Source organism: Canis lupus, chromosome 8, assembly GCF_003254725.2.
Source record: "Canis lupus dingo isolate Sandy chromosome 8, ASM325472v2, whole genome shotgun sequence".
NCBI lineage: Eukaryota > Metazoa > Chordata > Mammalia > Carnivora > Canidae > Canis > Canis lupus.
Genome location: NC_064250.1, coordinates 71,953,514 through 72,021,967, shown reverse-complemented (window position 1 = coordinate 72,021,967; position 68,454 = coordinate 71,953,514). Strand labels below are relative to the sequence as shown.

The 68,454-nt window shown below is 67.2% G+C and overlaps 1 protein-coding gene across 1 annotated transcript; it reads right to left on the bottom strand.

Annotated features, from left to right (window-relative positions):
* Positions 1–23,735: 23,735 nt before the first annotated feature.
* KIF26A (kinesin family member 26A) lies at positions 23,736–61,974 on the bottom strand. Its single transcript, XM_049112999.1, has 16 exons — positions 61,933–61,974; positions 61,369–61,614; positions 49,767–50,198; positions 42,550–42,740; positions 36,152–36,341; positions 32,103–32,315; positions 31,526–31,619; positions 31,015–31,277; positions 30,722–30,881; positions 30,466–30,628; positions 29,962–30,124; positions 26,486–29,342; positions 25,878–26,083; positions 25,724–25,744; positions 25,208–25,358; positions 23,736–24,953 (listed from the first exon to the last, which is right to left on the bottom strand). Exons 1-16 carry the CDS (start codon positions 61,972–61,974, stop codon positions 24,772–24,774), a joined length of 5,574 nt encoding a protein of 1,857 aa, XP_048968956.1. The 3' UTR covers positions 23,736–24,771.
* Between the last annotated feature and the right edge of the window lie 6,480 nt (positions 61,975–68,454).

Here is a 68,454-nt window from a genome sequence, read left to right as displayed (position 1 = left end):
CAGGGGTTTCAGCAACTGTCCTAGGTACTGGGCATCCACCACCTCACCACCTGTCGGGGGACCGAGGCCCCTTCCTCACCCATGTATGTCTGTCCCCAACACCTGCCTGGGCTGCGGCACAAGATGGCTCTCATGCCATCTCCTCTTTAGGGGAATGGGGGTGGAGGGCCAAAAGAGAGGCCCCAGCCCACCTCCAAAGAGCTTGCACCCCCAACTTGCCCTGCTCCAAGCCCCCAAAGGCCCAGCCCTGGTTTCCCAGCCAGGAGCCTGGGATTGCTGGGCCCTCCCACACCTGTGTCTTTAAGGGTCCCCAACCTGCCACCCCCACATCCTCTCTGTCCAGCACCTGGCCACCCCTCCCTGCTGCCTCCATTCTCACGCTGTGTCCCCCAAGCCCTTTTTTCGGGCAGCCAGGCCTCAGTTCACTTTCTCGAAGACGATCAGAGCCGGCCCCAAACCTCCACTCCCACCATGGCTGGGGTGAGCTCTCCCCTTGGCTTCACCACCGCCCCATTTGAGGGAGTGCTGGGAGCACACACGCCTCCTCCACCTCCTCACTCCTCGTGCACGTGCATTGAGGAACCACACTGCCAGCCCCAGAAGGGACCTAACCCAGGTCCACAGAGAACAGAGCGCTTCTCAGGCACACGCACGCACATGTACACAGGCAGTGTACACTAGTGCACACACCCATGTGCATGTATACAAGCAGGTACATGCACACACATGTGCACACATACATGTATACCCTGCACACATTGTATGTGCATGCACAAATAAACACATAGACATGTGTGCACACGAGTGCACACATGCCCATGTGGTTGTATGCAAGCAGGTACATGCACAAGTGTGCACACATATATGTGTACCCGTGCACATGTAGATGCACACATTGTACATGCATGCACACATACACACATGGACATGTGCGCACACGAGTGCACACACCCATATACATGTATGCAAGCAGGTACACACACATACATACCGTGCACACATATATCCACACATGCACACAAATTATACACACATGGACATGTGTATACACCCATGTACATGTATGCAAGTAGGTACATGCACTCGTGTGCACGGATACATGTGTACCCGTGCACACATACATGTACACATTGTACACATGGACGTGTGCACACACGAGTGCACACACCCCCATGTGGATGTATGCCAGCAGGTGCGTGCACACATGTGCACACATATACATGTATTCACGCACACATGCTGGCACTCCCAGTGGGACACCCAGCCTGCCAGGGTGCACAGGGAACAGAGCCCTGGATGGGTGCTCTGGGCCAGCACCCCAGCTCTGCGTGGCCTGCACAAGTCCCCCCCTCGAGGGGTGCACAGATGGCTGAACGCCCCCGGGCACCCACGGCCTTGCCCGGTGCTTCTGGGGCCGCGTCCCTGGCGCTGCTCCAGGAGAGGCGCCCTCAGAGGTAACTGATGAGGCTGGTGCAGAAGGAGCGAGGGCAGGCCCGGGCGTGAGATGGTAAACTATTCGTTGTGCCCGTTGCAAGCCCCGGACAGCCCCGCACGACAGACAAAGGCTGCACGTCCCCTTCACAGGCGTAATTTATTCTCCATTAATGCCTGTGACAACCTGACAAATTAAATCTGTTTTAAATGTAATCTATCTCTAATAGTTAGCAGAAGGGGGAAAGCCCTACCTGGCTTTGAATACTTAAGCCTCCATATACAAATCGTGAACCCCCGGAGCACGAGTGCAGCGAGGATCCGAATATTATCTTTAGGTGAGACGCTGCTCGGCACCATTCACTTCCCCCGATGCAAATGTCCCGTTTTTATCTGCAGCTTACAGGCACGTCACAAATAGGATTAGAAAACCATTTCGTGAAATGGAAAAGAACAGGATTTAATGGAAAAACTAAAAGATGGTCCAAGACCCATTTTTCTTTAATGATATTTCCAGCCAGGAGATCGCCCAGGTCTTACTCCGCCCCCCACCCCGCCACCGAGACACCTGCCCCCCCCCAAGTGGAACAAAAGCCAGACCGAGCTAGGGGACCCCGGAGAAAGAAGGGGCCGCCACCGGCCAGCCCGGAAGCCATTAGGTAATTGATCCACCAGCAAAATTCACTTAGCAGCTCCCCTGGAGCTTGGTTGCCATGAACGACTTAATCCTTTGTCCTGAAGTCCATCCTGGGGTCGTCGGGGGACCGCCCTCGAGCCGCGAGCCAGGAGCCACCCAGCCGGGCCCCCAGAAGGGGAGTCTGTGCGGTGGGGGCCGGCCCCGTCTGCCCGGCCCTCTGCCCATCGCCCTGGCACTGGCCGGGGGCGGGGGCGGCCCTCCCACACCTCACAGGCCAGGCCAGCCTGCGGGTGGCAAAGGCGGGGAGCCACAGAGCTCCCGAGTCTGTTACTGTGGCTTCACGGGAAGCCTCAGCCCTGTCCTACCCACCCTCGGGGCCCTGACTCCTGCATCCTCACCCCGCGGGCCCGCTGCCTCCGGGCCTCCCGTCTCCCACGGCCACGCGCACCCTGAGCCCTGCCCACGCCCTCAGCCAGCTGTACCTCTCCCGATCTCCCAATCCCCGGTCGCCGTGCCTCCAGGCCTGCCCAGAACCCGGAGGGGTGCTTAGCTCCCTCCTCCCCTCCCCGTCACCCTGCAAAGGCTCCCCACCCAGCCACCTCTCTCACCCCAAGGCCCCCAGGTCCACAGCAGGCTCACCCACGGGCACGTTTGCCGGCCCATGCTCCCCAGGCCAGGCCCTCTGCAGCCCAGCCACCTCCCCGCCTCGGCCTGGACCTGCCACGCTGGGGCCCACTCACGTGCCCCTCCAGCCTGGCATCCTTACTCCCTGGCCCCCACGGCATTGACTCAGCGCCCCCGGCACACCAGGCTCCCCCACCCCCTGCCTTCCCACCTGCTGCTCCTCCACCCAGAGGCCTGCCTTCTCTGGTCTTCGGCAAGACTCAGCTCAGTTGCCGCCTCCTCTAAGCAGCCTCCCGGGCCTGACCCCCAAGTAAATCCTACCGCCCCATCCTCCAGGATCGCAGCACCCACTGGGCTGTGGTCTCTTCACGACTACAGGTGTGTCTTCCCTCATCTCACGTCAGCGCGTGGTGAGCCCCGAGCAACACGATGTGGGAGACAGTGGGACAGACTTTAAACCAGGTGACTCAGGGACGCCTGGGGGCTCAGCGGTTGAGCGGCTGCCTTTGGCCCAGGTCATGACCCCGAGGTCCGGGGATCGAGTCCCATGTCGGGCTCCCTGCAGGGAGCCTGCTTCTCCCTCTGCCTGTGTCTCTGCCTCTCTGTCTGTCTCTCATGAATAAATAAATAAAACCTTAAAAAATAAATAAATAAAAATAAACCAGGTGACTCGGATCTGGCTCGGCCCCACTTGTGAGTGAGCAAACCTGGTCTCTCTCCTCTGGCCTGTCTCCCCCTGAGCAGCGAGGAGGTCAATGAGGATGATCTCGGAGCCTCCTTACCCCTGGCGGTGCTCCATCCCAGCTCTCACCTGCTCTGACAGCCCCTTCACCTGCCAGCCCACCAGGGTCGTCAGCCTCCCCCCGCCCCCACCTGGTGCGTGCCCCACTCTCCCCTAGCGGGACGTGAGCCCTGGAAGGCAGAGGCACCAGAGGGCTGCAGAGAAGTCCCTCCAACAGAGACATGCCAGGCAGGACACCCAGGCGAGGGGCAGCGGGCACCCAGAGGGACTCCCAGCCCTTCATGAAATCAGGGTATCTCACACAGATGGGCATCCCCCACCTACCCCCAGAGCCCCGTTAGGAAGACCTCCCTGTGTCCAAGCAGAAGGGAGCAGAGGCGAGAGGCAGCCGGCCGAGGCTGCAGGTGTCCACTGCGCTGTTCAGCTTCTGCCGGGCGCCCCCGTCCCCTCAGCCCCAGGCTTCGGAGAGGCACTTGGCGTCTCACCCTCCCCTTGACCAGTCAGCAAGGCCAGGTGCTCCTGGGCATGTGACCACCTGCTGGTCCTGGTCACTGGGCAGAGGGGAGGGCCCCAGGCTGGAGGGATGGGAGGCAGGGCCCAGACATTTCAGGATTTCCAGATTTCAGGAGGAAAGCGTTTGGTGCCCAAGAAAAGGACAGACAAAGCCTGTGAAAGGATCCTAGGAAGGCTGCCTGGAAGAGGCATTCCAGCATTCCACGAAGATGGAGCGGGGGAGGAAGGGGCCGGAGCCTAAGAGGGGCTACATCCTGCACTTTCAGGGGCTGCTCAGCCAATCTGGCCAGATTCGAGCCTTGTGAGCTGAACTGAGGTCCCCGACACCTGCACGCTGAAGTCCGAACCCCCAGCGCCTCAGAACGTGACCGCATTCAGAGATGGGGTCTTTGTAGAGGGGATCAAGTTAATACAAGGTCGCCGGGGTGCTTCCTAATCCCACAGGACTGTGTCCTCATAAGAAGAGGGCTTCAGGACACAGACAGGCACAGAGGACCGGTCAGGTGAGGACACGGGGACAGGACGGGGTGGGAGGCCCCAGGAGGAGCCGCCCTGCCCTCGCCTGGACCTCCGGCCTCCTGCCTCCACACGCTGAGACAACGAAAGGCTCTTGTCCAGACGTCCCAGGCCCAACACGGCAAGGTTTGGAAGAAAGGGGGACGGGCAGTCGGCCGGGAAGCAGTAGGGCTACGGGGGCGAGCAGGGAGGGCAGCTCGCGCAGTGCCGGCCGGGGAGGGCCGCCGCCCCACCGACTCCCGGGGTGGACTCCGGGCCCACGGCCACCCCCCGCGGCAAGCGGGTGCTCCTGCCCCTGCCCCGCAGCCCGAAGAGGCGGGGCCGGGGGACCCCGTCTGGGCTGCCCTGGGAGTCCAGGGGGCCTTTCTGCACCTAAGTTAAACACTTCCTCCGAGTATTTGTCCCCCCAGTAAACACTCGGGGGCAGGCGTGGAGGTGGGTGGTTCGAGCAGCAGCCCCCACCCCGGAGGGCCTCGCCGGCTGCCCCAGAGACAAGAGGCATCTGCCCCCCGAAAGGCCCGAGGACCGGCCTGGGATGCCCCGAAGCCCCACCGAGGGGAGGGGAAGCTGAGTGCCTGGAGCCCACTCGCCTCCCCGCTCTGGCGCCCACGCACCGAGATGCTCTCCAAATGCAAGCTTTCCGGGTCAGCACTTGGTTGGGACAAGGGCCCTCGCTCGGCGCAGACACGGAGCCTCCGTCTTTCATGTGATGTGCCCGCATCCACGCGGGGGGCTCGGGGCGCTCGGGGCCTCGGGGCCAGGGCCCCGCTCCCTCCCGAGGCCTCGGCCTCGGCCCTCCGGCCCTACCGTCTGCCCACCTGCCGCTTTGGCTCAGAAACCACAGGCTGCCCCCGGCTGGGACTGAGGCCTCGCCTGGGGAGCCGGGCCGCAGGCTGCCTCTGCCCGGGCCCTGGATAAATGGGGTGTTACTGGGCGTCAGAGGTGAAATCTTATTTTTAAAATAGTTAGGGGGCCCTGGGGAGCTAAGTTTGCTGGGCGGCTGCCTTCGGCCCGGGTCCTGATCTCAGGGTCCTGGGATCCAGCCGGCTCAGCGGGGAGTCGGCCTCTCCCTCTCCCTCCGCCCCTCCTCCTGCTTGGGCTCTCTCCCTGTCGGATAAATAAATAAAATCTTTATAAATAAATAAATAAAATAAAAATCAAATACTAAACGCGATCCTTTACACTTAAGCTTTGTAATCCCCTTCATCTGTTTCAGAACAATTCAAGGTCGTTCTGGAAAATCCCAACGACACAGAAGAGAAGGCAGGCCGCCGCAGTGCCGGGGCGAAGCTGCGGGTTCGATGCCCAGCGTCCCTCCTGAAGGCCCCGTGGCCCTTGACCCCTCAGGATTCAGGGCCTGGGGCAGCCAAGTGCTTTCCTCCCGCCTCCTGCCCCCAAGACGACACCAGGACGTCACTGCTCTGCGCCTGAGCAGCCCCCACACCCCACTTGCAGGGGCGTCCTAAACAAAGATGTGAAATGGTTTCCCTGCAACTGGCCATCTGGGCAGGGGCTGAGAGTGGGCCTGCCCAGCCAGCTCCACGGACAGCTTCACCCCTGCCCTCCCCGAGCTACAGGGACGCCAGGGCCTCCCAGCCGTGAGCCTGGCAACACAAAGGACAGTGGGGGACCCCCTGTGATCCCCCCACAGCAGCCCTCAGGCTGGGCCACAGGGTGGCTGAGGGTGAGGAAGGCCACACACATGCCCGGCCACCAGCCACACTGCACGCCAGCCCCCCCGTTAGCATCCCTGGTGACCCGTGGGTCCCTCTGCTCAGCTCCGGATGAGTCAGGAGGGCACACGGGCCGTGAGGCCAGACAGCCGGCCGCCCCGAGGCCGAGCAGGGAGGGGAGGGCCTGGCCACGATGCGCACCTGGGGGCTCCCACGGGCTCCCGCCCCGGGGCCGCCACCTGCCCTGTGTGGGTGCCCACCCGGAGAGGGCAGCTCCGCTCCCCGTCACAGGGCTCGCTGTCCTGGAGAAGCGCGGCTCCAGCAGGCCTGATGCTTACGCAAGTAACGGTTCACAAACATTCCGCAGCTGAGCGGCTCATGGTGTGTGGTGTGCACACGCGTACACACGAGAAGCACGCCCGGGCTTAGTCCTCAGCAGGGTGCAGAGACTGGAAGCACACGGGCCCCCCTCTGCCCAGGACTCTGCGGGATCCTCCCCAGGTCCCGGCCAGCGTCGTTCACCCCCTCAGCAGCAGGGGGGCCCCTCGGAGGAGGCTCCTCACGGCTGGGCCCTGGGGCCCTGGGACGCTGGCCAAGCACAGGCTCCCTCTGGCTGTGACGAGTGCCCACGGCTCTCCTGGGTGGCTCCCCTGGGCGGCTTTTCTCGGTACCATCAGCAGGGCTCCGTCCAGGTGCAGCAGCCCTCTCTCTCCTGACCCCTGCCCCCCAGCCCCCGGCCACCGAAGAGACCCATCAGGGCCACGGGAGGCTCCTCCAGGCTGCGGCAGGTCTCGGGCCTCTGGCCTCAGATCACCTGTCCTGTGGGGTTGGGGGCTGGACCCTGGGTGGGGGGTCTCCTAGCTCAGCCCTGCCCCAGATGTGGGTGGGGAGCTTCCACCTGCCCACCCAGGCCCCTCGGGGGCCGTGGGGGTGACAGGGTCAGGGAGGGAGGTAGCAGGGCACCCCCAGGTCCCTGTCCCTAACCACAGGTAAATGACGCCCTCCCACCTGCTGGACCTGGGGCACAGGCACGGGGGCGGGGCGGGCTGGGGGCAGGGATGAGTGCTCTTTGGGCTGTGTTGGAACAGAGGCCCCTGGGGTGGGTGTCCTGAGGGCACACGCGGAAGGCATTTGGATGCCTGGTCTGGAGTTTAAGCTGCGGGACCAGCTGAAGGAGGAGGCAGGGGTGTCCAGGGCCGCGTGGGGGTAGGCAGCAGAGACACTCCCCCACCCCGGAGAAGCGTGGGGGGTGGGAGTGCAGGGCTGCGGAGGCTGCTACCCAGGGAGCACAGGGCCTCCCACCAGTGCTCTGCTAGGCTCTGAGCTTTCACCCAGAGGAGCATCGGGGTATAGGCCGCACCTGCACCCCGTGTCCTCCCCAGCTGAGCCCTGGGGCGCAGGAGATGCTGGGGGTAGGGGTAAGGCTGGGGAGCAGGGGGAGGCTGGGGGCAGCCAAGCCCTGGGGACCAGAGGAGGGGCCTTGCCACAGTCTCCCTGGCCGAGGCGGCTGAGGAGGTGGAGGCTGGGCCCCATCACGGGGCTGCACTGGCCATGAGGGGGCTGAGATGTGCTCAGCTGTGTCCCCCAGACTCACCCGTGAAGCCTTAACCCCCAGGACTGAGGACTTGACTGTCTTTGGAGACAGGGCCTTTAAAGAGGCGACTACTTTTTTTTTTATGCTTTTACTTATTTATTCATGAAAGACACACACAGAGAGAGAGGCAGAGACGCAGGCAGAGGGAGAAGCGGGCTCCATGCGGGGAGCCCGATGGGGGACTCGATCCCGGACCCTAGGATTGTGCCCTGAGCCAAAGGCAGGCGCCCAACCGCTGAGTCACCCAGGCGTCCCAAGAGGTGACTACTTAAAAGGAGGCGTCCAGAGTGGGTCCCAGGCCCTCCGACTGGCGTCCCACCTGGAGAGATCTGTAGGCACAGACACCCCAGCCTCGCAGGGCAGAGGACACTTCAGGTACAAGCCAAGGAGCGAGGCCTCGGGGGAGGCCGACCCCACCCTCGGGCGCGCCGTGTCCAGGCCGGAGAGTGAGCGTCTGCTGCTTAGCCCTGGTCTGGTGCTCTGTTCTGTGGCCCTGAGCAAGCAGCCTCAGGTCTGGGGGCGGGAAGCAGGGCTGAGGTCACGGCCAGGTGGGCAGACAGGCAGGGGACAGCTCTCAAGGCCTCACCCCGGCCCCCCCCGCGGGCCTGGTGCTCCTCCAGCACCACAAAGCCCAGGGCCCGGCCCCCTCTGCTCGGCTCCACGCCTGCCATCACCCCCACAGCCCGAGCCCCGGAGTGGGGAACAGGGGCAACCCCTAGAGCCCCCTGTCCAGACCAGCCTCCACGAGCCCAGCCCCACCAGCCCCCGAAATGCGGGGGACCGAATCCCCTCCCTTCCCTGCCCACCCCAAACCAGCCTTTTGCCAAACGCAGTCAATAAATTATTCAGTTTGCAAAATGCCATTATGTGTGAGTTTACTTAATTGAATAGAATAATTTATGGTAAAACCTGGGGAAAGAAAGATCGATGAGGAATGGCACAGAAGAATGATCGAGTTTCAGTGCAGGCAATTTGATTTTTATCCCTCATTATAATAATGTTAAGGGGAAAACACCAACTTAGGTCAGAATCAATATTTGCAGAGTGGCTGGACCATGAATTTTAACTGGAGGTGGGCAGGCGCGTCAATAATTAATGCCGGGTCTGCCGCCACGAATAACAGCTGGGTTTGGGTACAAATGCCCGCTACCCGCAGATTCGCCGCTGATCATAAAAGATAATTTAGGAACAAGTCTGTTCGCGATACGTGTGTAACAACCCAGACATGATTCAGGACGCGGCCACGCGTCGGCCTCCCAACAAATCACCTGGGAGGCAGATGGTGCAAACTCCCTGCTCCTGCTCCTCTGCGCGCCGCCCCGGGGTGTCCCGGAGCCCGCAGCCGGGCCAGGCCAGGGTCCCCACGGAGGCAGCTCGCGGGGCCGCGTGTCCCGGCCGTGGGAAGCACGGGCCGGAGGCTCGGCACCTGCCAGCCGTGGGACCCCGGGCCCGGCACCTCTGCCAGGAACCTAGTGTCCTCCCCAGGCAAGCAGAACTGACGCCCCCGCCGCTGTGTCTGTGAGGAAAGGGATCCCCGGTTCTGCATAAATGCTGTTTGCCTCTACCTGAAGGCTTTCCTGACTTGACGTATTCGCCGCAGACACCTGTCCTATCCGTGTCCACGGCCCACACCATCTGTAGGGGAAATCCCTGGCTTCAATCCTGGACGTCTGGGGGGAGCAGAGTGGTCACTGAGCCACAGTCCCCAGGCTTCATGCGTCTGGACCCTGGAGCCTCCCCAAGCCACCTTGTGTGGGCCCCTGGTACACACACCCGTGTTCGGCTCCCGGATCCTGGGGCTATGTGCAAGTGGATTTGGGATAGCCGCCCCATTTTATAGGTAAGAAACAGGCTCGGGAATGTCAAGGGACTTGCCTGAGGTCACATGTCCAGGTGGCAGAGCGAGGTCTGGGTCTGCCCATCTGCCCGATGCCAAACCGCCCTCCCTTCAGATGACCCTGCATCCCATGCAGGGCTCTAAGTGGGGGCGGGATGAGGCGGACACGATGCCACAGCCCTGGGGACCTGGCAGGAAGCTCAGGACTCAGCCACTACTTTGGATCCCTTTGGGAGCCCGGGACATCTGCTCTGAATGGAAAGTGGCAGCCAGCTATTGGCCTTATGCCCAGAGGGTGGTAGCAGCAGCCTGAGCCTACTGGTGACCTTGGGCATGACCTCCCTAAGGTCTTCTCCGAACCCTTAGAAACAGAGAGGGCAACAGAGAGTGGGCTATGGGCCAGGACCCATCCTCTCAAATGTAGCCCCAAATGACAACACAGGAATCCACAGACTCGGTGCCCTGTGGGGGAGCAGTGCCCATCCAAGCATCTCCCCTGTAGTACAGGTTGGCCAGAGACTGGCCCCAGCCCCACCAAGATCCACAAGTGGTTTGAACAACTTAAGGTCTGCACAGACCCTGCAAACACATTCCCCACAGATGCTTCTCCTGCAAGCCAAAGGATTTCCAAAAGCAGGCACCATGTCTACGTCATATCTGTGCCCATCCCAGCCCTGAGTCCAGCATCAAGTAGCCCTAATTACTGTTGATTGAGTGGGTGAGTGAATAGATGGATGGATGAGTGGGTAGGTGGGTGAATGGGTGTTGGATGGATGGATGGATGGATGGATGGATGGATGGATGGATGGGGGATAGATGAGTGGATGGATGGATGGATGAGTGGATGGATGAGTGGACAGGCAGGTAGATGGAAGGATGGATGAGTGGTTGGTTGGATGGGTGGGTGAGTGGATGGATGGATGGATGGATGAGTGGATGGCTACGTAGATAGATGGAGGTATGACAAAGAGGCAGTAGGTAGCTGGACACATAGTCAGATGTTAAGGAACTAAGAGACAATAGAGAGACAGGTTGGGGTGAACAGTGGTGAACAGAATGAGAGAAAGGAAGGACTTCTGGGTAGATGGGAAGGGGGACATATGGGGAGTAGGTGGCCCCAGGAGAGTAAAGATCATACCTGGGCCAGTTCCCAGTATTCAATACATATTTATCAAATGAATAAATGGGTGAACACATGACATCAAGTCATTGGAACAGCAATTTCACCCCCTCTCTCCAACTGAAAGGACACAAGGAGGCCGAGGCTCTGATGTTCTCCCAGCATTGCAGAGAGCAAAGCTGGGACAGACCGCAGGGCCAGCACCCCAGGCCCCACTTCATCCGGTGGAACAACAGGGCCCAGACACGCACCATGCACCTGCTTCACGCCGTGGTCCCGGCCCAGCTCTGCCTCTCTATTCGCCAGCCCTCCTGAGGCCCAGGTCTCCGTGGGTGCCACAGAGCAGTGCCCCCTCGCCCACTCTCCTCGTCCCCTGGGTCCCCTGCTCCCTGGAGCCGTCAGTGGGCTACCCCACGGAGAGCATCGCCCACTCCCCCCACCCTGATTGGCAAGGCTGGATGCTCACATGAGGATCCGCTCATCCCTGGGTGCTCCACGGAAGCACCTGTCAGGCGGGCTGAGGGAGGGCAGGCAGCCAGTCTGGGCGCGGGCACTAATAAAGGGGGCACGGACCACTGCCACCTGTCACAAATCAGATGGAAGGAACCTGCTTTGGGACTGAGCCACCCTCAGCTCCACAGAGGAAACGCGAGCCGCTAGCTGCGAGCCCCCCACTGCACCCCTGCTAGCCATCCTGAAAGCCACCTCTGCCCCTCCGTGGCCTGGCCCGTCTCCTCGGCCGGCTGTGTCCCTGACAGCCCCCGGCCCGGCCCGTCCTCACCTTCTCCTGCCCTACCTGGAGGCTCCCAAATAGGTTCTCTGGCTCCAGGAGCCCGGTCCTCCCGCCCGCCCCTCGGACGTGGGGGCCAGCGGCCAAGCACAGGCTCGGGGAGAGCACCACGTGTGTGCAGGACACCCCCGTCTCGGGAGCCAACCTCCCCCGGCTGGCTGCACAGGCATGGAGGTGACAAAGGAGGCCACCACCCAGGCCGCCACTGACTGTCCCCCGCCCTCGTGCAAACAGTATCCATCGCCCGGGAACCTGTCAGCTCCGGGCTGGATGGCACTCGGGACCTTGTCAGCTCCTCACGCGCCGCGAGGACCGAGGCATGACGTCATTCGACGTTACTTAGTGACAGAGATGCCCCAGCACAGGCGCGCAAAAGCCCTGGCCGCTCAGCAGCTGCCTCTGCCCCCAGCGCGGCCTCGGCCTCCGGCCCGCTGCCCCGCACGACCGAAGGTGGAACGAACCAGAGCCAGCGGAGAGACAAATTCGGGGTGCTGGCAGTCCCAGCCTCACGCCTCGCCGGTCTCCTAAACTGGAATGGCCGGGGGGAGGCCGGACCCGGGGTGCACCCCGCTGCACGCTGGCTCTGCGCTGGGTCCCGGGTCCTCGCTGGGCCCCTGTCCACTGGCTGTTGGAGAGACCTGGAGCCAGCGGTCAGACCGCCCCCAAGAGGAAATGAGGTCCTGGTGCTTGGTAGGGGCAGGCTCTCCATCCCCACCCACGAAGGATGAGGGAGACGGGCAGCAGCGGCCCCCATCGCAGCCGGGTGTGCTGAGCACTCCCACCCCGGGCACCCCAGCTGGGCCTCCGCACCCCCCGACAGCCCAGGCAGCAGAGCCACTAGCCTGCCCACCTCATCCAGCAAAGCGCCTGCGATGACATCTCCGTCCTTCATGTCAGGGCTGAACCTTCTGCCAAGAGGGACGCCTGCCTGTCGGCTCCTGCCTGCCTTCCAGGGTCCCCGGGACTGCCTTCTCTTCCAGGAAGCCTTCCCTCGCCACCCCTCCCCTTTCTCTGAGCACCCCACGCACTTTCTGCGCCCTCTCTCCCGGCCTGCATCACCCACCAGGCAGTAGGTCATCTGCCGGATTGGGGGTCCTGCTCCAGGACCTGCACAGACCCGTCCCCAAGCTAATGGGGTTTGTGGGGCAGAGGCTGGGTCTCTGGGACCTCTCCCCCCGCCCCCGCCACCTACACCTTCACGGGTCCTTGATCGCTCCAGGCCCCAGCTGAGCAACGAGAGTCCTACGCCATCCTAGGCTCCTTTAAAAGAGCGGAAGACGCTCAGGTACTTCCACGAGGAAGGCGTCAGACAGGCCATGCGAGGCACCCCAGGGTGGTGCAGCTGGGCCGGGCCGGGAAGCAGCTCGGCAGACAGCGCTGGGCACAACAGGCCCGACGGAGCAGGCCAGGTGTCACGGGAAATAAACCGTCTTCGTCTTGCTGTGTTGTTTTGCTCTAAGATTTTAATTTTTTAAATTTTATTTATTTATTCATGAGAGACACAGAGAAAGGGGGGGGGAGGGAGGGAGGGAGGGAAGCAGAGACACAGGCCGAGGGAGAAGCAGGCTCCATGCAGGGAGCCCGACGTGGGACTCGAACCCGGGACCCCAGGGTCACACCCTGGGCTGAAGATGGCGCTAAACCGCTGAGCCACCCGGGGCCGCCCAGGAGTTTGCTTTTATAAGTCATCTCTACACCCAACGTGGGGCTCAAACTCACCACCTTGAGATCAAGCGTCGCACGCTCCACCGACCGGACCCACCAGGTGTCCCTGTCCGTTGTCCTGTTGAGTGAAATGCTGAGTCTTGAGCAAGGAGGACCTCCTGGCCTGAGTGCTGGTGAGACACCCCGTCCATTCCTCCCTGGGAGCCGGGGTGGGGGGCGGGTGGGCCCCAGTGTGGCGGTGGGGACGGGCTTGGAGGCATCAGAGCCCAGGTCACACCCAGGTCACACCCAGGTGGGGGAAGGGGGCGGAGCTTTGGGGGGCACACAGTGACACGTGGGTTTGAGGGAGCACAGACTCGAATCCTGCAGGGCTGGGGGCGTCGGAGGGGCACGGGGCAGATGCAGGGGTGGTGGTGGAGGCAACAGAATCACAGATCTGGGGTCTGGGGCCCCAGTGTCTAGCGGAGATGTGAAGCCACACCTCACAGGGCCCGGGGGTCCCGGTGGGGAGCACAGCCCGGCAGAGGAGGCCGGCCAGGGACAGAGCAAGGACACCCATGAGGAACTGAGGAGCACCCAGGGAGGAGGGAGGCGAGGGGCGGGGCGCCCCAGATGCCAGGCGGAGCAGGCTCAGAGTCAGCCTGTTCGTGACCTTGGGGGTGGGGGGAGGCTGGCGGGCCTGTGCAAGCCCCCCCCCCCCCGCCAGCCCTGGGTTCCCAGCTTGCCCCTTGATTGCCCCGTGAGTGGGGCTGGGGTGTCACCCTGGGCCCCCCCTCTGGGGCTGTGGGTCCATTTGCAAGTCTAATCGCCCTGCTCCAGCTCTGGCGTTCACACCCCATATATTGGCACCCACAGCTGTGATGCCGCCTGCGTGAGCTGCTGTCTGGAAGCTCACAAGTCTGGGGGGCTCCTCTGCGCCCGACTGAGGGGCCGGGCCCTGTCCCTGCCCTTGCCCCTGCCCCTGGCTCTGGATGAGACCCTTGGGGGGCAGGACCAGGACGGGGGGCAGGACCAGGACGGAGGGCAGCCCCAAGGCTTGGGCCGGAAAGCAGGGGGAGACGGCCTAGGCCGGGCTGGAGCCCAGGGGGCTTCCTGGAGGAGGGGGCTGGGAACATACAGGAGCAGGGCTGTGTCCCCACCTCCACTTCCCTACCTCTCACCCGTCACAGTGGGCTCACCCCCTACACACTCCCGTGGGGGGACCCCATCCCCCAAATCCCAGCCCCTCAGCCTCCCTGACCCACCACCCATGGCCGGCACCTGCTCGCTGCCCCAGCCCTGTCCCCACGCAGTCCCCCAACCCGCACCCCTTCCTGCAGCTGTGTGCCCCGGCCCCGGGTCCTCTGGCTGGCCCAGTCCCAGGTGCCCAGCTGCTCTGGGGACACGAGGGCCCCAAGGATCATGGAAGGGACAGGACACCAGCCTCCTGGCTCCGTCCCTGGGGACCCACAGGTGTCAGGGGAGCAGGGACAGAGCCCGGGCCAGGCAGGACGGAGCACCCCTGCCAATCCCTCCAGGGCCCTGCATCCCTCCACCTTGCGCACCCCAGGGGGGCAGAAGCCTGATTCCAGGGGCCTTACCACCCAGGGGGCACCGCCGGGGGACCCCAGCCCACATTCCCACCTCCATGGAGAGCCTCCCCCGCGTGTTCAGAGCTGCTGTGCGCCCTTCCCCTGCCTCAGATTCCGTCCCAAGCCCTGCGGGGCAGGTGGGAGTGAGCGTCCCCCTCTAGCGGATTAGCAGAGAGGTTCAGCAGCCACACAGCGGCTCCTGCACCCCGACAGGCTGGCTGCTCCAGGCCCGCGACCAGTCAGCGCCTGCCCGTGTCCCCGTGACCCTGGACGGGCCTCAGAGACCTGCGTACAGACCCGGAGCCGGGAGGGCCGTGCTCAGGTGGGCCACCCTGCGGATTAGCGAGCCACCCTGGGCCTTCCTGTGGTGGCCCCGCCGGGGGGACCGACCCTCTGAACTCCAAGGGGACCCCCCAGAGGAGGTGTGGGGAAGCTGGGCGCAGGCCCCTGCCCCGGGGTGCAGGCTTCCGCGGCGTCTCCCCATCTCGGCCCTCACCTGCCGGGCCTCTTGCACCCACGGCCCTCTTCTGCTCTCTGTCTGGGGGCCCCGATGGCGGGGCCCCTGAGAGGGAGACCCCGGTTCAGAGCCAGCTCCAAAGCCGAAAGATCCGGGGTCAGGGTCCCCGTTTCACCGTGGAGGAGAGTGATGAACAGAGAAGTCCGGGGGCCTGCCTGGGTCACACGGCGGTTTTTGATGATGCCTCTTTAGGCCGCACCTCCTCCCCGCCTCCAGAAGCCCCCAGCATCTGGTCTGTGACCCCAGGATCTGGCTCAGGGCGGGGGGAGGGGGAGAAGAGGCAGACGGGAGGGGCTGGGGTTCCCTGCCCGGCTCCCAGGGCAGCCAGCTCCCGGAAGGGAGCAGGTGGGGCCTGACTCCCCCAGGGCCGGGAACCGAGACTTTCAAGGTGGCCACAGCTGAGCATCAACACAAGTGGGGGCCGCCGGGACTGTGCCCGTCGCAGCCCTGCCCCCTCTCCTCCATCCTGCCTCTTCCACCTGCATTCTCCTCCCCAGAACCTTCCCTGCCCCTCCCTCCCCTCCCCTCCCCTGAGCCCCACGGCTGCTGCCTCCACGGGGCCTTTGGGGAGGCTGCCCAGGACATCCTTCCAGGCGACGAGGCCACGGGCCACTCGAGGCCCACCTGCCCCTTGCATGGCCTGGCTGGTGCCAGCTCCTGGACAAGAGTGGCCAGCGGAAGCTTCGAAAAGAAAAGACTCAGGACGCCCTGGTGGCTCAGCGGTTGAGCGTCCCCCTTCGACCCAGGGCGTGATCCCCGAGTCCCAGGATCGAGTCCCACGGGAGGCCTGCAGGGCGAAGGAGTGAGCAGAGCCCCTCAGGCAAGAAGGCTGCGGTTCCTCCAAAGCTTAGGCCTGAAAGAAGGCAGATCCAGCTTCGCCCAACTGAGGGCTGACCCGGCTGGGGGCGTCAGCCAGGGCGTGGGACGGCCCGACCCCCCAAGACCTGCCCATGCCCCAGACCAGCCGCACCGCCCTCTCCAGAGCCAGGCACCTGTCTGCCCGGAGAAACAAGCAAACCAGGAGAAAAGATGTGGGATAATCATGTTTTAAAAGGTGAGTGCGGGGGCCCTGGGTGGCTCGGTGGTCGAGCACCTGCCTTTCTGCCCAGGGCGTGCGTCTCTGCCTCTCTCTCTCTCTGTCTCTCATGAATAAATAAATAAAATCTTTAAAAAATAAGTAAATAAAAATTTTTTTAAAAAGGTGAGGGCCCCCAATCCGGCATCCTCGCGGCCCTCGCCCTGGTGGGTCCTGGTGCTTGCATACCACTTCCCATGGTGCCCACCTCTTGCAGCCTCCCTACCCCCGCTGCCCCCAGCTCTAGGACCCCAGCCCCTCTCAAAAGGAGGTCTCACCTCAGTTCTGGCTGCCAGGAGCCTAGACCCCACTCCTGCCCAGGACTGTGCCCACCCCCACCCTAGGGCGAAGGTGGGCTCCTTGGGCTGGCCTCATGGGACCTGCTTGGATGCCATCAGCCAACCTGGGGGACTCTGGAAGGACACCTAAGGATCCCCCACCCCCCAACCCAGCAGGCAGGCTTGCGAAGGGGCCTCCGTAACAGAAGAGGCCTTCCCCGGGGCATCAGCCAAGGGCACCGACCCAGGGCAACCACAGCACAGAGCCCTGCCCCCAGCCTCCCTCCTGCCGCCAGGAGCTCAGGGGCCTCCTGCTGCCCTGATGGTCTGGACTTTTTGCCCAGACAGCCCCGAGTGTCCTGCGGGGCCAGAAAGCCCGTCTGTCAGGCGATGTGGGGAAGAGCTGTCCCCTCCCCTGCGTCCCTGAGGCTCGGCGCGCAGGTTTGCTCTGGGAGCCCTAACCTGTGGCAACCATGGCCAGGGGGCCTCCCCGCAGACTTGCCAGAAAGAACTGGGGCTAGGGGTCTGGGGAAGTGGATCCCCACCCCCAAGCCAAGATTCCAAGAACTCTGACGTGACCAGCACGGAGCACTGGGGCCGCAGTCCCACACGTGTGTGCGCGCGTGTGTGTGCATGAATGTGCACCGATTCATAAACCCGGCTCCTGGGGGAGGCACGCTCCCGCCGAGATCTATTTTCCTCTGTGGCTTATTAACAAATTACATGGCCCGACACACATTTCCCCCCGGGACCCAGTCTCCCCACAGATCAGGATGACGGGAAATAAGTAAACGGTGCCCCCCTACTCAGCCAGCCAGCACCCCCTCCTCGCCCTGACCCAGTGCCCCTGCCTGGTCCCCTGGGCCCTGCCATCCAGCTGGCTGAGTCTTCACCCGCTCCGCCCTTGACCCCCCGCCACCCCCCCGAGGGCTCAGAGCATGCCAGGTTCCCAGCACAGGCTGTCCTGGGACTGACCCCAGGAACCCCTGGCTCCCCTCACACAGCGGCCAGACTCAGGGAACTGTCCCCAGCTAGGCCCTCAGCCACCCCCTGTGTAGGGCTCACTGGGGGCCTTCGGGGTGGCCCTCAGGGCCACTGAGGCGTTTATAAGGAAATAATGGACTCAGGAAGGCCCTGCCCGCTGCTCACACAGGGACCCTCTCTGCCGGGAGCCGTGGAGACAGCTGCAGGCGGCCCCAGCTGGCTCTCCCAGCCCAGACGGGGGCACCAACCCCTGGTGCCGGGACACTCCCCCCGGCCCCCCCTCCGCCGCCTCCCAGATTCCCAATGCCCCTCTCCCTGATGGGGGAGGACGATTGTCTTCTCTTCTTGCTAAGCACGAGCACAGCGAGCCAGCAGGAAGGCAGGACAATGGGGTACTTGCTCCCTGATGCCTGGGACTCAGAGAAGGGGTCACCTGCCCAGGCCACCCGGCTCAGAACCTTCTGATCCACTGCTCTGAGGACTCCCAGATCCTGGGAACCAGGATGCGCAGTTTTAGGGCTTCCGTCAGGCTGGGGGTTCCAGGGCCAAAGAGCCTGGGGAGGGGAGACCCTGGCTGGAGCCTGCCAGGCATTCTCAGCATCCCCCAGCGCAAGGCGGAGCCCGGAACATTCACCCTTGGGAAATCCTGGGGCTTCTGCTGCGAGGTGCGTCCCTCGGAGTGGACCCGTGGGGGTGGCCAGAGGCTCGCCTATATGAACATGTAGGCACCACGACCCTGAAAAAGCCAGCCTCCAGCAAGCCCTGGAAACCCCCGAAAGGGCCCAGAAACCCGAGGCCAGAAGCCTTTGTGGGAAGCAAGGGCACCAGCTCCCTCGGGGACACGGGTGTGTACGGGGGCCAGAAGGCGGGGGCGGCTCGGGCTGCAGACTGCCCCCCCCAGCCCCGACGTCCTGGGCTCCCAGCCGAGGCCCATCCTGTCTCGTAAAGATGCCTGCGCGCCCCGCACCAGCACAGACAGGCCCACAAATCAGGGCAGGCCGCTGGATTTAGAACTTCTCCACTCCGCCCGGCGGATCGGCTTCCCCGCACGGCCACCGGGGCTGCAAGAAATACGGCCCCGTGTCTCCGCCGCTGGAGAAACAGGAGAGATTTATTCCAAACCGTGGAGACCCGGGGCTGGCTCAGGCAGGCAGCCTCCTTCTACAGGAGGGGAAACAGGCACGGGACGGGGGCACCTGTCCAGGACCCAGAGTGCAGCGGCCCTCCTGCGCCCCGTCCTGGGGGCGGCCTGTGACAGTCTCGGCCCGAAGCCCCGGTCCCCGCGGCCGGGCTGTGTGGGGCCCCTTCCAACGCCCCGAGCTTGGGGGCTTGCTCCCTGCAGGGCCCGGGTCTTCCTCGGGGCACAGGAAAGGCATTTTATTAACCTAGACCTCGGTTTCCCCTGAGCAGGGCCGCTGAGGGAGCTGGGCCCGGCTGCCCGGGGCGGTGGCGTGCCCCAGCTGACCTCATAGTTCCCAAGTGATGACAGCGTGAAGGCACGTACGGGGTGACCTCACCTGGAGCCGCCCTGCAGGTTCTAGAGACGTCACCGGGCGTCCTCCAGCCCCGGGGCCCTGGCCCAGCAGGTCACTCGGGGCACTACGGCCAGCGGCCCCCGCACACACGCCTCCCCACGGTCCCTGAGCAGACCCTGGGCTCGCTGAGAGGCCCGGGGCCCGGCCACCCAGCTGTGGCCGCCGAAGGGCCGCTCCCGGCCTCAGGCAGCGCCCAAGGGCCCCCTCGCCGCTCCAGACTCCCAGGGCTCCACAAGGCTGCTCAGAGCCGAGGGGGCGTCCTGCCCACGCCCCGCTGCCTCCCGCCACAGTCGGGGAGCCCCGGGGAGGGCCCAGGCCGCCGGTGCTGCCTCCCCCCGGCTGTCACGTCGGGGAGCCAGGCCCGCAGGCTCCGATGGCAGCCGGGAACCAGTGAGGAGTCAGCAGAGAGGCCAGGCCGGGCAGGGACCCTGGCGCCGCAGGACGGGCCGGGCGGTACGACGCCCTCTCCACACGCCCCGCACCTCGAGTCCGGCTCTGGCCAGCGGCAAGGGCTCCCGTGGCCAAAGCTGGAATAGTTCTGCAACAAAGTCAAGTCGTATTGGCTTAAACCCCGAAGTAGGAGATCAGTACCCACACAGCTCACACCGAGGGGGAATCGAGAGAGGAGGGCCGGCCTCTTGGGGGATCCCTGGTAATCAAGGCCGTGCCCTGCAGTGTGCTGTTCGGAGGCAGCCTGGACCGGGGGGCTGTGCGGGGAAATCCGGACGCCCGTTGGCGTTAGCTGCTGACCACGCATCAGCCGGCTCGGCCGCGCTCTGCAAGATGCTCGCGGGGAGCTGAGCCTGGGTACAGGGGACTCTGCTCTAGAGACGTCACCGGCCGTTCTCAGAGCTCTCCTGTAAATCTAAGATACGATTATTTTTAAAAGGGGATTCTAAAGCGAATATGGCGAAGGTTTAATGGGGCTGGGCGGTGGCTGCATGTGAAGTCCTGTACTTGTCTCTGGGGGCCTATATCACAAGGTGGAGGAGAAGGAGGAGGAGGGGAAGGGAGGGGGAGGAGGGGAGAAGGAGGGGGAAGGGAGGGGGGAGATGGAGGAGGAGGGGAGGGGAGGGGGGAGAGGGAGGGGGAAGGGAGGGGAAGAAGGGAGAGTGGAGGCAAATGAGGGGGAGGAGTGGGAGGAGAGGAGATAGAGGGGGATGAGGGGGCAGGAGGGAGGGAGAGAAGGAGGGAGAGAGGCAGGGGCACATTCAGGAACCCAGCTGAGAGGCATTTGGGGTCTTCAATCTGGGGTGGGGGACCAGGTCGGGAGGGCGCGGGTGCCGCAGGCTAGAGCTGGCCTGGAGCCCGGTGCCTCTGGGACAGGACAGCAGCAGGGAGGGAGGGCCCCCAGCACCTGCTCCAGGTACAGACACCCGGTGGGGGCCACACGGTCCGCCCCCACCCCTCCCAGAAGGCCCTGCCCCGGAGCCCTGCGCTCCCACCTGCCCCCGAGCCAGGCCATGCTAGACGCCGCCCAGGTCTCATGGGGCCTCAGTGTCCCCAGCCACAGCACGGGGCGGGGTCACGGGGCGCCCAGAGCCCCCGGGCCTGAGTCCTGGGCGCCGAGGCTCCTCTGCGCACCCCCACCCCCACTGCAGACCCGCCCTCAGGAAGCCGGCTTCTTGGCCAGCCCAGGGAATTCCTTCCCGGCCCCCTCCCAGCCTCCTCCCAGCCTCCGTGGCTTCCTGTGTGGAAATGGGGCCTGGATCCCGCCTTGGTAAACACATTATCAGGAGGGAGAAGTCACCCTCCGAGCTTCCTGTTTGCAGCAGCAGACTCCAGGGCCAAGCGCCAGCCCCCAGGACCCTCGGGCACCCAGTTGGGGACGAGCGGGGGCTGCTCTGTCCCCCCAGCCCGGGGCCCAAGAGTGGAGACAGCGGGGCTGTCCAGCCCCGAGACAAGCCCTGCCCGACCCAAAGCTGCAGGAAGGCCCCCTGGGGGTGCTCAGACTCCCCTGGGACAGTGCACCCCAGATAGCCCATGCACCCCTGGGTGCACCAGGCAGAGGCGGGCTGGGGGGCAGCACTGGGGGAGACCAGGGGTGGACAGATGCCCAGCGCGAACACCCTCTCAAAGCCTGAGGAGGAGACTGAGGCACCCCTGCCGGGCTGCTTCTCTGCCCCAGACCTCAGGAAAGCGCCCGGTGCCCTGGCTGGTCAGGCCCGGGGGGAGCCCATGGAGACGGCTGGCGTGACCTCACCCCCAATTCCCTGGGGGACATAGGTCAGGAGGGGGCGAGGCCCCGCAGCTGGCTTCACAGGGGCCGGGGGCCAAGAGGGGGACGGGGTCCCGGAGCGGGACGGCCCCACAGGCACCGCAGGGCCCGAGACAGGCTGAAAGTGTGCTGCTCCGAGCAACGAAGGGACCAGGCTCGCCCATCCCTGCCACCACCATCCCCAATGTCACTGCTGCCACTGCGATGACCCTGGGGATGCCGCCACCGCCCCCTCACGACCGCCACGGCGGCCAGCATCACCTCCCCGGGGCCATTGCTGTGTGCAGGTGGTCAGAGGGGGAGGCTCAGAGAGCCAGGCGCCCACTCCTGAAGCTCCCGGCTGTCCCCGGGCTGTCCCCGGGCTCCCGAAACCCCCGGGGGAGGGGGGAGCAGGGAGGTCCTCATGGCCCTTTGCCCAGATTAAGGCCGGGAAGGAGGGGGCAGGCTCCGGCCCAGGAGAAGCACCTCCTGGGGGCTGCAGGCCAGGCACCCAGCTCCCGCCGCAGCCGCCCACCCCTCGCCCTGGCTCTGGCCTGTTCCCAGCCACGCCGGTCCCTGCGCCCCCCGCCCCGGTCATCCGGCCCCGCCTGACCTCCGCCTGGCCCCCCTTCCTAGGCGGCCTCCCGTGCCCAGGGCTGGGGCGGGCAGAGCAGGCCTGGACTCGCAGGGTGAGTCAGGCGGGCACCTCACCCAGGGGAGCAAGCTGGCCAGGCGCCAGGCCGGCCTTGGAGGCCGTGAGAGATGCCGCGCCTGGGCCGGCTCATGTCCTTGTCCCCAGATGGCCCAGGCGGGCCCTCGGGCTCCCCCGGCCAGCGCTCCCACCTCCAGGGTTGGCTGGCCCCGGCCCCCACAGAGAACCCCTCTCCCCACCCTGCGAACTCTGCACCCCCTCCAAGAATTAAGAACGCGGGACCAGGAGCTGGAGGCAGCCCTGCCCACTTGGGGCTCCGTTTCCCCCAACCTCCGAATGCAGGGCGCCCACAGATCCCCGACAGTGGGCACACACGGGGCCGCCCCGGCCGCTGTCACAGAGCTGGGTCCCAGGCGGCAGCGGCTTTCCCATCCATAAAATGGGCGCTCCCCAGCTGGGTTCCCAGCAGGTAATGACAGGGCCGAGGCTTTGATGTCCCAGATGAAAGGCGCCCCCGGCTCCCAGCTGCCCCCAGGATGGGGTTCCCACCCAGAAACGCAGGCACCACCCTCCCGGTCCTTCCCCCGGACTGTGGGAAGCAGATTCCCCTGGCTGGTCCCGAGGGTCAGCCCTCCCCGGCCCCGGGGCCTGCTCCACAGACCCCCCCAACCAGGACAGGTGCCGGGGGCAGGAGTCAGAGGGGGTCAAGGGCAGGAAGGACTCCCCCAGTGACTGAGGGGTAGAAGGAGCAGGGGTGTCCTCTCACCGGAGCCCCTCTCCCCTGTTATCAGGCCCTACCTCCCAACCTACCCAGAGTCCCACCACGCCCGCCTCGACCCCTCACGGCCCCCCAGATTCAGTGGCGGAGAAGCAGGCCTGGTGGCGGTGGTGTAGGGCCAGGCTCCTGCTGGGAACCAAACCCAGGCCTTGGAAGAGAAAGGGACAGCCCGGGGCTGGTCTGGGCCTCCAGTGCCTCTGGCCCACGTGCCCCCGGCAGCAGGGGCCTTGGATGCAGGAGGGTCCAGGGCGGCTCTTGAACCTGCCTCCGCCCCAGCAGGACCTCCCCCTCGAAGAGAAACTCCATTTACTTTCTCATGCGTTCATTCTTCCTCCACCAAGTATCCTCTGAGGCCCTGCCGAGGTGCAGCCCTGCGCCCAATGTGGGGGAGCAATGGCTCAGATCCCACCCCCCCCTTCGAGGCCCCATGGAGGCCGGGAGTTCGGGCAGAGACCACACCAGGTGTGATGTGCAGGACGGAGCAGCCCCCGTGCTGCAGGGGGAGCCCCAGACCTCACTAGGAAGGGCCCAGCCGGCCGGGAGGGGGCACCCAGACGGAGGGGGGCAGCAGCCTGGGCTGCTCAGGACCAGGACCACAGTCTGAGCATCAGGGGGAGCAGCCTGAGGCCCCGCAAGAAGGTGCGGGGTGGGGAGGGTGGCTGTGTCCGTTGTATCTACTCACTCATCTGTCTCCTGGAAAGACAGGCCGGGCCACCCCAGCACCTGCCTCAATTTCCCCAGCTAACATAACCCCTGGGAAGGGCCCGGGAGCCCACCAGAAAGCGCCGTTTCCCCGCCAGCCCGGCCCCGCCCCCAGCCTGGGGACCCCAAGAGCTGGGGCAGCTCGGGAAGGCGGTCAGGGAGGGAACGGGGCTTGAATCCCAGGCCCCTGGGGCTGCTGCAGGGGCTGCCGGTGGAAGGCAAGTCCCCTGCCGTCCTGAAGAGGGGTCCCCCGTCGCCCGGGACCCTGGGAGGGCAGCGCGCCACCCAGTGAGCTCAGGAGCCGTTTTAACAACCGACGTGTCTTTTATTCACAAATAAAAGCTGTAGCAAGAGGTTATCTACACATTTGTACAAAGGTCTGGACGCCCCTAGAAAATACACAAAGGTCAGAAAACAGAGCCCACTGGGATGGGAACACCACGCACGCGGGCAGGCCCACCCCTGGTCTGCAGTTGGCAAGCAGTGCCCCCAGGACCCCCGCCCTGCCCCGGGTGCCCCCCAGAAAGAGCCCGGCCTGAGGGATACCTTCCGTAGAAAACCATAAAAACATAGATCATTTGTCTCCAAATTCCCACTGCAAATACTGCATTTATAGGCAAAATGATATAAAAATATGAACCTAACAGAACCTTTACAAAACCCTTAACTCCCCTCCCCGCCCCTTTCGTGTGTGTGTGTTGGTTTTGTTTTTTGCTTGTGGTTTTGGTAAGAATTCCTGCCGTAGAAGAAGGCGCCACGTGGGCGCTGCCCTCCCTGTGTCCTCACGACACAGCAGGCCCTGGGTGCTCCCAGGGAGGTGGGCCCTCCCTGCCCCGGGGACCCCCCGGCGCGACACGCAGACCGGGGTCTGGCGAGCACCAGGGCCGGCTCTGCCGGGAGGAAACAGCCGTGAAGGAGAAGTAATCGTGCATCCTGACACACGGGCCGCCCGGCCCAGAGCTGTCCTGCTACATGAGGCTGCTTGGCCGGGAAGAGCCCGACCGGCACCTGGACGGCCACCGCCGCCACCCGGGCCACGGCCCGGGCACACCGTCTGCTGGTGTCTTGAGTCCTTAGCACCAAACGCAAAAAAGACAGAGTCCAGTTCAAGGTTAAAGGCACTTGCGTTGCTGTCTGGGTGGGGACCGTCCGTCTCCGGCCACTCCCTGGCACACTCCCTCCCTCCCTCCGTCCTCTCCGCTTGGCCAGCCCCTCCCCCATGCCGCTCACCGTCTCAAGCCACCCCGGGCCCCACCGGACCCTCCGCATCCTCATCCCTCCGACCCCCGCCACATCCGCGCTCCATCCCACGTCCCCTTCCCGCGCCCCAGCGCCCAGCCTCAGACGTCCACCTCCTGCGGCCCCGGCGCGGCGGCGGGGGCGGCGACGCTGATGTCGAAGCAGGTGACCATCATGACGTGCGCCTTGCACAGGTTCACGCACTGCTCCAAGGCGGCCGTGGCGTGCTCCAGGGCCGCCAGGTACTCGGCTGACTCGGGCTCCAGCTCCGGGTCCACCTCGACTGGGGAAGGACAGCGGGCAGCCGGTGAGGCCGGGGCACCCCCGGGGCCGAGGAAACGCTTCTCTGCCCCCCACCCCCCGGGCGTGGGGGCCCCGTCTGGCCGCGGTGAGGAGGGCACCTGGAGCTCTAGAGGGCAGTGGCCGGCTTGGGGGCGCCCAGGGCAGAGGGCAGAGTCCAGGGCCCTGCAAGCCTGTGCCTCCCCCGGATGGGGAACCTCGGTGCTCCCCGCAGCAGAGGCGGGTGGGGGGACTCACACTGCTCCAGCCAGCGCCCGGGCTCCACCATCAGCCGGCCCTGGGTCTCCGCCAGCTCCCCGCAGAGGTGCTCGTGCTTGGCCTGCACCTCCCGAAGCCGCTGCTGCCTGCGCTCGGCCAGTCGCAGCTTGGCGCTGGCGCACGCCAGACCCTGGGGGGCAAGGGGCAGGCAGGCGCTCAGGCACGGAGGGCCCCTACTCCCAGGGTCTCCAAGCACCCGGGCTTTGGTCCCAAGTCCTCCTCCGGCCTCCAGGCCTGGGCAAATGTACAACGGGGGCCTCCAGGGTGGGCAAGGGCCAGACCCGGACCCCCCCACCCCATGTGAGGCTTGCACGCGTGACCTTGCTGCCTGGAACCCGGGCCCAGGACGACCGGCCCAGCTATGGGAAGCCCTCCATCAGGTGCAGCTCCCCGGGACCCCGGTGCTGACCTGGGGACCCCTCCAACCACCCACTCTGCCCACGGTGGGCATCGGCGGCCGCCAGGGGCTCGGGGCTGGGGAGGGCTGGTTCCTACCTTCTCCACATCCTGGGAGGGCTGAGGGAAGAGGGGAAGAGAAGGTCAGCTGGCCACCGGGCCACACCCCCAGGGGTCCCGCCTGCCATCCCAGGACCGTCACCACCAGCCCCCCTCCCCGGGGCCCCAGCGCCCCGCCGGCTGAGGCCCTGACCTCGGCCGGGTCCTCCCTCGGGGGCGGGCGGTGTCGCTGCAGGCGCTCCACGTCGTCAATCTCATACACCTTGATCTCGAAAGGCTCCTTCAGGGAGCCGGCCAGGGGCGGGGGCAGGTCCACCCACTGCCCGGGGAGGCTGGGCTTGCGGCCCAGGGCAGCGGCGTCGGGCATGGGGGCGGGGATCAGCCGTCTCCGCTGCAGACCTGGAGCAGAGAGCGGGCGCTCGGTGGGCGCGGGGGGCTGAGGGCAGAGAGCGCACAGGAGCCCGTCCAGGAGCCCCCGCCCCCACAGGCAGCCTCAACACCCCGTCGGTCACCCTGAGGCCCTGCTCGACGCCCCGGGGACAGAGTCCTGAGCCAGGCCCACCTGCATCTCCCAGGACGCCCCTCCGGGCCCCCCGCCCAGAGCCGGGAGCTGGCCCAGCCCCAGGTCCCCTCCACGCCGGCGGCGGGGGGCGCTCCCGGGCAGCTGGGCCCGAGCCCCAAAGCCAAGGCCTCGCCTGGCTCCCTGCGCCCCAGCGGGGTGCCCCGCGCACGCCAGCCTCACCAGCCCGCTCCAGCGGGGCCAGCCGGGGTCAGAGGGCGCGCAAACCGCCCCACACCCACCTGTGGCCCTCTTCTTGGGGGACCGGAGGCTGCGGGAGCGGGCGCCCGGGGAGGCGGCCCCGCTGTCGCTCATGGAGTCGGGGGCGGAGGAGGCGCTGCCGGTGGCCTCGCTGTCGCGGAGCACGCTCTCGTAGCCGCTGCTGCCGCCGCTGTGGTAGAACAGGGCGGTGCGGCCCATGGCGGGCGGCAGCTCCCCGCTCAGGACGCTGCTGTTGTCGCTGCCGTGGCCGCTGCTGCAGCGCTGGGGCCGCCGCGGGGCCGTCACCTTGCTGTAGGGGGACGGCAGCGCCGGGCCGGCGGGCGGCCGCTCCTCGCCCACGTTCACGCCACTGTCACTGCCGCTGTCCGAGTCCGCCGAGCCCCAGGACGGGCCGCCTCTGCCGGGAGCCCCGCTGGCCGCCAGCTCGTTGACGCGGCTGTGGGCGGCCTGGAGCGCCTGCTTCGTGCCCATGATGGTGCCGCGGCTGGCCTTGGCCCCCACGCCGGGCGCTGCCCGCGGGGCCGCCCTGGGAGCCGCCGTGGGGCCGCCGGGCGTCCTGCCCACCGCGGGGGTCAGCGGCTTCACCGGAGCGCCCGGGGCCCTCGACCCAGCAGCCGCGAGGCTGCGGCCCTTGCCCCCGCCGGCCGGGGCCTTGGGGACCCCCGCGCCTTTGGCCGGGCTGCCCCGGCAGGCGGGAGCGGGCCCGGGCACGGGGCTGGCGGACGGTACCCCCAACCTGGGCACGGCCCGCGCGGGCCTCCCGGGGGCGTCCCTGGCCTTGCCGCTGCCGTGCGCCAGGCCGTCGCCGCGCTCCAGGGAGCCGTGGGGGCCGGGACGGTACGCCGCCTCTGCCTTGCCGGCCCGGGCCTTCAGGCTGGACGTGGCCCTGGGGACGGAGTGCTCAGCCCGGCCGCCCAGCCTGGCCTCCTCCTCCCCTCGGGGGAAGGCGGCAGCCGCGGCCCGGGTCAGGCCCCCGGCCTGGGGCGTGGCGGGAGCCGGGCTGCTCTTGTGTTCCAGGCTGGACTTGCGCACGGGAGGGGCCGGGGGGGCCGCTCCGCTGGGCCTGGGGAAGAGGCCTCCCTTGGGAGCCACGCTCCTCTTGCTGCCAGGGGCAGCCTTCGGGTTGGCCAGGCAGGCGGCCGCGTCGGCCAGGGCGTCCCTGCAGGATGCGGTGGGCGTGGTCACCCCCAGCGTGGTGGCCCCCCTCCGCAGCGGCGGGATCGGAGCCGCAGCCTCTGGCCTCTGGGCCGCCCTGCCTGCCACCTCACAGCCGTCCGCCACCCTCCGGGCACAGGCCAGCACCGGGGCCGGGCTGGGGGCCCTGCCGGCAGGGACCAGCGGCAGCGGGCCCCGTTCATCGGCCCGCAGCAGCCAGGGGTCCTCGAACAGGCCTCCGGGGCCGGGCGGGCTCGGGGCCAGGCGGGCGCAGCCTGCGCGACCGGCCGCAGAGGAAGTCCTCGGTTTCCGGGGAAGGCTGGAGTGGATAGTCTGCGCCGGGGCTGCCCCCCACGGGGACGCGGCCGGGGACTCCCTGCCAGGTCGGGCGGGGGCCGCCGCAGCCCCCTCCCCGGGCCGGGGACTCCGGGCCAGGCCAGGGCTGTCCGGTCTACCGTGCTCCGGGAACCGACAGCTGCCCTCATCCGGGGAGCTGCCCAGGACCGGGGGGCCCAGGGGGTCGGGCCGTGCTGGCGAGAAGGGGCTGGGCCCGAAGGGAGGCTGAGGCGCGGGGCTGTGGCGGTCGTCCGTGTAGACGCTGACCTCGCTGAGCCAGGAGCTGATGGAGGAGCCGTGGCTGCTCCCGGCCCAGGCTGCTCCCTCTGAGGGCCCGCCAGGGGCCTGCGTGGTGTAGGCATCGAACTCGTCATTGATGCTACTGATGATGCTCACCGGCCTCGACCCAGAGGCCAGGGCCTGCAGGGAGCAGTTGCTGCCGAAGCTGGCCAGGCTGGCGGGGCGGCCGGAGCCGGCAAGCCCGCCCAGGGACAGCTCCTCGACCACTGTGAACACCAGCTCATCCTCACCGTTCAGCTCCACGGGCTGCTGCAGGGTCACCGTGGTGGTCAGCAGGCCGCGCTCCAGACGACGGCCTTGTGCCGAGGGGCGGGGGCAGCCCGCCTGCCCACTCATGCCCACGGGGGGCGTCCGTACCACGCCATCGGCGCTCCCTCCCCCGGGGTCCTCGGGCGCTCTGCTGGCTTCCAGCTGCCGAGGAGGCGGAGGGGCCGGGCTGGGCAGTGGCCTCCTGCCTCCGCCCCCTGCGGCCTTGTCCGGCACAAGCTGCTCCGGCCTCGTGCTGCCGCCCTCCTTCTGGTCAGCACCGGCCTTTGAGGGCTCCGGGGCACCCCGCTGGGTGTCTGGGGCAGGGCTGCCTCGGGGCGTGCTGGTCGCCAGCGGGGAGCCCACCGCCTTCCTGGGGGAGGCGGCGTCAGGCGGGGAGGGCTTCCTGCCCCCGCAGGCCGGGCTGGCCTGGGCTCCGCTGGGGACACCCAGGGGGCCCGGGGGGCCCTCGCTGCCATCAATGCCCTCCAGCCGCTCCTGCAGCTCCGCGAAGGTGCTGCAGCGGAAGTGGTCGGCGTCCCTCGGGCCCTCGGACGGCCGGCGGCGGCTCAGCGCGGGGATGATGGGCACGAAGTCAGGCGGGCCCTCGTTGTCAGTGAGCTCGCGGTCCGAGAGCGCTGCCCCGCCGGGCCCCACGTAGATGACCGTGTCGCAGGACTGCTCACTGCTGGAGGAGTAGTCGGGGTCTCCGGGCGAGCTGGGGGCCAGGCGGCCGGGGTCCGGGGCCAGAGAGCGGGGGTGGAAGGGTCGCAGGTGTGGGGGGCGGCGGGCGCGGCCTTCCTCGCAGGAGCTGTCCCCGCCTGAGGAGCTGGACGCGTACTGGGGGCGGAGCGGGCCCGGTGAGCGACCGCCTTACCCACCTCCTCATCCCCCACGTCCCGGCAACGCACGCCGCACCCGGGGGAGGCACGATGCTGGCATCCACCGACCGCACCCCACCGAGGCGGCGGCAGCACCAAAGGGCTCGGGCAGCCAGCCCAGCGGACTCCGGAGATCCAAGGAAACAGCATTAAGCCGAATCACAGGGAAGCAAGAACACGCACCCAGAGCCACACCTCAGACCTAGGTCTGTCTGATCCCAGGGCGCCCCCTAACCCCACTTTCCTGCCCCCGCTGAGGGCTGGCACCAGGGGGCCAGAATCGGGAAGGGTCCGGGCCACGGGGACCCCAGGCCGACCCGACAGGCACACACAGGCCCGGCAACCACAGCCCCAACCCTAGGAGCAGTTCCAGTTCTGCTTGAGGTGCAGGTGATTTCGGGCGCAGCTCCCTGCCCTGTCCGGGCAGAGCCACAGGGGGCGGCCCCGCGACCCCAGGGCACACAGGGAGTCCAGCCAGGGATGGGCGCAGGCCCCCTCACCGTGCCAGGCGGGAGCCTCGGAGGACACGAGACCCCGGGGGTCCCCAGGGGGAGGGGCGGGCGGGAGACAGGACCAACCTTGACCTTCTTCCTGCGCAGGCGGTGGATGCGGGCAGCCAGCTGCACGGTGCTGAGCGTTTCGGCGTGGTGAGCCAGCGCGTCCGAGACGTGGGCAATCATGGTGGTCCGGCAGCTGGGGGCGGCCAGGGACTCACGCAGCAGCATGGTGAGCCTGTGCTCCCTGGGGGCGAGGGTTGCTCAGAGGCTGAGGGCCTGGGGAGGGGATGTCAGGGTGGGAGGCTGGGCGTAGGGGGTGCTACAGGGCCGGCGGGAGGGAAGGAGGCAGGCCGCCCCCCAGGACAGGGCCATGCCTGGAGCCCAGGGTCAGGTCGGGCATACAGCCCTCGGGGCCAGGACCGCCCCCTCCTACCACACACAAGCCCTCGGGCAGCGAGGCCCGGCGGATGAGGGGGACATAACCGAGGGGCTCAGCGGTCTGGGCACCCTGGACAGGCCCGCCATGCCCCGGCTGGCTCCCAGGGGCCACCCCCACCAGCGCCCACCGAGGAGCCCACCACTCACCTGTGGGGCACGTGCTTGGCTCCACTGACCAAGGCCAAGATGACACTGCCCAAGGCCGACAGAGGCAGACACGAGGGTCCCCCGGGGGCCTCCCCGCCCCGGCTGGGTGCCCCCTCACAGCCACCCAGGTCGATGAGATGCAGGCGGCTGCGGCCTCCGGACACTGAAAGCACAGGGCAGGAAGGTGTCGGTGCGGCCCCCGGCACCCAGACCCTGTGGGGCACCGTGGGGGGGGGGGCAGGCGAGCGACACCTACTTCCGCCCCTGCCGCACTTCTCCACGCGGTACTGGTAGACGTGCAGCGTGAAGAGCAGGTGCGAGCTGCCGCCGGGGCGGGTGGCGCTGCGGGCCGCCAGCGCGGCGTCCAGGTACAGGGCTGCCTTCTCGGCCGTGGGCGCCCGGAGCTCGCTCTGGTTCTGCAGTGGGGACCGGCGGAGCGGGGAGCACCAGCTGTGGCCGGGCCTGCCTCCCGGAGGCCACCCTCGCCGCCCCCAGGACCCCGGCCCTGCTCCCGCCCCCACCCGGGTGGCCACGGTGCTGGTGGCGTACCTGCGCCCCACACGCAGGGTCCTCCCGCAGGTACATGCCCGGGGACTGGGCGTCCTGGGGGCTGCCGGAGGCCACCTCGGCCAGCAGGTCCCGCGGGCTGTCGTCGGGGCCACACACCTCCGCAGCCGACACGCGGACGGAGAAGCGGGTGCCCGTCCTCTCCTTGTGCTCGTCAATGAGCCTGAAGAGCCAGGAAATGGCGCAGGGCACAACGCCCAGGCTCTGGGGCGAGCTGTCCTTCCCGATCATGGTGTAGGACTTGCCTGGGGGCCACGTGGGCGTGTCAGGGCCCCACACTCGGCGTGACACGCCCTCAGAGCCCAGCCACACCCGGCTGCCTCCTGGGCCCTGCCTGGGGCCTCCTGCAGGTCGAGGGCCCCTGCCTCCCAGGACTGGCCCCCTCCCTGGCCCTGTGCCCACCTGCTGCCCACGTGGGATATGTCCGTACCCCCCTTCCCAATGGCGAAATGAGCCCAGAGATGGCAGAGAGGGGATGATGCGGGATGCTCACCGAGGCTCGTGTGGCCAAAGGACAAAATGCAGCCATCAGCCCCACTGACCACCGACTGGAGCACGTCAGCCACTGTCCCCGAGCAGACCTCCGCCTGGGAGAGGGCCACAGGGCACTGGGCAGGCGCCAGGGTCAAGGGGCCAACACGCAGCCTCCCCCCCACACCCGTGTGTCCCCCGCTCACAAGGTGGCCACGCTGGCACACACAGGACCCAGGATCCAGAGATCTCCACGCGCACAGACAGCGTGCAGACACACACAACACCCGGCACCGGCCCGCCAGCCACACGGCCCTCGCTGCCACGTGGAGGCAACCAGGGACACGGAGCGCACCGCACCCCAGGTGCCCACAGACACCCAGACAACAAGCCCCGCCACAAAGCTTCCCTGGAGCTCACCGAAAACCGGGCCCTTCCCCGGGAAACGGCCTGACCCCCCAGGGCCGGGGCCAAGGAGCGTAAAGCACAACAGGCTGGGCCTGGGCCCCCCTGGCCTCACTCCTGCCTCCTGCTCCTCACTGGGCACCAGAAGCAAGCACAGGCCTGGCCCCCCCCCCGGGATGCCCGCACCCCCTCACCTGCTCCGAGTCCTGCGGGAAGACGGCGTCGAAGGCAAACATCTTAGGAGCCGCGGCAGAGGCTGGCCGTCGGGGGCCCGAGCTGCCCGGGGGCCCGGCGGCCGGGTCGTACAGGGTCACCTGCTTCTTGCGTGGGTCCACCTTCAGGAACGACGTGGACTCGGCCGAGTGCTGGGCCCCCTGCGCCGGCCAGATCCGCAGCATGACCTTCACCTGGAGGAGGCGGGCGGAGCGGGCATCTGAGCAGCCGCCTGCCCGCCCAGCGGCCGCTAATTACAGGGCAGGAGAGCTCGCGCGAGTTGAGACAGCGGGCCAGGCCCCGGCACGGGATCCCCTCCGCAGGAATGTGGGTGCTTCACCCCAGCTCGGGCTGGAGCGGATCCCGCAGGCAGAAAGCAGGGCTCACGGAGGGGACGCTAGCCTGGTGCGGGCAGTCAGCAGGCGAGGAGGTGCAGGGGCCAGGACGGGGGAGCACGCAGGGGGAGCAGGCTCTGGGTGCCCCTGTGCACACAGGGACGCAGTGTGGGGTGGCACCCAGGTGCACCCCACCCGCCCTTGATTTGCGGCTCCTCCACACCCCGTCGCTGACCCCAAGGCAGAGCCAGAAGCTAAGTGAGCTCAACCCCAAGGCATGCGGCCTTTGGGACCAGAATCAACCCCTTGCACAGTGCGCAGCTCTGCTAGCTTCCCTGGGAACCCCCCGCCCACGCCCCCCTGGGCTTAAGGAGAAGGAAAAATGCTGACAGGTCCGTGTTTCTCCAGGTCATACAGCCGGAGACTGGGTCTCCTCAAATCCCAAAATGAGATTTGAGGCAGATTTGCAGAGGCAAAGGGGAGGCTGCGGAGCAAGCAAAACAGGCCAAAGACCCAGAGCATGGGGGGGAAGGCGCATGGCCCACACTCCCCCCAACAGGGCCCGGTCCCAGGGTGCTCCGCTGCGGGAAGGAAGGTGCTACCTGGAAGCCCGGCCGCCCCTCAGCCTGGCTCGGGAAGCGGCCAAGTGCAGCTCCAAGGAAAGCGGGCTCAGGCCTGGGGCAGGGCCCACAGGGCAGGGCAATCACCCCAGCTGCTCCCACAGGGCAGCCCCGGCCCCCAGGTCGGCGGCCTCTGGGCCTCCAAGCAGCCCCCCCCCCCCCGCGCCAGCTCCCAGCCCCCAGGCCGCTCAGGGGCCCTGAGCACACCTGCGTCCACCACGAACTGGGCAGGAGGAGCAGAGGCAGAGGTGCGGATGGCCTGGGGGAGAAGCTGGGGGCCCCGTGCTGGGAAGCCCCACTCAAACCCCAGGTATGGGCAGGATCCCGGGCCAGCAGGACGTGCATGCCCCCCAGGGAAAGCTCGATTCTGCCCAAAAGGGGCTGGGGCGGGGCGGGGGGCAGGACCCGGCCTTAGCTGGCAGGTCACCAAGCAGCCTCTGCTCCGTGTGACCCTAAAACACAGAAATAGACACAAAAGCGTGCCCCCATCCTCTACCCCCACCCCCGGGCTGGGTTCCACAGGAGACAGGCATCCCTAGGGAACAGAGGCCCAGAGGGGAGGGGACCCGGGACCTAGGCACAGCAGCCCAGAGCAAGCGTCACCACAGACGCCCCAGAGCCTTCGGGGAGAACCAGCACCCCAAACCGCAGCTCGTGCGCGGCCGCAGGGGCGCCTCCCGACCGGGATGAGCCCCCTGGGGAACCAGGGTCCCTCCGGGGAGGGCCCCGGACTCCACTTTCTGCCGAAGGACGCCACCTTCCACTCCCTGAGGAGATCTTCGATTTCTCCACCACAGCGTAAATCAAATTACCAGACTCATTTCAGAGCCAATATTTTTCACGGATTTAATTGTAAGTGACAGATACATAACGCCGGCAAAATTGGTTTACCGTGGGCGGTGCACGCGAGGCCCACCCTCTCCCCTTGGGCACGCGGCAAATTGACATGCAAACCGGCTCCAGGAAGGAGGGTGCGTCCTGGGGGGAAGCGGGAAGAAACACTTCTCCTCCGCACACCCGAACCCGGGCTCCGCCAGGCGAGAATCGATTCTTTTATTCCCCCACGACACGAACAGAACTATTTCGTTTCCAGATGCCGCTGCCAGGCAGACGAAAATGTGCACTTCCCAGTAATTTCTGGCAATTTTTTTCTTTTCTTTTCAGCGTGAACTCCTGGCCACTTCAGGAGTCACCTGGGTTGTGCAGATTGGAGGGGATTCCCAGGGGGGGCCCTGGGCCTGGGCTCTTGCGGGGGCGGGAGGTGCCCCCGGGGTGGGAGCCGGCCACAGTAATGGGCACCCAGGGACCCACGGCCCGTGGGGAGGGGACAGAGCGGCCCACAGCCCGCCGTCGCCCCCGTCCTCGCGGAAGGCCATTGTCTGCAAGGATCCTGTCATCGCAGCCCCGAAACCAGGGAAACCAGGCCGGGGCATCAGAGTCTCTCCCCTAAATGTTCAGCTACCACAAAGCCCCGCTGAATGGCTGCCAGGTAGGGAAAAAACACGTTTTGCATAAAAAAGGGCTTCCCCTCCTGAGAGGTGGCCCAGCGCGAGGGGGAGGGGCGCTCGGCACCCACAGAAGGCGCTTCGCGTCTCTTAATACCGCGAGCGATGATGAATTATCTTAAGTAGCGCATTAATGTCAGGCATCGAGTGCGACCTAACTTCTTCTCTGTGACAACGTGAGACACCTCTCAGGAGGCATTTCTGACTGTGACGTTGGAGCAAATCACACCCAGGGAGCCGGGGAGGGGGCACGGGAGGTGGGCAGTGGGTGGACTGGTGGCCAGGGCTCCCCGGGGGGAGGGGGTGGAGGGACGGGGACGAGGGGGGGACAGGGAGGAGTCTACCACAGAGAAAAGGGAGGAGCCCCCCCCTGCCCCGCCCCAGAATACTTGGCTCTGCGCCTGAGACACGAGGCCCACCCCCACGCACCCCGCTTGCAGACAGAGGAGCCCAGGCGGTGAGACGGGCCAAGTGAGCAGGCCAAGGGCAGGGCCAGGCCCCGGGGCTCTCTGCCTGCCCAGCCCAGTGTCCCGCCATGGCCCTGGCGCTTGCACACCCACAGGCCAGCGGGGCTGAGCTCCCCCAACTCGAGCAGGCTCCCAGGGACCCCGAGGCAGGATCTTGAGCTTGGCTCAGGCCTGGGGCACGGTACCCTGTGAGCACCTCAGACCCCCTGCAGACCCTGTCACTGGACCCGAAGCCCCCTGAGGCATGCCCCCAGGTGGGGTGGGGGGACCGTGCCGCGGTGAGCATGGAGCCCAGCCAACCACCTCTGCAGGGGGTGAGCCTCTGGGCGCTGGCAAGGCTGGGCCGAGAGCCCAGGAGGGCGGTGGGGGGTCCACCCAACCACCCTCAGGGAGGCACCTGGGAGTGCCAGCGGGCAGCAGTGCGGGCAGACAGTGGGGAAGACACTCGGGGTCAGGTCCTGTCCTCACCCCAGGGAGTGACTGCTCGGCCTCCCCACCTCCGTGGGCACAAACCGTCCGCCTCACTGACGTGCTCACACCGATCCCACGCACGCAGGACCCCGAGTAGGGCCAGGGTGCAGCTACGAGCAAACCACATGGGCCCCAACAGAAACCCAGTCTCGGCAAAGGGCCACAAGAGCCAGGGGCCAGCCGGCCTGTGGCGAGACCAGGCGAGGCCCTTCCCTGCTCTGCGCCTCAGTTTCTCCACCTGAACCAGTTGACCACACGTTAGCCTGAAGGGGTCCCATCCCCGCCCTGGAGCCCCACCTCGGGGTGGCGTGCCAACATCTGTGGGGTCCCTGGGGGCAGACCCCAACCCACAGTCCCAGGAAGCCCCGGCTGAGTGGGTGCCCCCACGGAGACCAGCTTGTGCCCCGGGGACCCCCACCCATTCCCGAAGCCCCACCACAGTCTCCGAGCCACCAAGGTGTGCCTGGACCTCCTTGTCTCCTTGTCTCCTTGTCTGTACCCCACCTTGTCCAACCCAGGAGAAGGACGACGATCCTTCCATCTCCTGCACCCCCTCCCAGCAACTCCTCAGACCCCCGGCGTCATCCCCCTCCCAGCCCCCGGGGTCACCTCCAAAGCAGGGGTGGGCCTACCTTTCCAACACTGCCGGGGTTGTCCTTGACCTTGGAGGCGGCCCTGAGCAGGCAGGGGGGCGTGGGAGGCGGCCACAGCTGCAGGACCCCACTGAAGTCCGTGGGGTAGGGGGAGGCACTGCGGGCGGCAGGGGCCGGCGGCGGATGAGGTTTCTTGCGCTTGGAGGCCAGGCTGAGCTTCTGGGCAGCCCTGGGGAGGGGAGGAGAGGGGGCGGGGGGCACTCGGCGCTGTTCTTGCCGCCTGCCCGGCCCAGGAGGGGCCCCAGGACTGGGGTTGCTAGGTCCCGTGTCCCGTGTTCCATCCTCGCCAGACCAGGCAACAGACAGCCCTCCCCTTGCTCAGCCTCAGTGTGCCCTCTTCTCACCAACCTCCATCTGCCCTGGGTCCCCAACCCAGCAGCTGCCTCGGGGTGGGGGGCAGGCTGGGGTGTGCTGGGGTCGGCCGCTCACAGGCTGTGTGACCCGGGCACGCTTAGTCTCTGTGCCTCGGTATCCCCACCGCTAACATGGGGTGGCATGACCTGCACAGGCCTTGCGTGCAGCCCCGACCAGCTGAGGCGTGCAGGGCACCCAGGCCGCTGCCAGCATACAGGAGAAGCTCTATAAAGCCTGGTGTTGCCGTGACCACTGGGGCCCCCAGAGCCTCCCACCGCCCTCACCCCCACGCCCTCACCACGGCCTCCGATCCCACCGGACACGCTGCCCCTGCCGCCCCAGCCTCCAAGGCCACTCGGCCCAGGGAGGCGCCTCCAGCAACCCCCCGACCTCCCTCCCGCCTTCACCACCGTCCTCGGCCTGGCACTGGGGCCCTGCGAGATGTGGTCCTGCCAATGGCTCGGCGTGCCCAGAACATACAGACCCACCGTCTGCCCGGACTCTGTGGTCCTAACCCTGGAGAGGCTTCCGAGGCACGTTGGAGAACCGCTGTTCCAGACTCCCGGGGCACCTGCACGCGCACACACGTGCACACTGCACGCCGAGGGCCCACCACGCTCCCAGGCCTTGGCTCACGCTGACCCTCCTGCCAGGGTCTCCCCACAGCGGCCCCCATGGCCGTCCTGCACATTTTCCCGCAGCCCCAGGCCCCAGAACCCCCACCCCGCGCCTGGGGGCCACCGGGGCTGCACAGCACCCACCCCACGCCTCCAGCAAGGTGACACCGGGTGGCACAGATGTGAAGGAGCACGCGCTGGGCCTCGGTCTGCATCTGCCCAGATGGCCTGGCCTCGGTCACCCTCTTCACGGGGCGGAGGGGGCGGTGAGAGGGGTACCCCGGGATGTGGTCTGAGCCCGGCCTGAAGCGCTCGCCGACGCCCATTTGCAGCCGTGCCCTGCACCCTGCGGTGCCCGCGCTCCCCCCAGAGCCCCGCCCCGAAGGTCGCCCACAGAAGGGCCTGCCCACACGGGGCAGCCTGGCCCGCGGCTGGTCTACCGCCAGCGTTTTGCTTAACCCCACTCATCTCTAATAGCAGTTGTCTTTTAAGAGACCCCGGGGACGGCTTTCCTCCTAGCGAGGCATCAAGGCGGGAAATAAAACTAATCTACGATGCGTGGCGGAGCTTAACAGAGGGGGGGGCGGTGGCGCCGGTGTGCACCCGGGCGGGGCGGGGCGGGGGTCCGGGCAGCGGAGCCCACGGGCTGCCCGGGAGGAGCCCAAGCGACTGGGGGTGCAGGGGGCCCCGAGTCAGCCACAAGCCAACATTAGCCCGATGCCTGCCCGAGCCCACATGCTTGTAAACCTCAAAACCCCCTGCAAGGAAAAGACCCAAGACCCCCGGCCCCGTCTGCCAGCAGAGCAGAGCAGAAAGCAGGCTGCCGGCATGGCCTGGCGCAGGAGGAGGAGTGGGAGCCGGAGCGACTGTAAGAAAGCAGGGCACGGCCACAACCCCAACGGCAGCGTGACCGGCCCTGGGGGCAGTCAGGGCTGCGAGGGGCGAGGACCAGGGAGCCCCGGGCAGGGAGCCGTGGGGGCCTGGGCCCCCCTGCCCTGCCCGCCGCCCGGCCTCGGATGCCTGTCCTGGACCCCAACCACCCTGGGCTACACCACGGCTTCCTGCCAACCACCCCGTGGGGAGGAGCTCGGTCCCTAACTCGAGGGGCTCCCAGCAGGCAGCCCCGCCCCACCTGCTTGGCGCTGCCCCCAGGGCTGGGAGGCCGGGCGCCAGGGAGGGGCTGGGGACCTAAGCTGAGCCTACGAAGGTCAAGGAGTCCCCAGGGATCCAGTTCCTCACTGTAGACTGGTTCCCAGGATTGCGGGAAGGGCAGCACCGGCAAGCGCTGGATGGCGTCGGCCAGGCCCTCAAGCTGATGGGACAGGTCAGCAGACGGCCATGGCCAAGGCACGCCTGCCCACCCCTGACAGCCCCTCCTCCCTAGGTCGAGCAGGGTCAGCCCGGGCCCCTGAAACTGTGGGGTGCAAAGGCATCCTGAACCCACACCCCTAAGCCTCCAGGGGAAAGAGGCTGAGAAGGCCTGTGGCTGATGGGTAAGGTGCTGGGGAGGCCACAGCAACGTCAGGTCGGAACCCCAATCTTCAGAGGCCACGACCGGAGGGCAGTGCTTCACCCGGTGGCTCACACACAAGAGCACAGATGGCTCTGCACCCTCCGTGACCCTCTCAAGAGCCAGGCATCTGTAGCTCAGACCTCGGCGCGCCTGCGTCACCCTCAGGCCTAGCAGTGGAGCATGGGGAGGTGTCCTTCCCCATCGGACATGTTGCGGTCACGCCTGGACAGAGGCTGGGCCTGGCACTTTCTGAGGTCCCGCCAGCCCTGGGAGTCTGCGATATTATTGGCCAGGCGTCTCCGCCCTGTGGTCGGACCTAACTCAGGGCACCCCCTCCTCCCTTCCCAGCCCCGTGGTCAGCCGCCCCGAGTGGCTGGGAGCCGAGGAGCTGTGCCCTGGCCCGCCTGGCCCTCCAGGTCCTGCTCTTACAGGCTCACCCCACCAGGCATGACTCAAAGGCATGTCTCTGCATTAACAAGAGCCCAGCATGGACACTGTCTCTTTTGATGAAACGTAGGCTCCTGTTAACTGGGACAACCCAGTGGCTGCACCCCAGTCCCTACGGCCTGAGCGGGAGCAGGGTGGGGGATCTGGGGGCCTGACCTGGTTTCTGACCAGTGAAGGTGCAGAGAGCAAGGGGAGGTGGTGCCGGGCCTCACAGAGACCAGGAGAATGCACGGGCGCCACAATCAGGCCCAGGAATGCCCACCGCACTGCTGGAGGTGGGGGCCCAGGGTGGGACCTGCAGGGGTGAGGAGTGGTGGGAGCCGGGACAGGCAGGGGAGTGAGTGGCCTGGCTCTGAAGAGAAGTCTGGACAAGCAGCAACTGCACCCCTCAGAAGATCCTCTCCCAGGAAAACTGCCCAAGCCGGGCTTCCACGGAGCCTCTGCCTCTTGCTACTACAGGAGCCAGTCCCTGTCCTGAGACGAGTTCAGGAGGCTGTGTCCCTCCACCAGGTGGGGTCTCGGTAGGGCACGTGTTTGCCAAGCCCAAGGCAACATGAGAAGCTCAGGACGCCTTGACATGGCTAAGCATGGGTGTGTGAGTGAGTGAGTGAGTGCATGGCCGCGTGGGTCAGCAGGTGCCGAGGTCAGTGGGTCCGCAGGTCAGCAGGTGCAGGGGCGTGCAGATGCATAAGGGAGGGGGTGCACAGGTGCTCCGGTGGGGGTGTGAGCAGGTGCACAGAGGAGCAGATGCACGGGTAAGTAGGTGCATGGGTGAGGGGGTGCTCAGGTGAGGGGGTGTGCAAGTGGGGGGGTGCACAGGTGAGAGAAGGAATGAGTAGATGGATGAATGAGTGAGCGGGTGAGTGAATGAATAAGTGAATGGGCACAAGGAGGAGTGGGTGAGCGGGTGCTCAGGTGACGGGTGAGCAGGTGCAGAGAGGAGCGGGTACACAGATAAGCAGGTGCATGGGTGAGGGGGTGCGTGGGAGAGTGGGTGCTTGGGTGAGGGGGTGAGCAGGTGCTCAGGTGAGGGGGTGCGCAGCTGGGGGTTGCACAGGTGAGAGAATGAATGGAGATGGATGAATGAGTGGGTGAGTGAATGAATAAGTGAATGGGCACAAGGAGAAGTGAGTGAGTGCTTGGGTGAGGGGGTGAGCGGGTGCAGAGAGGAGCAGGTGCACGGGTAAGCAGGAGCACGGGTGAGGGGGTGCGTGGGAGAGTGGGTGCTTGGGTGAGGGGGTGGGCGGGTGCATAGAGGAGCGGGTGTGCAGGTGGGGGGGTGCACAGGTGAGAGGATGAATGAGTAGATGGATGAATGAGTGAGCGGGTGAGTGAATAAGTAAGTGAATGGGCACAAGGAGGAGTGGGTGAGCGGGTGCTCGGGTGCTCGGGTGACGGGTGAGCAGGTGCAGGGAGGAGCGGGTGCGCAGGCGAGTAAACGGATGAGTAAGTGAGTGGCTGGGGGATGGGCCCCTCCAACGCCCCTCAGGGAATAGTTTGCCTTTTTACAAAGAGAAAGTGCCTCTGCCAAACCAGAAGGTGGTCTCACAGGCAGGTGGCCTTGATGGCAAAGCCCTGACCTATGCGAGGGTCCCCAGGCTTTTCAGACACGTGTGGGTGTTGGGCAAGGCCACCCAGGGTTTCCTAAGTGGGCGGGGAAGAGGCTGGTGGTCCCGGGCACGCCCCACTCGCCCTGCATCCACCCCGTAGGGAACTGCCAGCCGCAGGCCCCGAGAGCCCCCAGACCTGCCCACTGGGGACCCAGCGGTGCAGGGCTGCCAAGAGGGACCAAGGTCGCTGCAGCCAGATCCCTGACCCCGACGACCATGACTGGCATGTTCGTGTCCCCTGGGAACCTCACCTCGGGCCGCACATGCCCAAGGCCCCTCGGGCGGGATCCAGCAGCTCCTTGTCTCTCGGGGGCCCTCCTGTCTCTGAACCACAGCCCCCCACCGCACCCCACTCTCAGCAAGAGCGCGCTCCCATCCCTCCCAGTGCAGCCCCAGAGCAGCCGGTCTCCGACCCGACCCGGGTCAAGCACGAGCTCGGACCGACGTTCCCCACCGGACGCCGCCCCCTCGCAACGGGCCCAGGAGCCTTGAGGAAGCTGCTGGGATCCAGCGTGGCCAACGGCGACGGCGACGGGCTGGAAGTAATGGCAGCAGGCAGCGCACGCCGCCTCCCCCTCCCCCTCCCCCTCCCGTCGGAAAACTTGCCTCCCGCTGTCCCCAGCACTTGTTTCTATGGTAACTTCCCAAGGTCAGCGGCAGCCTTGCTCGGTGGAGACAAAAGGCAGCCGGCACCTGCTCTGCAGGCCACGGGGTTACTAATGAGGCAGCGTGGCCCCCGGAGGGGACCTTCTCTCAGGGCCCGGGACCCTCCTGCCAGCGTGGGGGGCCGGGCGGGCTGGGCCACCACACGCGGCCTCCCACGGAGGCGGACCAGGCAGGGACCTGCCCCCGCCCGGCCCGCCCCTCCCGTGCCCGCACGGGGACTCCAGGGCCGCTGCGCAGGGCCCCCACCTGCCCGCCACGGCGCCCCCACTCAGCAGTCAGGCCCCCAGCCCGCGCCGATAAGGCTCCCGCGTGATTCATGGCCGAGCTTATCGGTGCCCGCCAGGGCTGCTAATGGGACAGTGACCCGCGGCTGGGCCTGCCATTACCGTTCATTACCACCATTACACCGGGTAATCCACAGGCCTCCCGGGAAGAAAGCGCCGCCTCCCCTCGGCAGCCCCCCAGGGCCCGCAAGGGACGGCCCCCCAGGGGCGGGGGCGGGAGAGCCGCGGGCTCCCACACCCCTCCCGCTACCGCAGCCCACGTCCCCAGGACCTGGGGCCTGGCACCCGATGACCTGGAGGGAGCAAACCCGGGGCTCCAGGCACATCCCCGCGCCGGCACTCAGGCCAGGACAGGACCCCTGGGCGCCCTGCTGACCGTGGAGCCGCCTCTAGCGGCAGTCAGTGCCGCCCCACCCGGGGAGGGGAGGGCCGTGGGTGGGGTCTGCCCCCCGGGACATCCTCCCTAGTCCATCCCAATGTCCTCCATCACTCCAGGACCCTCCCTGAAGCCCCGTGCCCGCCCGCCCCCCCCCCCACTGCAGCCTGAGGCCACCTGCTGTCCGCAGCCCCAGCGCACAGGCCCAGCGCAGGCCCCAGGGCCCCTGGGGCTGCACCTCCTGGGCTGGGCCCGCAGCGCTGGGTGCTCCACAGACGGGGACTCGCTGCGCCTCGCAGCACCCTCAGTACACTACACGGAGGCACAGACGGAGCGTACGACTCACCTGTGGTTACGCGGCTCCAAAGGGGCAGGGACTGGCTTGGAACCCCGGGGCCAGAGCCTCCACGGAACCCCCACTCCCCGTCCGCAGGCCACAGGGGCCGGGAGCGAGGTCCCCCGCCCACGGTGCGCGCCCACGGCCCCGTCAAGGGCCCGGGGAGGACGTACCTAATGAAGAAGGAGGCTGCAGCCGACGGGCCCGTGGAGCCGCCCGCCGGGGTGCCCGGGGCCGGGGTGACCAGCGCTGTCGTGCAGACCCCGCCGCGGCCCCACGCCTTTGACACGCCGTCGGAGCTCAAGGTGGGGGGGCCGTCCCGGACCGTGTCCGCCACCGCCACGGCAGCCACTGCCGCTTCAGCCTGGGGGGAGGAGGGAGCCCGCGTGAGACCCAGACCCGTGCTGCGGAGGCCACCCGGCACACCCCAGCGCACCCAGCATGCTCCCGGGGGGGCCCGCACGCGGGGGACCCTGCCCATGTGGGGAGGAGGACACAGACGCCGCCCCCCCCCCGGGGGGAACAGACTTTCCAGCCTCTCCCGTAGCAAGTTCCAGAAATGTCGTGAGCACAGTGGTCAAGACAGATGGCCGGGGGTCCCCACCCCGCTCAGCCCCGGGTCACCCACCTGGAGCGCCCGGAGGCATGATCAGAGGAGAAGCCACAATAAATATTTGTCACAGGCGCTAATTGCCCCGTGTATGATAATGTATGACGTCCCCGGCATCTGAAACACTAGTCTGGCATTTCCAACTAATTAGCTAAAATAAATTCTAGAAGGGGAGACAGCCTCGTAATGAAGCACAAACGTAATTGAATGATCCCTGAGACGGCGCCAGCAAACTTGAGATCCGACCACCGTATATCACATTTACGTGGCTTGTCGGGCGCTGGACCCCAGGCCAGACCCGGCCCCAGAGGGGGTGCATGCGGCCCCTGGCAGTGGAGGGAAGCGGCCTGCCTCAGCCTGGGCCCCCCAGCCCCACCCACGCCCCTGAGGGCCCCCCGGGCACCTCGCCTGGGCCCCCGGAAGTTTATCCGCTGGGCCCGACCTGGGAGGCCCGGGGTCCTCACGCTGACAGGACACGGGCCTGCCTGGCGACCCTGAGGGTGAGAAGCCCGGGCGACAGTCACATCCTGGAGGGTCCAACGTCCTCAGGGTCTCCCAAGTGACAAGGCCGGGGCAGCAGAATAAGCCCCCACGCGCCCCAGGAGGCACGTTCTGAAGCAGGTCCTGCCACCTGAGGGCACCATTCCCCACCACGGCGGAGGGTCTCGCCCTGCCCAGCCCGCGGTCAGCACCGGCTTCCAAACCCCTCCTGGGACACAGTAAAACCAGGTCTGCAAAGGAAGGGTTGCAGAGAGCCCCAAACTTTTAGCTGGATGGAAACCACACGCCACCCCTGCCCCTGGGGCCCTGGCCGCTCCCCAAGGCTTTGAGGACAGGTCAGCAGCAGAGAAGGGTGAACCTGAAACAGCTCAGGCCCTCACCCAGCACACCCTGCACCTGCCTTGTCTGCCTACAGGGCAGGAACTCCTATGCATCCGTCAGAACCCGGCCGAGGCAGCCCTCTCCCCCAGGCCACTCCCTGCACCTGCCCCAGGGGCCCTGGCCTCCCCAGCCCTCTGACTTCGCCTCGGCCCCTCTCACTCTGTCCAGAGCTCCCTGCTGTCGTCCAGGAGCGCACAGCCTGGCAGGGGCACAGACACAAGCCAGACCAAGCCCTTGGCTGGGAGGCGGCCCCTATGCCTGAGGGAAATGGGGCTGCCAGGACAGAGGGGGCCCCAGCTCACGGGGAACATTCCAGAAGGAGGGTCAGCCAGGCCTCGACCCAGGCAACGAGAAGCTGCTTCCTCTCCAGGTGGCTGCGGAAGCTCAAGGCAAATGTGTAAATCACGCAGAGCGCCGGCCCTAAGGACCCCGACGGCCCGGCCACGCCTGTGCCCACACTCCCGTCCCACACACACGTGATACACAATCGTCCCCGGCCTCCAGCGTGAATTCCTTCTGCACCGCTCCACGCACGAGCCCCCGGGACAGGTGCACCTCGCTGGAGCAGAGCGCGGCGCCCGAGGGCCCTAAGTAAGTTGGTCCCAGCCACGTGGACCACGGGGCCGCCCGCCCCGTGCCCGCCCTGTGCCCACCCGGTGCCCGCCCCGGCTCCGTCCAGCCCCCAGCGGCTCTGCCGTGGGGCCCGGACCCGGTGGCTGTTCAGCGAGGCGTCCTGGCCGGCGGGGCGCCGGGGTGACCGAGGGGGCCGAGCCACCGTGCCGTCCGCTCCCGCCGAGCCCGGGCAGCCCAGCATCGCAGGCAGCCTGTCCGCCTCGGGCCAGAACTGTTCCAGCACCAGCCGGCGAGGGCGCAGGCCGCCCGCACTGACCTGTCTCAGGAGTCCCTCACACGCCTCGGCTCCACCGTCCCACGAGCTGCCGAGACATGGCTCCGGCCACCCAGACGGCCACCCGGACGGCCACCGCCGACTCCCGCCAAAGCAGAACCCGGGCCCGCCCAAAGAAGCGGGACGGGGCGGGGGGGCGGCGGGGGGGGTGCAAACCAAAGGAGGTGGAGGCACCAGAGCAGCAACGAGAGAGAAGCACGGAGAGAGGAGGGCGAGGGGCGCCGCGCCGTCCTGGGGGCCCCCGGCACGGAAGCTCAGAGCCCAGCACCGGCCGGCACCGATGGGCCCCAGGGCGGGCCCACCGCGGGGTGCCGGGTTCCGAGGAGCACAGTTTGGGAAACGCCACAGGAACCCTCCTGAAAAAGCCTCTGGGCCCGAATGCCAAGGCCCGGAACGTTCTGGCTCGTGAAGGACAGGGTCGGCCAGGCCCTCGGGATGAATACCTCCCCGGGGGCTACTTCCAGCCACAGGGTGGGGGCGGCCCGGGGCAGGGGCAGCCAGGACGGGAGCATGCACACAGCTGGCCCGGCGCGGGCACGGGCGGCACTGCTTGCTGGGAGTGTTCTGGGCACAGAGCCTGGGCGGGCACCCACCTGCCCCTCGAAGCTCCCGTCACAGAAGCAGCCTCGCGGCCCAATGTCCATTCCATGGGGCCGGGGGGCAACCTGAGGCCCAGAGGGAGGGCACCAGCAATGGGCCGGGTCCGAGAGGCAGGCCAGAACCCTCCACCCCCTGCCACCGCGGCCACATCCCTGAGGATGGGTGGGCATCTACCAGAGACCCCACGGGGGATCACAGGGACGAGGAGGCAAGCAGGCTGGCCCAGAGGTCAGCAACACTGACAAGCTGGTGCCGCACAACCTGCTCCCAGGCCTCCACCCAAGCGACCTCGCTTGCTGTTGTGCGCATCAAGAGGTGTGCGGCACCTCCTCCAGGGAACCCTCCATCCTCCCACCCACGGGCCAGCCTGGAGCCCTCGGCGCTGGGTTCTCCTCCCTGGACTACGAGCCCCAGGCTCTAAGGTGTGTGCAGGATGCAGGAAGGTTTGCACAGACCCCGCTGGCCTGGCAGCAGCACCACTGACCCCTGAGCTCTGTCAGTGTGGGGGAGACAGGCTGCAGTCCACGGCCTGACCCCACGGCCATCACCCAGTAGCTGAGGGCAGCCAGGGTAGCGACAGGCCAGGGCCTGGCCCCACAGGCACCTCCATCCTCCACCTGACGGTCTGGAAAGCAGCTGTCCGCCAGACTGTCTGCCGCCAGGTGGGTCCCACACCAGGTAGCATCGCTGGACTCCCAGGCGGTGGAAAGAGCCAGAAAGGGCCGAGCTCCGTGCTCCCAGAGGAGGGCAGTGGGCTGCTTCAGTCTTGATTACAGCCGTGGCGGGCTGCGGGCTGCTCCACCTGGATACAGGGCTCTCCCGACGGCCAGGCCATGACTTGACCCCGGCAGGACCACGGGGCAGGCTCCCGGCAACAGCATCCAGAACGTTCCGGGCCTCAGAGCCTGGGATCCCCCCCTCCCCCAGTGACCATCCCTGCCACCATCCTCTTGCTCTCCATGCACCGGAACAGAAGGCGACAGGCCCAGCCCTCCCGGCTGCTGCAAACAGCCAGGCCCCGGGGCGGCTGACGGGCTGTCCTGGCCACTCGCAGCGTGTCCCCCCAGAAGCATTTCCTCCCGATAGTTTAACATTCCAGAGCCGCTTCTAGCGATCGATGCCCTGGTTCCGGGGAAATTACCTCATCTGAATCCTAAAGTTCTATTTATGCTTCTAATAATCTCCCCATTGATCGCCAGGACCGTTGTCTAATTATAAATCCATTCCCACCCACCCCGCACGCAATCAATGTGCACATAAAACAGAGAGGGAGCCTTAAATGCCCACGTTTTACAACGTGCTGGCTGCTGGCGGGGCTGCCCGGCAAGAGGCCAGCGACCCCCCGCCCCCCGGGCCCACGGAGGCAGAAAGCCTGCCAACGCCAGCTGCACCGACCCCGCTCGCTCCGCGGTCGCTCCTGCCCCTCCTCTACCTCTGGGCACTCTCAGTGAAGGGCCCTCCTCTCTGCCTGGCACTGAGGCCCCGGCAAGGCACGCACTGGGCTCCCTCCCCGGGCAAGGAGCCCCCTGGCTACTGCCGGTGCCCCCCTCCCACTGTCCCACCATCCCTGGTGCTGGGCCTGCCATCTCTGACGCTTCCGTCTGGGCCCAGCTCAAGGCCACTTCCTCCAGGAAGCCACCCAGCTCTCCTGAGCTGCCTCCCCACCACATTCCTCCCGGGCAGCCCAGCTCTCCGCCCCGGAGACATGGGGCATGCGTGGTGGGGGCTGGCCGCCCTCTTCATGCCTTCACCCCAAGACTTAATAAAGGAGAACTGAGAAGCAGCGAGACCACACCCAGGAGGTAGCTTCACACCAACAGGAGGCTAGTTCAAGGCCCGAAGCTCTTGCCCGAACTTCTGCGCACCCAATGCCCAAGCTGCCAAGGGCCAGGGGGCCCCAAGGACAGAGAACCCTGTGGAGGACCAGCCCCAGCAATGGGTCACAGGGTCCGGCTCCCAGCAGGGGCAGGATCTCCTCAAAGGCCATGCGGGAGGTAGCGCTATCAACCAGTACGGTCTTACTGGGCTCAGAGGGGCCAACGGGCCCGGGGGTGGAGGGGGCAGGGGCCCATCCTGCTTTGGGACTGAAAGTGGCCCCCGAAAGGCCTCCAGAGAGGCCTCAGTGCTTCACACCTCCAGGGAGGCCTTCATGCTTCATCCTTTGGGACCCATGGCCGGGGACCCTCCTTGTACCTCCATTGCCCAGGGCCCCACAGGGCACAGAGTCCCTGGGGAAGGTCTACCCATTGCTCTATTTCAGAGGCGCTCCCCGGGGAAGCTTGTGCAGCTGGCTCGGGAGTAACGGGACCAAGCAGAACCAGCTTTCGTTGTCACCCACGGATCTCTGCCCCCGGCTCCATGGGGGTGGGTGATGCAGGGGGCAGCGGGGGCTTCTCCATATAGCCACACGCACCAACGCAGCAGCGTCAGGACTCACCTGGCCAGGCCCGACCCCTCTACTGCCTCCCCTGCTCTCCCCACAGCCCCATCTTCTGAGAAGGCTTCACACCTCCAGGGAACCCTCTGTGCTTCATACATCCAGGGATGTTGGGATACTTCACACCCCCAGGGAGGCCTCATGCTTCATACCTCCAGGGAGGCCTCATGCTTCACACCTCCAGGGAGGCCTCATGCTTCACACCTCCAGGGAGGCCTCATGCTTAACACCTCCAGGGAGGCCTCGTGCTTCACACCTCCAGGGAGGCCTCGTGCTTCACACCTCCAGGGAGGCCTCAGTGCTTCACACCTCCAGGGAGGCCTCAGTGCTTCACACCTCCAGGGAGGCCTCATGCTTCACACCTCCAGGGAGGCCTCATGCTTCACACCTCCAGGGAGGCCTCAGTGCTTCACACCTCCAGGGAGTCCTCATGCTTCACACCTCCAGGGAGGTCTCGTGCTTCACACCTCCAGGGAGGCCTCAGGGCTTCACACCTCCAGGGAGGCCTCGTGCTTCACACCTCCAGGGAGGCCTCAGGGCTTCACACCTCCAGGGAGATTGGGATACTTCACACCTCCAGAGAGGCCTCATGCTTCACACCTCCAGGAAGGCCTCATGCTTCACACCTCCAGGGAGCCCTCAGTGCTTCATGCCTCCAGGAAGGCCTTATGCTTCACACTTCCAGAGAGGCCTCGTGCTTCACACCTCCAGGGAGGCCTCGGGGCTTCACACCTCCAGGGAGGCCTCATGCTTCACACCTCCAGGGAGGTTGGGATACTTCACACCTCCAGAGAGGCCTCATGCTTCACACCTCCAGGGAGGCCTCATGCTTCACACATCTGGGCCTCCACACAGAGGGTTCCCTCGGCTTGGAAGGTCCTTCCTACTTGTTTGCCTGATGAACCCCTCTCCTGGGCTAAATAGGTGGACACACCTGAGGGCACAAGACCCCTAGGAGAAGGTATCCCCTGAGGCTTGGGCAGAGTAGCCACGTGCTTTCTGGGGAAAGACCTTCCCAGGACAGCCTCCAGCAGTTAACCTCATGTACTACCCAAACCCAAACCCAAACTCCCTCCTTGTCCTAGGAGACCCCTAAGCCAACAACCCCCCATTCCATCTCCTATCCTAGTATCCTTTCTGCTCGATGGGAAACTGGGGGTACAGCAGACACCTGGGAGAGACCACCACCAGCCAAGCTCCGTGGACAGCGGGGAAGCAGCCAGCCTCAGCTCCGCCCTCCAAGACTGGCTTCATCTCAACCATGGGGGTGACACAGGCCCAGAGTCCTGCCTGACGACACTGACCCAAGTCCGTGGCACCCACAGTGCCCCCCGGTGCCCAGAGCTAGTCCCATGGAGGCCATGCCCCCCGGTGGGGGCCACAATCTGGTGCACCTGAGAGAGGAGACTTTGAGGGGGGGCGGCCTCCCCCCTCAATATGCAGCCAGCTGGAAAGGGGCGGCTCCTGAGACACCATGGGGGTGGACACAGACCTCCTCTGCCTGCGGGCCTCACCCCGCACTCCAGGCTCTGTCAGCTGGGCCACAGCTCTGGGGGCAGCCTGGCCTGGCAGGGGAGCCTGGAGGGGAGGGGCACTGGGGACCCCTCCTCACAAGGAGACTGTTCCCTCTGTCAGACCCTGAGAAGGAGGGTCTGACGGCGTCCCGGTAGCCCTCCTGTGAGCCCACGGAACCCCACATGGTCTCAGAAGCAAGAGTGGCCAACGTCATTGCCAACCACGCATGCGGGTGACGTATGAGGGGACGCCCCCAGGGACGTGGCCGGGCCCTGCCCACTGGGACTCTGCCAGCAGACCGACCGGGCCTTCCGCCACCGCGCTCATGGCCCCTTGAGCCGGGGGGAGCCACTGAGCCTGCATGACATGGGCCACGGTGAGGGGCGGACGGGGAGCCCCAAGCAGGAGCCCAGCAGCCCACCCTGCCCGGGGGACTCACCAGGCACGACGGCGGCAGGAAGCTGTTGACCCTGGAGACGCTCCACATGCCCTCCAGGCACTGCTGGGCCTGGATGGTGACGGTGCTCAGGGCCCCGCCCAGGCCAGCGGGCGCCACCGATACCTGGACACTGCGCCCAGCCGGCCAGGCCGCCCCCTTCCTCTTGTCGGGCCCCACTCGGCCCGGCTGCCTCCCTGGCGGGCCGGCAGGCACGGGTGCATCCCGCGGGCCGGTCACGGTGCCGGGGCCCCCTCGAGGCGCGTCGGGGTCCTCGCGGCTGGCAGGTGCCTGGAGCAGCCGCAGGGCCTCCCGCGTGAGCTGGTTCAGGCGTGTGGCACAGACGTCGCAGCGGCGCTCGGCCTCCGGGCGGCACGCAGGCAGGGTTCCCGGCGCCGGCAGCTTGTCGAGCAGCAGGGCGGAGAGGCAAGGGTCCTGGGGGGACACGGGACAAAGGTGGTCAGGGCCCGGGCACTCGCCCCGCACGGCGCCAGGCCAGCTCGTGCTGTGGCCGCCGCAGAATCCATAACTGACTAATAAGCCCCAAACGGTTCCGTCTGCGTGAGCCCAGCAGGAAAATGATTGTCGGCGCTTAGCGGGGAGGCCCACGGTGGCCCTGACAACTGCCCGCCGCCTCCGCCGCTGCCGCGCTCGCTCCCGGCTAACGAGGCGTCTGCGCACTCCCCGACTGCCAGGCCACTGGCGGCCAAGGCCAGGCGGCCCAGAAGCAGGGTCGCCGCATCCTCCAGCCCGGCCCAGGGCCCTTCCCCCGGGGGCCCCCACCCCACTCCACCCACCCACCCCTCCACAAAAGCAACACCCATCCAGAGCCACGAGGGCTCCCCGGGCTCGGCTGGACACCCTCTCCCCGCCTTTGTGAACCCTCCAGCCCTGGTCCGAATCTGCAGAAAAATGAAATGCGGCCCCGCGCTAAGTGCCGCAGAAGTCATGCCGTGCAGGGACACCGGGAGGGGCGAGCCAGGCAGTCCCGGGCCCACGGAGGACGGAGGACGAGCGCCAGTGGGCAAGGAGGCAGGAGGCTCGATGCCCACCCCGCTGGACCGCAGGCTCGGACTCGGTCCCCCGCAGCCCCGGCGTCCCCAGCGGTACACTGGGTGAGGGGGACACACGGGTCTCCCTCATTGGGAGCTTAGTGTCCACAAAGGGCTAAGAACAGGAGCCGGGGGAGCCCAGAGGAGACCCTCACCCAGCCTGGAGGCCAGCGAGGGCTTCCTGGAAGAGGTGACACCTCTGGGAGGAGAAGAGGAGGGAGTCAATCCTTGGAAGGAACCTCACTGGAGAGAAGTTATCAAGAGTCCTAGTCCCAGGGCCCTTGCCCCGTCCCTCGATGGCCCCACCAGGCTCTGCCCTGGCGCCTCCCTGGGGCAGCCCTGCAGGGATCAGACCTGATCTAGGCCCGGCCTCTCGGCCTCCCTGCCCTCCCCCAGGGAGGTAAGCCCCAGCCACAGGCACCTGCTGGCCTGGCCCAGCAGCGGCCATGACCACCCAGGACTTTCCCAGTGCCAAACCCCAAATGCGGGCCTAGGTCTTCACTTTGGCCAGCTGGGCCGTGCGGGGTCGGGGTCGGGGGTGCACCTGGACCTTCCCCTCCCCACCCAGCCGGGACCTGCTACAACGCCCCAGAGCTGGAGGCCTCTTCCCTGCCTGGCCCCAGGCAGCCCCCCGCAGCCCCCTACTCTCTAGGTGGCCACACCACCCTCACAGACACCAGGCAGGACCCGACTCCCACCGGCTGCCTTGCCGGCCACAAAGGGGCCACAGCTCCCCAAACACACCCATTCCTCCGAAGAGGAAGCCGAGGCCACCCTCCCAGCGGGTGCATCTCATGCACCCCAGCCAGGCTCCCCGAGCCGGAACTGCGGCCTGCAGGGGACGGTCCAAGGGGGCGCCCGCTGTGGCAGGGTGGCCTCGCTGGGAGGGCGCACCGCTGGTAGGCCCCGCTCAGCCTCAGCCACAGGCCCTGCTGCCCTCACGTACCCCGGGTCCAACGAAAGGGTGGCCCTGGCCCAGGCAAGTGGCACCAGCTGCCCGACTCGTGGGTCCCTCCGGAAGGCCTGGATGTTCTCCGGCCGAGGGCTGGAGGGCTCCGGAGCCTCTGAAGTGCCAGCATGTCTGGTCCCAATTAGCGGACGGCAGGAAGCGGGCGCAGGGCCGGGCGAGCCCTGCGGGGGCGGGGGGCGGGGGGAGGCCCATGGAAACTCTGCGGGAGCCCCCGCCCGGGCTGGCACGCGGGGCCACCGATGGAATCCAGACACCCGGTCCCCAGCCGCAGGCCTGGCTCTGTCACTTGTCACTCCCAGCCTGTTTTCCAGGTCCCAGCTCTGATGACTCTGGATTTTCCACTCAGCGGGAGGCTGCTGGGCTGCTCGGTGGACGGGCAGGAGGGAAGGAAGTGCGGGCTGCTGCGGCCATTAGCTGACTTGAAAGGCGGCCCAGCCCCCCCTCCCCGCCCCCCACCCCTTGGCCCAGCTGCCCATTGTTCCACTGCCTCTGCCTGGCCTGGGGACGTGGGGCCCCCGGGGGAGCCCCGTGGCACCCCCTGCACGGCCACACAGAGGAGGCAGGAAGGAAAGGCCGAGCTGGAGCAGGGGCCGGCCGCTTACAGGCCTGGGCGCGCACCAGCCCCCCACCACGCTGGCCAGGGCACGGGGGGCTGGGGGCGAGGAGGCAGGAAGCCAGCAAACCCCCCTCCCAGCTGTGTCATCAGGAATTCGGATGGCAGCTGGCAGGGAGGCCCCAGCCCCACCAACGCCCCAGGCTCTGGGCATCAAAGCCCCGGGAGGAAGGGAAGCAAAGCAGGAGGGCTGCTCAGTGGGGGGCCGGGCGCACCAACCCCAACCCCGTCCTCCTGAGCCCCCAGGACGCTCGCCCACACACACCTGGGCCAGAGCCCTTCCCGCACTGGCAGCCAAGCGCACCTCTTGGGGGAAGCTCCCAGTGCCTGCACCGGGCCCCAGGTGACACCCCAGCGCCACGGGGACCTCCTGGCAGCCCAGGGAGGAGCAGGGGCGTCCTCCAACCTCTGTGTCACGTCACACACACGAGACACAAAGAGGACAGAGCTGCCCTGGGTGACCACACGGAGACCCCGCGGGGCTGAGGGCCCACCCGGCCCGGAGCCCCTCTGACGCCCAGCAGCAGTGGCCCGGGTGAGCACGGGGGCGGGGGCTGCCCAGAGCGGGAGCCCCGAGCGGCACGGGCACTTGCACGCCCAGCCACGCGGCACCACGCGCCCCACGCAGGAGGGACCCAAGACCTCCCACCCGTCTGCTGGCCCGGCTCGGCTCGGCAGGCAGCAAGCTTTAGCCCGACCGGTGTCCCACCCCCAGGGACCCCACGGGGAGGGGGGCTCGGCCCAGGAGCTGGCATCTTCCACAGCACCCGCAGGCCCTGGGCGCCCCTGCGGCCCCGCCCTGCTCCCCCTCCAGGACCACGGCGGCCCTCACGTCACAAGCCAGCAGCCCCCTCTCTGGGTCGCGCCCAGGGACCACGGGCCCAAGCCCCAGCTGTCGTTGGCGCAGTATCAGGAGTTCGGAGCCCCGAAAGGCCCCGCCGCCACGCCACCCCTCAGGCACCCCCGGGAGCCCCGCACCTTCAGGAAGACGGTGATTACCCCGCTGCAAAATATTACTTTTCATTTCCTCTCTACAGTCTAATTAAACAGATATTTTACTTGCATTTGGAAAATGTTTTTCTTAATTTGATTCAATTTAGCGCCGCACACCACCTACCCATCACGCCGCCGGGGTTTTAGGGAGCCTCCCCCCACTTAAAAATAATGACTCGCCATTTCTCATCTGCTTTCTGGGGCTTCCGAGCTGCTTTAAGTAATCCTTCCATTTCCTCCTTCATCCGAGGCCCAGAGTGACTCCTCCAGGGATGGGCCGCCCCCTCGCCCCGCCAGGAGAGGCTTCTCGAAGCCTGGCCGGCCGAGCCCACCGCGGGGCAGGACCCGAGCCGACCAGGGCGGAGGCTGGCCCTCCGCTCCCCGCTCGGCACAAACCCCCAGACCTCAGTCTGTGAGCCCCCGTCACCCCGTGTCTAGAAAGGGGGCCCACGGGCAGAGCCTTCGGGGGGACGAGCAGGCCCAGAGGCCCCCCCGGAGGAGCGCCCCGAGGCCCGGTGGGCCCCTCCCCAGCACGGGCCGGGGCCTGGCCCTCTGCCTCATCCTCCCCGCCCTCCACGAACACATCGCCCAGGGCCCTGACCCTGTGCAGCTGCGCCTTCCAGAGCCGACGGCAGGTCCGGGGGTGGGGGGAGGACCCCAGCTGCCGGGCCCGGCGCTGGTCCCGCGCGGCTCTGTCGGCGGGGACGTTCCGATGCCGCGTGCGGCCTGCCGGACCCGGGCTGGGGGCCGGTGGGGTTCGGTTTGCCAGCCGGCCACACCCCGGCCCCTCCCACCTGCCAGGCACCTCACCAAGGAGCCCAGTGCCAGCCAGGGGCCCTGCCCACCCACGTCCACCCGGAGACCCCGGACCCGACCCCCCCGCACCTGCCCGCCCAACCCTGGAGACCACTCCGGCCCCATCGGTCTGCAGCTCTGAGGGCCCCCTAGCTGACACCTGCCCCCCTCCTCGGCCAGAGGCAGGGGTGGGGAGAGCCGGGGGTGCCGCCCGGCCCACCCAGCACGGACTGGTCCCCAAGGCCCTGTGCCAGGCACCAGCCAGCTGGGCGGTCAGGGCACACACTGGTTCATTGAGACCCCCTCCCTTCAATAGCCTCCCCTGTCCTCCGACGCCGCGATGCCACACAAGGGTGCTGGGGATCCCGGCGGCTGAAGGCCAGGCCAGCAGGATGGCCTCGGCTGGGGTCAGGGGACAGAGAGGCCAGCATCCTGGGAGCACTCGCCCCGCAGAGGAGGCGCACCACACACTTTGGGGGGAGCCTGGAGCCCCCCGCACGGCTCAGTACAGCCCCGTGGGTGTGGGCCGCCGCCGCACGACCTCATTCTCCTCATCTGAGCAGGTTCTCACCACCGAGGAGGGGTCCATACTGCATCCTGCAAGCAGTGCCACTTGGGAGGGCTCCGAACCCCCAGGAGGCCGGACACTGACCCGGGTGGGCCCGCGGGAAGAGGCCGGGTACAGAAGCACAGTGGAGCCCCTGGAGTAACCCGCGTCCCCCTGCTGGGGGCCCTTGCACGCACATGGCCCCAGCCCAGAGGGGTCCCCAGCCACCAGGTCCCTCCCGTGAGGCTGCAGCTATTGAATCAAAGGACCTCGCAGGACACCCCAGCCCCCAACCTCTGCTCCCGGGCTGGAGTGTAACTCCCCTCCTCCAGACCGCCTGACCCTTGACTTCACCCTGGTTTCCCCTCCTCGCTCTACCTGGCACCCCGTGACAGCCCCCAAGCATGCTCCAGCTGTCCCCATCTTGGACCCCTTAAGGTTCCCTCCCCTCAGAGACCCTCGCCCCGTCTCCGTGGATTTAAATCTAACCGAGATCAAACACCGCCTCCTCCAGGAGGCCCTCCTAGATGCCCCTTTCCAGAGCCCTCTCTCCCAGGCCCCCAGCACTTCAGTTACGAGCAGAAACAGTGGAGGGAAAGTGGCCGGGGTGGGGGGGTGGCCTTAGGCAGGTGCCTGCTATTCCCTCCCTCGCCCCATAGGGTGGTGGATAGTTCAGCATGTTTTCCTCACGGGCCTGAAGCCTGGTTGCCGGTATCAGCCCTCCCGTCTCCCCTGCTCCCCCTCTCGCAGCACAACCCCACGGGCCAGGTACCCTGGGTGTCCACCCTGAGGCTCCTCTCCCCACAGGGCTGCCGGGGCGCTCTGAGAGAGGAGGGCCCCCCCCACGGCACACACCCAGCCCACCCTCCCCACTGATCCCGCAGCAGCGAAGGCAGACACCATCTGGAGACGAGCACCCGCAGGCCTCCCGCTGGCCCGCTGCGCTGGCTGCAAGTGCCCCCAGGGTGCCAGGGCCGGGGGCCCATCGCCACCGATGCCCACCCTGCCGGGGACCACAGGACTCACCCGCTGCCCTGAGCCTGGGGCTAAGACACTAGGATCAGACCACAAAGCTTGAGCAGCAAGGGCTCAAAGTGCGGAGGGTTCGAGAAGGGGGGCCCAGGAGAGGGATCCCCAGGGATGAGATCAGGAGGGCCTGTGGCTGCATCAAGGGCAACCACCGAGCAAGCCACACCCAAATGGCTTCCAGACAATTCCTTGAGGTTTAGATAGGCCAGGTCCGTGGAGCTGTGCTGTGGCTGTGAAGGGTGGACGGGGACCTTTAGGGACCGGCCGACCCTATAGCCATGCCCGAGGCAAGTGCAGGATACGGGGCAGGGCCAGTGGCTGACACGCTCCACCCGGGGCAGGCTGTGGCGTGGGTCAGCATCCGTCACACAGGGGCGGAGGTGAACACAGAGCCACGGCCCTGGGCCACGCAGGACCATCCATCTGTGGCCGCAGGAGCCCGGCCGAGCCCACCCACCCCAGAGCCGAAGCCTGGGATGCTCCAGGGGGACAGAGAGCAGAGCAGATGAGGCCAAGGAGCCCTCCCATGGAATGCCAGGAGCCCACCCCACCCCATGGGGGTCCCCCAGCCACAAAACGTGACACAAAAAATGAAAACGGCCTCCTTTTAACCCGGGGGAGCAAGGGACTCAGCACCCCGGCCCTGCACCTGTCCGCGGAGAGGAGCAGGGCCCTCAGCGCAGCTCGCATCCCCGGCTCAGCCCCGCCGCTGCCCGCAGCCGGACTCCCCCCAAGCAGGCCCTCCCCGGGGGGGCACCGGGGCAGCCTACAGGGCCCGCAGCCCGCCAGCTCCTGAAGCTTCAGCCCTGCTCGTGCTGGTGCTCCGAGGGCGCTGGCTCGCACCCCCGCCCCTGGCTGCCCACTCTCACTCCCCGAAGCCCTGCCTGGACCAGCAGGACATAGACAGGCACCCCGTCATTCCTCACTGGACCAAGGGACACCAGAGGACACTGGCTAGACCACCTCCGTCTAGAGAGGAGGGAGGCGCTGAGGTCCCACAGAGGCTGGATGGCGAGGCGAGGCCCTCCCCGGCCTCCTCCCTCAGCCTCCCTGCCCGGGCTTGGCCGTCCCCCCGCAGTGGCCGGGGAGCCTCCGAGCCCCGCAGACTGCTCCCGTCGCCGCTGAGTCATCCGGGCCCCTGCCAGCTGGGAGCCTGCCCAGCCACCAGCCCCAGGGAGCGCCCGCCCCTCTCACACCTCCCTGGCTGCCTCTGGAGCTGCCAGCACCTGGCTCAGCGGCGGAACACTGCCCGCGGAGCCCCAAGGCAGGCACCGTGGTCCTGGCACAGGGGTGGCCCCCGAAACCAGTCGAGCTCAGGGCCAGGCTGCAAACGGTGTGGGGAACGGGGCTTCAGGGACTCACAGGCAGCAGAGGTCCCTCGCCAGCTGGGCCCAGCCCCTGCCCTCCAGGAGCACAGGCAGTCGCGACAGTGCACCCAGGACGCCAGTATCACGTGGCAGTGCCCTCCCTCAGAGCGGGGTGCCGAGGACACAGGGCATGCGGGGCCCGGGAGCCTTCCTGGTGGGGGCAGTGACAGGTGAATGCCCGCAGCCTTCGGGCTCGCTGGCCAGCGTGGTGTGAAACGTGAGCAAATGCCTGGGGGCTGCAGCAGCGGTCAGGGACCATCAGCGGTGGTTCTGGAGCTCACAGGGGGCCACGAGGACGAGGAGACCCCCTGCCGGGGCGAGCAAGAGATTTGCAAGGGCTAAATGAGAATTGATCCCTCTCCCCCATCAGGGGCGCTAATCAATTCAGCACCAGTACTGACTCGGCGAATGTCACGGGGTCTCCGGAGGAGGCACCGCCTCGGCGTGGTGCATCGGACTGGCAGCTGGAATGGGTCCCCGAGCAGGATCTGGGGTCCCCCTGCACCAACGAGGGTGAGGATCGCCATCCTGGAGGATGGCGAGGCTGGGGGGAGCAGGAGTCCAGCCCAGCAGCCCTGGGGCCGGACACAGAGGGGTGTGGGAGGAAAAGCCTGGTCACTCAGTCATTCCACAAACATTTCTGGGTGACCTGGACCCCATGCCTGTCCTGATAGAGCTCCCGGCCTAGGGGCAGCACAGCGGGCACAGAGTCCGCATGGGGGCCACGGGGTGTGACGGGGTCAGGGGCAGCAGCAGGGGCTGCCCAGAGACGGGGGGCCCCAGAGTCTCCCTGCCACGGCTGGCGGTGTGGCCACCAGTACTGAGAACACTGGTGACTCCTGAGCATGGGCGGGACGAGGGCTGGGCCTCTGCAAAGGGCGTGCTTGTGACAAGTCACTGCGGGATGAAGGCAGAGGCAGCCCCGTGCACCGGAAGGCACCTTTCGGCGAACCTTGGTCAGGCCAGAGACCCCCCCCAAGGGGTCCATGGTTGGACAACTCCCCTCTGGGTGCCCTGAGTGTGGGAGGCTGGCGGGGCGCAGGCATCGGGGCCTGGACTAGAGGGGACGCTGAAAGGAGTCTGCGGGAACCTGGTGACCAGTTCACCGTGGAGGTGAGGACACAGATCGGCTGAGGCCGGGGTCTCAGATCCTCACTTGGGGGAAGGAGAACGGAGTGACCAGTGAGAAGCTGGGGGGCACTCGGGCCTGGCGGCAGAGCAAGGCCTTTGGTCCCTTGGAGGGAGGGATGCGAGCCCCCAGGAGACTTCCCAGAAGTGGGAGCACCGGGCAGGGGCATGGGGGGCTCAGGGCAGGGAATGGGTGGGATGATCTGGGGTCACTGGGGGCCTGGGGGGAGCACAGCCCACAGGGGTAAGAGCCCTGGGAGGCTGCTGGACAGTCCAGAGGAGAGCAGAGGGGAGATGCTGGGGGGTGCGGGTGCAGTGAGGGGTGCTCAGCCTGAAGGCCCCCATCTGGGTGTCTCCTCCACACCCCGGCCCACTGCCCATCTTGGTTCAGAGAGGACAGTCTCCCAGCCTACACCTGGGCAGCAGAGCATGTTCCCTCCCCGAGGCCCCTAGCAGCCTCAGGGCACGGTCCTATCCACTCCACATAGATGACATCCCTCAGTGGGGACCACGGTCACCCCCCCTCACTTCCCCAGTGGAGAAACCGAGGCAGGCACAGATTGAAGAAAGGACAAGGCAGCAGGGGAGAGGCAGGCCACCTGATGGCCGGGCAGGGCGCCCACTGCCCCACTCGACCCCCATGGTCACCGAGGCCCCGGCACACAATGACCCTGGAGCCCACATCCCAGCAAAGCAGCAAGGGCTGAGGTGTTCAGCCGCCTTGTGCTGGCGCTGCTCTACCTGCCTGTGAAATGGGTACAAAGATGGTTCCAGATCTCAACAAACCTGCGGGGTGGACAAAGAGCCAGCAGGGTGGAGCCCTGGCAGGGACGCCAGGGGCACAGGATGGGTGGCCCAGGGCAGCCTACGGTCACCTGTCTCTCTACCCTCTCAAGCCCCACCCCCAAACCTGAGATCAAGCGGGGACCCTGAGGTGAGGGCCTCCATGAGCCAGGCTGCAATCCAGCTCCAACCCCACCCCCAGCCATGGGAGCCCAGCAAGCCCCGCACCCCAGTCGGAGCCTCCCCCGATGCAAGTGTGAGATCAAGTGAGACGCAGGGAAGTTCTCTGTAAACTGTGAAGCGCTGTCCTTATGAAGCTCATCTGTGCAGGATGCAAAACAAGAAAGGGCCCCCTAGGGAAAATCCTAGAACACCAACTCTACCCTCCAGCGCCTTGCTGGCCTCAGAACAGAGCCCAGGGCTGCTGGACATGGGCCAGACTCTGAGGAGGTCTGGGCTCGCCCAAAGCCAGCCACACAGGCCCCCGCCCCGCCCACCACCTCCTAACCAAGGCAGAGCAGGTCCCCACACACGCGTCCCAGACACCACCTCCCCAGCCCTCCCTGAAGGAAGTTCTGGGGCAGGGGGAGAGGCTGCAGGCTGAGATCCAGCCAGAGTGCCGGGGAGAGCCCGGGCTGCCCAGGACTATGACACCCACCAAGGTTCCAGGGTCTCAGGCCCAAGCCCCCATGTCCCCCTGGCTTGGGTGGCTCAGCCCCAGGGTCCGGAACCTCCCAAGACCTGCTTCCATCCTCACGGGAAAAACAATGCATAATAGGGCCTTCCCTGCCCTGAGCACAGCATCCTACAGGTTGGATCCCACTCCCAGAATAGCCCCAGGAGGCTACACCCATCTGACAAAGGAGGAAACGGAGCGGGGGAGGGGCCGCAGACCAGGAACAAAGCACGGGACCCTGGTCTGCAGGGTGAGCGTGCCGCTGGGGAGCAGGGGAGGCCGGGAAAGGGGATGAGCCCCCACCTGGCACCGAGGGGTACTGCCAAACTCAGAACAGGCTGAGGCAGGGGAGGAGGTGAGCACTCTGGGTGGTCAGGACGCTTCCCCATCAGCGTGGGCAGCGGGAGACCCCTGGGCCAGGCCCCCGCCCCCATGAGGGGTTCTCTCCACCGGGATCCCCCCCACCACCTGCAACCAGCTGGCCACACGCTCAGCACCACCAGGCAAAACCCAGCTGGGCCACCGAGGCCCCTCCTCCCTCCAGGCTGTTTCCCCTAATGGGGTAGTAACCTGGCCTGGAGGCTCTGACAGGCCCCCAGGAAGTCGGTCCCAAACCACCCTCTCACGGGACCCAACCAGATTCAGGCCACCTGAGGCACAGAGCTTGGAAAGGCTGCACCCCGCTCCGAGCAGCACATCGGGAGGGTCCAGCTCCAGCCCAGGGCAGGCCACAGGTCCCCTCTCGTCACCACAGAGTGTCACCAGGACAGAAACCAGACTCACCTCCCTTCCCAGCCCCGCCCAAGACAGGAACACCAAGGGACCCCTGGAACCCAGGCTCTCGCCCCCATCCCGGCCTGCTAAGCCTCCTTAGAGAACTATATTTAGATTCAATGGGGATTATGCGGACTTCCCAAGACCGCTTTCAAAAAGACTAAGGTCTGGCGGGAAGGGCTTCCTCTGGAGACCCCCACCTTCCCAGGCTTTGCAAACTTCCAGGGCTCATTGTTCCTAGAACAATGGTCCCAGCTCCTTCCAAGACCAGGGCAAGCCCATTGGCTGGAGAATCTGGCAAAGCCCCCTCCGGGGGCAAACACCTAGGCTGCCCGGGCCCAGCTGCCCCCGTTCCCAAATGGGTGGTCACTGCCGAAGGAGGCAAAGCCCCAGGCTGTGTCCCGCACACAATTCTTAGTCCTGCCCCAGGGAGGGGGTAGGCAGGGCCCCCCTCACGGTGGCAGGCCCACCGGCCGGTCCTCCAAGGCCTCCCGCCCCAGGTGTGCAGTTTCCAGACACCTGGCTGGGGGCCCAGGTGCCCCAAGGGCGACACCGCACCCAGTAACCTCTTGCTGCTGGCAGGGCAGGAGCTGTCCCGCCCTGGGTGGGGTCCGCGCCGTCTCCCTCTGCCCTTCCCCTCCCAAACACAGGCTGTGGTTCCAGCTGCGGGACATCTGTGGCTCCGGGGAGACCCGCCTGCCCAAGCCCCTCCCGCCCCACCGCGGAGCCTGGGGACGAGCTGCTCCAACTCACAGGCGCGCTACAGGAGGAGAAACCGAGGCCCACGGAGGGAAAGGAAGAGCCGAGCAGCGGCCCCTCCGGGACCCCAGGTGCTCAGTCCCTGCCGGGAGAAGTGGGTCCCGGGAAGGCTCACTTACCCGGAGGGGTGTCCCGGGCCCGCTGACCAGCTTCCACGCCTGTCGCTTGAGCTCGGCGAGCTTCGTGTGGCAGTGGCGGCACCAGCCGCCTCCGCCCGCCGAGTGGCCCTGCTCCGCGCCCGCACCGGAGCCCTCGGGCGCGGGGCGGCTGCCGCATGGGTCCTGCTCGGGCCCGCCGGGCAGCCTCTTGCGGGGGGACACCTCCAGCACCTGCAGCGGCTCGCGGGCCGGGCCGCCCTCGGCCACCTGCGGGGGGGGGGGCAGAAGGGGACGTGAGCCTGGGCCCCGGGCGGCGTCTCCCGGCCCCGGCCCCGGCCCCGGCCCCGCGGGCGGCAGAGCCCGGCGCGTCCCGGCCGCGGAGGGGGCACCCGAGCAAGTTGGGGGCGCGGGGCGCGAACCTGCCGCCCGCCCTCGCTCCCGCCCGCAGGAGGCCCGGCGCCCCCTCCCCGCCTCCGCTGCAGGCGCGGCCCGCGGGGGGAGGGGGCGCGGCGCACCCCGCGAGCATCCTCAGCGTCCCGGGCCGTCTGGGGGCCGCCGCCGCCCTCCGGGCCTGGCCGCGCGTACCGCGGGTGGCGCCGTGCACAGCGGGGAGCCGCGGCCGCCCATGGCCTGGGCGCGCGAGGGCCGGCCGGGCGCTTCGGGCCGCGAGGGCTCGGGGTCGCCGCAGCTACGTGATCCGGCCCGGGGGCGCCCCCATGGCCCGGCCGGCCGCTGCGAAGTTGGCGGCGCGGGCGAGTGGAGCAGAGCGCGCGGCGGCGGCGGGCGTGCAGGGCGGCGAGGGCGGGGCGGGGCGGGGCGGGGCGGGGCGGGGCGAGGGCGGGGGCGGGGCTCCGGGAGGGGCGGGGCTCCGGGAGGGGCGGGGCTCCGGGAGGCCTTCCCGCCCCGCCCCCCCGCCCCCCGCTCGCCGGCGCCCGGGGGCCCTCCTCGCCGCGTGGCCCCTCCCACTCCAAGGACCCCAACCTGTTCGGCGAGTCCCGGCCCGAGGGAGGGGCGCGGGGGGCCAAGGTGAGACGCCCGGGACAGGCGCGCGCATGCGCCTTCCTGCTCCCCTCCCGGGGCAGGGGGGTCCGCGTGTCCCCTGGGGCGCACCGACCCACTCCTCACTTTACAGGCGAGCAAACTGAGGCCGCAGAGGGGACGGTCTCGCCCGAGGTCGCGCCGCTAGTCGGGACGAGGTGGGGGCTGAACCCCGGCCCGGGCCCCCGCCCCCCCCCCCCCCGTTGCTTTTTCCTGCAGGTCCGGGTCGCTGGCCACCCTCTGGGTCTCAGGGTCTCAGGGTCTCAGGGGCGCACGCAGGTGAGCGTCGCCGCGGGGTGCGCCTCGGAACTGCAGCGCCTGCGCCGGAGCGTGTGTCCCGGCGCGTCCGTGAGCGGCGCGCGTGTGTGCGGCCGCGCGTGTGCGGGACAGTGGGTGTGCGCGGCGCGCCGGGCCCCGGGGATGCGCCGGACCTGTTGTCGGGCGGCCTGGCAGATGGGGACTTAGCTCCGGAATTAATTGCCTGTTTGTCTCCGGCTGAGAGGTCGCCCCCCACCTCGGCGATCGGCCGCTCCCGCTGCAGCCCGGCCTCGGAGCAGCCGCCGACGCGCAGGCCGCTCGGGTCCCGGCCCCGGGTCGGCCCGAATCGCCGCGTCGGGCTCCGAGGGCGCGGCCGCGGGCTCGCCGTGACGCGAGCGCCCCCTGCCGGCCGCCCCGAGGCGGGAGCGGGACCCGGCGCCGCGAGTCCCGGGCGGGGAGCCGCGTCCCGGGCGCCGGGAGGAGCCCAGCCCGGGAGCCCGGCCCCGGGGCCCAGGCGGAGCCCCCGGCCGCGGCTGCGGCGCGCACGGGCCATCGCGGACTGCGCCCCGCCCGCCCGAGCCCGTCACGCGGCCCCTCCTTTACCAGGGTTTGCCCGCCGCCCTGTGGCCCACGCACGCGGCCCCTCTCGGCGAGGCGCACCGCCTCCCCGCCCGCCTCTCCCAGCGGGTCGGACCCGCCACGCGGCGGGGGATGGAGTGGGCAGGGGCTCCCACCGCCGCCCCGCAGTCCGCAGCCCACCGGGGGGGCCCGGGGCTCTGGCTCCCGCACCGACGGAGGACGGGCGTCAGCGCCCCCGGCCCGGCTCCCCGGGGCGGCCCCCACCGCCCGCGGACAGCACGGCGCCCGCCCTCAACTCGCGTGGGACACTCGCCCGCACGCCCCGCGCCCGGGAGGACGGCTCGGTGCCACGCACGCGCCCCACGGCGCCCCCGGAGCCCCGACGCCCCCGGCCCGCCACGCCCGCAACTTCGGCGGTCCGCACCCTGCAGCCCCGCCCCGGCGTCCCGGGAGGCCCGCCACGCATCCGCGCACAGCCTGGAGTCGCTCGGGGGCCCCGGGCCGGCCGCGAGACCGTGGTCCCGGGCCCCCGCGCTGCGCCCCCGCGCTGTGCCCCCGCGCCCGGGGTCCTGAGGACACCGCCTGGGGCGGGGGGGCGGGGACAGCACCGGCCGCGAAAGTGCGCCCGCGGGTCCCGGCACGGCCTGCGGGACGCCGCCCCGGACCGGCCGCCTGCGTCCCCGCACCGCCAAGTCCCGTCGCGCGGCCCTCACCTTGGCTCGCCGCCGCAGGAGGTGGCTGGTGAAGCCCAGGATGATCTCCGAATCCAGGCAGAGCGCCCCCATCTCCAGCAGGCTGGGCGCCTTGCGGGGCGCGCCGCGGGGCGGCTCGGGCGGCCCGGGCAGCGCCATGGAGAGCGGAGCGCGGGGAGCGGCCCGGAGCTCCTCCCGCCGCCGCCGCCGCCGCCGCCGCCGCCTCCCGCGCGCGCTCACCGGCCGCGCGCCCCCGCCCCCGCCCCCGCCCCCCGCCGCCGCGCCCCGCACCGCGCACCGCCCCCCGCCGGCCCCGTCCTCCGCCGCCCTGCGCTCGCGCCGCGCGCCCCCGCGCTCCGGCCCCGCCCGCCCCGCGCGCGCCGACAGCGCCCCCTCCGCCGGGCGGGCGAGCCAGACACCCCGGCAGTGCGGACCGAGGAGGAGGGGCGCGGGGCGGAGGACGGGGATGGGGGGACCAGGTCCCGGCCTGAGGCCGCACGGAGACGCGTAAGGGGCCCCGGGGGCCTGTGCTCCCCATGCTCCGGAAGGCCCCTAAGGCGGCTGCTCGGAAACCCCCATCCCGTGCCCCGACTTGGCCTGTGGATCCCCCAGGGCAGCCCCCCGGAGCCGCGATTCTGCCGCCATCGGTAGCGTCTCTGCCCCTGACTCGACCCCCCTGCCCCAGCCGCTCCAGTAAGTGCCCCCAGGCTGGAGAAGAACAAATTATGGTCGGAGTTTCGGAAGGGTCAGGGATAGACCTGCCCAGGTAGCAATTGGAAGCCAGATTGTGCATGGCCCCTGGGGTCGCAGAAGGTCAGAGGGACATCTGCAGGGTGTGTGTGGGGGGGGGCAAGGTTCCCTAAATAACTTGGGCCCCTGGAGATGGTCTTTGAGAGTTAAGGTGTCAGGGAAGGTGCTGCAGGGAGGGCCTTACCTGGAGGACCTGGAAAGGAGATTGGAGAGCGGGCAGAGCCCTCGCAGAAGCCCTGCAGTGCAGATGGCACCACACACCGTGTGGCTGGGGCGCTACCACTGGACCAGCCGGGCCAACTCCTCTGCCCCATGGAAGGACCACGGAGTCTTCCCACCCCCCAAGCCCCTTGTGGGCCAGGAAACCCTCCCGCTCCCCAGGTTCCTCCCCTGAGTCCCACAGATGGCACCTGAAGGACCTTGTTTCCCTCAACTGCACCCAACAGACACATGGCAAACACCTTATCTTTGGGCCACCAATTGCCAGCACCCTGCCCCCACCCACACTTCCGGTCAGGAGAGAGACCCTGGGTGGAGCTGCCCCCTTCCTGCCCCCGTGGCCAACCGGAGCTGTAAGAGCAGCCCCAGTGCCCCCCCACTGCCCCCCACCAGCCCCTCCTGTGGGCTCCAGCAGGCCCCCCCACGACCCCCACCTTTCCCCTCCCCCACAGGCAGGCACTGGGGAGAACTGTCCTACCCCCTTCCAAGACCCTGAGCCTAGAGGGGGGCTCCCTCCAGTGGACCCCGCTCTTCTGGGAGGAGGCTGCCCGCCATCTCAGTGGATTGATTAAAGTCATCGTGGAGATTTTTTTAACGTTTAATTTACCAGGCACGCGGTGCCGGTCAGAGCTGTCCCCAGGGAAATCTAGGCCAAGGGAGCAAAACAGAAACCCCCTGCAATTGAGCGGAGTTCTGACGGGATTAATTGCTGGACTCAGCGTCCAATCAGACCCCACGTGGCAATATTTCAGGGAGGCAGGAGGACAGCGGGCTGGAGTGGTCAGGCTCCTGCGTCAGGTGTGGGAGGCCTGAGCCCAGCATAGCACCATCTGTCCAAGGTTGCCGGGGACGGTAGGAGCCCTCCTGCCCCCGCTTTATACACAAACCAGCCCTCCTGGGCCCAGCACCCTGGGGTGGCCTCCAGCTCAGCCCCACGCCAGCCTTTACGAGAAGGGCCAGTCCTTTCATCCAGCAGTCAGAGGGCTGGGAAGCCCCCTGGCCCCCTGACACCCCCACGGTGCTCTCTGGAAGACTGCACGGGGCAGCAGTCTCCGTGGTGCTGGAAACCAGATCGGTAGGAAAATGGACAACGAATTCTAGCATTTGATCGTCTGTGACTGTGGACACAGGTCAACCCCCGGGAGCTGTTGGAAAGAAGCCCCAGAGGCAGGGTAGGGCATGGTCAGGCTTGCCTCTCTAGAGATTTCCGCCCATAAGGGCTTGGACCCTTGGTGGGAGAGACACAGGACACAGGTAAGAGTCATCACTGGGGGCGGGGGGGGGTTCACTTCCACTTTATAGCCCTCAGCGTGGTACTAACCCCTGTGGGATTTTAGCCCGGCTGTTAGTATCTAATAAAGACTTACGGATGTGTCAGAGTGCCTGAGGTCAGATGACCGGAGGCGCATGGGCTAGAACCACCTCGGCGGGGACAGACACTCATCCCCTCCAAGAGTGGGGAGAGAGGGGCGCCCGGTGGCTCGTGGGTGAAGCATCTGCCTTTGGCTCAGGTCATGATCCCGGGGTCCTGGGATGGAGCCCCATATCAGGCGCCCTGCTCAGCGGGAAGCCTGCTTCTCCCCCTCCCTCTGCCCCTCCACCCCCCCCTTCATGCTGTCTCTCTCTCAAATAAACAAATAAATAAATTCTTTTTAAAAAATAGGGAGAGAAAGAACCTTCCTCCTCATCTCAAAGGGGCCTTGGGACCCTCCCACGCTTCTGCAGGCCTGGTCAGCTCACCAGGCTCCCCTTGGCACCCCTGCAGAGGGTGGGCTGCGGTGGGGGAAGGATGCCTCAGGACAGCAGGGGGGATGACAGCCCAGCGGTGCCCCCCTTCAGGGGCGCCTGAGTGCCGGCGGGAAGGCAGGCCTCTCTGCGGGGTGAGCAAACACTAGCATCAACTGTGGACCACACTCTTACCCAATGACAACATTCTCATGATCCCCGTCTTAAAGCAAGGAAATAGGCACGGAGCGGCAAAGGAACTTGCCAGCGTGCATCCCAGGCGCTGTCCCTACAATCAAGACCCCTGTGTCCTGCTGCATCTTCTCCCCCGTTGCCCCCAGGGCCTCAGGAGTGCCGCTGGGGAGGCGCAGGATGGCCGGGGCCCTCGCCCGGGAGCTCCCAGCCTGGGGACGGAGCAGGAGCCCAAGGCGGTCAGCCCCCCAGTGGGCTGAGGGATCAGGGCCTGTCTAAGAGAGGGAGACCGGCCGGCTCCCCGCAGAACGGGGACGCTCACTGTGACACCCCCGCTGCCCTGCTGCTGGGTGCCCACCGCTGCCTGGCACCCCGGGGCGCCCGCGCTCCCTCCGCGGCAGGCGCCTGGCTTCAGCACCTCGGCCAGCGCCCGCGGCCCGGCAGGGCTGCTCCCCGGCCCTCCGCATCGGCCCATCGGTCCCCGCGGTGGGGAGGGGCTCCAGGAGGGGGCTGGGTGGCGGGGTGTCAGGTTCCCCATCATTCCTCTGCTCATCCGTTCACTCAGCTCCGTCAGCCTAGAGTCAGCCTCGACTCCTGCTTGCTCTCACCACCCCCATGTGCTCTCCACCAGGACCTCCTGTCCCCGCTACCCTGGCACCAGGTCCAGAGTCAAAACCCACTTTCCATGACTCTGCACCCCCTGCTGCTCCCTGGGGTCGGCTCTCCACACAGCAGCCCCGGGTGAGAGGGATCCCTGGGTGGCTTAGCGGTTTGGCGCCTGCCTTTGGCCCAGGGTGCAATCCTGGGGTCCCGGGATCAAGTCCCGTGTCGGGCTCCCGGCATGGAGCCTGCTTCTCCCTCTGCCTGTGTCTGCCTCTCTCTCTCTCTATCATGAATAAATAAATAAAATCTTTATATAAAAAAAAGACGGGTGAGAAAAATAAAAATTAAAAATTAAAAAAACTTAAAAAAAAAAAGAAGACAGGTGAGCCCCGAACCCCCACTTCCCATCTCTTTCCCAGTGAGCCCGGGGAGCCCTGGAGCCCTGCAAGGCCTCACCGACCCCCTCCGTCCACCCCAGACCCACAGGCTTCCTCGCTGTTCCTGAACACAGGCCCCCTGACCCTGGGGCGACTGCAAGGGGTGCTGACCCCAGACACCCACAGGGCTCTCTCTCTCCCTCTCCAGGCATCTTCTGGTAGGTCACCTCAGCGAAACCTTCCCCAGGCACGGTTCCTACAACTCCAGCCCCTCCCGACAGTTCCCAGACCTCCGGTGCTTTCATTTTGCTCCTTATGTCCTATCGTGAACCACTGTACACGTTTCCTGTTTGGCCCATTGTCCGTCATTAGAATATCACTGCCTCCCTGGCCCCTGGCACAGAGTAGAGACCCCCTGATATTTGTTGAAGAAATAAAGGCATGAGTGAATCCCGGGCAGGGTTTTTATTGCCAGTTCCTGTATGAATTCCCATTGCAGAGGGGCTCCTGTCTCTCCGTCCCTCACCCTGGCCCAGCCCTCCTGGCCCCCCCATCCCGGCCCTCTCCTCCTGGCTGCCCCCAGCTGACTCCTCCCCCCACCCCACCCACAGCAAGGCTGCAGTGCCAGCCCCTGCCTCTGGGGTAACTCGACCAGGCTCCCCCGGCCCACCCCC

What these genes read in the sequence shown, in the direction of transcription:
- KIF26A (XM_049112999.1), bottom strand. Translation starts at nt 61,974, where the DNA reads ATGGGCGGCCGCGGCTCCCCGCTGTGCACGGCGCCACCCGCG. An exon ending in GCAGCCTCCTTCTTCATTAG is followed by an intron (nt 36,342 to 42,549) that starts GTACGTCCTCCC and finishes TCCCCTCCCCAG; the next exon opens with GGCTGCCCAGAAGCTCAGCC. An exon ending in GAAGTGCGGCAGGGGCGGAA is followed by an intron (nt 30,629 to 30,721) that starts GTAGGTGTCGCT and finishes CTGTGCTTTCAG; the next exon opens with TGTCCGGAGGCCGCAGCCGC.